The 72,089-nt window shown below is 41.8% G+C and overlaps 2 protein-coding genes and 1 pseudogene across 2 annotated transcripts; 2 read left to right on the forward strand and 1 right to left on the reverse strand.

Moving 5' to 3' along the window:
* The first annotated feature begins 873 nt into the window (after window positions 1-873).
* On the forward strand, window positions 874-12,082 carry LOC145393757 (palmitoyltransferase ZDHHC6). Its single transcript, XM_080267804.1, has 9 exons — window positions 874-936; window positions 2,422-2,603; window positions 3,782-3,866; window positions 5,148-5,311; window positions 6,855-6,989; window positions 7,463-7,594; window positions 8,201-8,281; window positions 10,269-10,456; window positions 11,792-12,082. Exons 1-9 carry the CDS (start codon window positions 882-884, stop codon window positions 11,967-11,969), a joined length of 1,200 nt encoding a protein of 399 aa, XP_080123930.1. The 5' UTR covers window positions 874-881; the 3' UTR covers window positions 11,970-12,082.
* Window positions 12,083-38,053: 25,971 nt separating this feature from the next.
* On the reverse strand, window positions 38,054-51,830 carry LOC145393685 (uncharacterized). The gene is made up of 6 exons (XM_080267733.1): window positions 51,747-51,830; window positions 46,930-47,055; window positions 44,535-46,563; window positions 43,908-44,483; window positions 42,721-43,718; window positions 38,054-38,185 (listed from the first exon to the last, which is right to left on the reverse strand). Exons 1-6 carry the CDS (start codon window positions 51,828-51,830, stop codon window positions 38,054-38,056), a joined length of 3,945 nt encoding a protein of 1,314 aa, XP_080123859.1.
* Window positions 51,831-70,229: 18,399 nt separating this feature from the next.
* Window positions 70,230-70,346, forward strand: LOC145393880 (5S ribosomal RNA; annotated as a pseudogene).
* The last annotated feature ends 1,743 nt before the right edge of the window (window positions 70,347-72,089 follow it).

A 72,089-nucleotide genomic window follows, 5' to 3' on the forward strand; every position in this document is an offset into this window, starting at 1 on the left:
TCTGTGCTAGCTATCTACCGGTGTCTGTCTGTGGCCTGACGCCCTAATCCCACAAAGGGTGGCTGCAGACAAAATGCCTCCAAGTCGCTCTGTCACCCACCATTTGACTGCCCTCCCCCAACTCACTCCCCCCTCCATCATATACCTCTCAACTCATCCCTCCACCTCATCCTCAGTCTCTCCCTTCCTCCACTTCACCTACATACACCCTCCTAGTCAGTCTTTCATTCTCCATTCTCACCACATGTCCAGACCACCTCATTGTATTTCTCCTAATTTTCTCAATCACATCCACATCCACCCCACAACGTTCTTTCACTTCTTCATTCGTCAACCTGTCCTTCCATGTCACTCCACTAACTCCTCTCAGGTAACTCATTTCCACTGCTGTCACTCTCGACTTTTTCCCCTCTAGCAGGGTCCACACCTCACTTCCATAAGTCAGGGTAGGGTTCACAGTACTGTCATGCAGTGACTTCATAACTTCCATACTTACCTCCCTATTTCTCATCATCGTACACTGTACTGTATAGAAGAACCAAACTTACTGGAGCTGAACATATTTTAGATAGCCATGCCCCTTTACCCTTCTCTGCATGTTATTAAGAATATTATTTATTTATTTATTTTTTTATTTTTTTCCTCGGATTTTCACATTTATAGGTTTCCCTAATTAATTATCTCCCTAAGAGTGATTTCCTGTAGTCCTTTCACTAGTACTATTGCACTTAAGAATTTGGTTATAGCTGTTGCCATATGATTTTATTCATCTGTGAGATAGGTGTGTTAATTGTATGGTAAACCCTGTTCCTTACTGATTGTCACAGATGATTTAACTTAATGAAAAAAAAAAATGTTTCTTCTTTCAGACAAAGACCACAATGTGTATAGGTCCATTCAGGCGGATGTGCCACTGGGGGCCCATGGTAGCCCTGGGTAAGTCAGTCTGTTGTTTATGATACATAGCCTATACCAGTAACATTTAAGATTTTGTCCTTCGTGTTCAACCTGTTTTAGCCTCTTCAGCAACATCTTTCTCAGTTTGGTCTGGCTAATACCAAATTATTTTCAATTTCAAAGTTTTATCCATTATGTTTAACAACTATATTAACCTGTTCGGCAACATCTCTCTCATTTATTCTGGCTAATACCAGATTATTGTATTTTTGTATGCAGGCTGTGTTAGGAGTGTAATGCTGTATGGTAGTGAGACCTGGGCAGTAAAGGAGGAAGATATTCGCAGGCTCAGATGTACAGAAATGACAGTGATTAGGTGGATGTGCAGTGCATCCCTGCGTGCAAGGCCTGTTGGGGGTTGAGTTTACGATGGAAGAGTTGAGAGGTAGCATGGGACTGAAGTATATTGATGTTTTGATGAGGAGAAGTAGATTAAGATGTTTTGGGCGTGTGGAGAGGATGGGGGATAATAATTGGGTGCAAAAGGTGAGAAGTGTTAATATTGGGGGTGGGGTTGTGAGGAGTAGACCGAGAAAAACATGGGAAGAGGTCATTAGGTGTGACCTCAGGATTAAGGGACTGAACAGGGAGGCAGCAATAGATCGTGCAGCATGGAGAGCCGCATGCAAGCATGTTGGAGCCTTCAAAAACAAAAACGAAACAGCTTAGGAGGGGCCCCTCAAACTGGAGTGGTTACCGTTATCTACTGGGTAGGCCTGTATGTAATAAAATAATAAATATTTTATTTCAGTAGCTATATAAATATTGTATGTTTCATTTTATTAAGCTGCCATATAATGCTTATGAGGACTAAAATCCTATCCCTCTTTTCCCTGCCCCTCCTTGCATCAGCAGACCAGTAAGATTATGTGAGCCCCACATTGTTGGGTATATCATAGCTTGTACAACACTGGAGGGGGGGAAGATGGAACTGGGTCTTGGATTGTCCTTCTCATTCTGTAATTCATATCCGCCTCCCACTCTACCCCAAAAAAACAAACAAACAAACAAACAAACAGTTTTGCTTTAACTTCATGCTCTGATGCAGCTTTGATGATACCGTAACATTTTTAATGTATGCACTCTTCTCTTGAAGGGGCTAAGGCATTGTCTCTGTTTAGAGGACTTTGGTTGATGTAGATACCATTCCTGCTTTTTGTGAAACAGAGAACTGATTTAAATTACTAGTGATGTTATTGCTATACAGTACATAATTAAGAAGAGAGCAGCCATTGCACGATTGGTTTCATGTTATGACTGTAATAATATGTCAGTATTATATTTGTCCATTAATGTTTATTCATTATCTTTACAGAATTTGGAGTAAGCAGAATATAATGTAGTTATGTGTCTCACCCTATCTTTAGGTTAAGAAAAGCCATGCTGATGATGATTACTGTGCTTGTTTTGCTATAGCAGATTGTTTGCTTTATCACAACAAATCAGTTTTGGATAACATGGCAGGGATCATCAAGGCTGTGACGCTGGCAACGGTTGTGTGTTTAGGGCAGTGGTGGCCGGCCAAAGATTCCTGGGGAGGTTCCATAATGGCCACGTCCTTCATGAGTTGTGCCGTGCTCACTCTTTACTGCTTCCTCCATGCCATGTGCACAGGCCCTGGTACCTTACCTCCACACTGGCATCCTGTGAGTTGTGTCACATGTAAATTTTTTCTCTGTTGCAATCAGATGTTTGTCGACACTTCCCTGTAAATTGTGTTGATAGATGGTACATGAAATATTTTTTTTATGTTAGCATTATGAAGCACATGCCAAAAGTTTACCACATAAGAAGAGAAGATTCTCTCTGATATTGAGGGAAGAATAACAATATGGAAAGCAGGACACAGTGCTGACAGGATTGTCAGTGAAATTTTGTTTGTGATATTAGAGCAGATTTTTGTTATATGTTATTACAGAAAACTGCCTTTCGAAGTTCCATTGCTGCTTTAAAAGCTAATTTGCCAGTTTCTTAGAGTTTACTGTCGAGTTCCAGTTGTATGAAAAATTTTTTTTATCAAAATGGAACTCGTTCCAGGCTTTCAGAGAAGACTGCCTTAACAGTTGATTCCATCCATATGATGCTATTTTCTCTTTATGCTTGCAGTCACTTGACACTTCAGTTCAACATAGTGGGTCTCCATTAGCATTTTAGTAGTTATGTATTACCGTATTTGTTTGTTTGTTCACATTTCTATTACCAGTATTATTATTAACAACATTATTACTTTATTGTTACCATATTATTGTTATTATCATCATCATCATCATCATCCGTACCTTTTTTCCCACCCTAGGGCAGGGTGAGGAATAGCAACATCATCATCATTATTGTTATTATTATTATTATTATTATTATTATTATTAACTCTGTCAGATATGTTTATGTAAAGCTACAGAATGTGGTGAAAGTTTTTGGCATATCAGATAGAGCCAGGATTCTGGGGGCATGAATGGAAGCGTGGCCCACTGAATTGGGTAGACTTGGGCTGTCTGGATGTTGCTACTCCTCACCCTGCCCCAAGGTGGGAAAGTAGGTCTGGATGATGGTGATGATAATTATTATTATTATTATTATTATTATAATTATTATTAGTAATATTATTGTCAGTATTGTTGTTGTTGTGTTACTTAGTTTTGCTACAGCCAGACAGTGTTTATGGCTTTTTGATGCCTTTTGCAGTGAGGGAGTTGAGGTTTTCACTTAATTGGGAGATATTTTAGCAATAAGTTTGATAGCTGTTTACAAGTATCATCAAATTACTGTATTACTTTAATTAATAGTATATTGGTTTTAGTACTGAGTGTGTGTACTCTGGCCATAGGAAAAGGAAGAAGACACACAGTACTTGCAGTTTTGTGGCACCTGTGAGGGTTACAAGGCTCCACGCACACACCACTGCCGCAAGTGTAAGTAATAAGTGATAATGTGGCTATGTCAGGAATGTTTGACAACAAAATTTGGCACTTACAGTGCATCCAGTACAAAGGTTAACAGAATAGGCATCACCATTTTATTCTTTGACAGGTTTTTACATAAGCTAAAACTTTTTGGCATTCCTCCAGTTTGTTTTCTGTAATTTTCTGAGTACATTCGTGGTGGTAAACAATTGTTTAGGTTGACTTTATTCCTCCTTATCCTTTTCCTTATGCCTCACTGACGTTTGTTTTTCCTCAGGTGTAGTGGTAGGTGGGGGTGCTTACCATCCACTCACTCGATGTAGTGCTGCTTCCAGGTGTCTGCCCTTTCCTCTCATCCTTTCTTTTTTCCTTCCTTCCTATTCTGTCTTTCTTTCCTTCATTCTTTTCTCTTCCTTCTGCCTATGGGTGACTCTACAATGAGTGACAAGTCAAATGATTTCATGTACACCAGGAATTCCATTTACTACTCTGGGTGGTAACCATGTAACCATATTATGGTGCCTTGTGATTTAGTGAGTAATTAAGGCACTTCAGTTGGATTGAGCTTGTGCAGGGTTATATGCAAGGGGTGGTTGGGGTTTATTGGCCACGTAATGGCACTCGGATGAGTGAGGCTGGTCACTTTCATATTAAAGTCAGGATCATCTTGCCTAGCCCCGGGCTTCTATACTCCTCATGGGGCACCACAGGATTGGATGATGATGATGATGATGAAACTTTTTGGCAGAATCTATCACAAAGACACAAGAACTGTGTGGCATTGATAAACTAATTGATAAATCGTTGTTTGTGCACTGCAGATTGAAAATTAAGGCTTGCCAGTGGTAGATGAGTGTTAGGTACTGTGCTGTATCAAGGAGAGTGAAGGAGTAATTAACACTGGTAACTGTTAAATTGAATGATGTGAATGAGCTTTTGAAATGAGTTACTGTGCACTCATGTGGTAATGAGTATGATCAGACTGCATCAGGTTAGGTTCCTAAGAATGTTTAGTTTTTTAAAGAGAATAATAGTACTGTACTAGAAAGTGATGTCTTATTGGGTATCATACATAAGAACAGAAAGAGGATGATGAAGGAAAGGAATAAAATGAGAAGCCTGTATGAGTTAAGTATTCAGTGATGTGGCAATCATGATCTGTTGTAGGGCTTCCCCCGTGGATTTGAGGTTTTGTAGTACAGTACCATATATTGATTTTTCATGATCCTAACGGTGGCACATATCATGATATTACTTCTTAGCTCTGAATTATTCCGTTCCTCCAATCAGGTGGAAGCTGTGTGATGAAGATGGACCACCATTGCCCATGGATCAACAACTGTGTAGGCCACCGTAACCATGCCTCCTTCGCCTTCTTTCTCCTGTTTGCTGTATTGGGATGTGCTCAAGCCACTGTTGTTCTCAGTCTTTCCATCTATCATGCCATACACAGGGTAACTTGAGTGGTGTTTTTCTGTTACTATTGTGCTGGTGTGATATATACTGTTTAATTTACGTATCTCTGTCTTGACCAGTTGCTTGAACCAAGTTATCATAATTTAATAAATAACTTATGGTACTGCAGGGAATGATGTAGAAGTAACGAAATAGAAAGATAATACTGTATAAGTGAAAGCCAAGGTGGCTTTGAAAACAGGAAAATTATATATATATTTAAGTTGGATAATGCACTAATGGATGACAGTATGAAATTTTGTGTATGCAGTGCATTGCAATGAGAATAGAATAGTCATGAAAAAGATAAAAATTGAGATAAGTGCACATGAAATTTTTCACATTGAGACTGATTATGGAGTGGTATAATTAGAGTGTATTTTATAAGTGTGGAGAAAGAGGTGAAACATTGTGCGTGTTAAGAAGTGAAGTGTTGTGAAATGTTATTAAATCCAAAAGGCTGCACTGTACTTCATCATTTCATCAGAGAGCATAGCCTAATAAGGCCATACAGTATTTTGATTGAATTTAGTGTTAGATTAGTTAATATCAACAGTTGTTTTCCATGCAGTAATCACTTTGGAAAGTTGTCATGTGTGGGTAAGTTTATGTATAATTAATTGATGAATTTATTTGAGTAGCTCCTCACCCCACCCTTAACTGGGAAAACAAGGTCAGGAGGTGGAGGAGGAGGAGGTTCTTAGTTGCTAGCTATTGTTACACTACACAAGCTAGTTGGTTGAACTTTGATAAATGAGATTATGCAACGTTTGGATTTTAGAGTGTGACGATCTTATACAATACCAAATCATTAGTAGGTGAAGTTTTTATTATGGGTAAGCTGTCCAAACAAAAACTATCATGTAAGAAAAAATACCATAAGAGAGAGTTGTGGTCATAGATTTTGTGTGAAGTATTCATAAAATTATAAAATTTCTAAAACTCCTCATCCTTACTGTGTTGTGCTGTATCAGTGTGTCGTTACTTATATTATTCCATTTCAGTTTTGGCATTCTACCTTGTTTGAGTGATTTCTGATATATCAGTTTGGTATACTGTATTAACTGTATGATAACGTATGGTATGAATATGCCTGCAGAATATAACTTCCAGATGATTTTGTTTAACTTTGGAGACAAGGTTGAAAACAGTCTCCATTATCTCTACATTCTGATTACACTCCCAAAGCTGAATAAAATCATCTGGAGGCAGCTAGAATAAAAGTATATCATTATAGTGAAGGAGTTAATAATATCATCTCCCATATCATGTGCAGTCATTGTTGTTGTCGTCACTTGTCATTATCATGATGGTCATCATTATCATTGTCATCCACAATGCCATAGTCCCTGCTGGCAACTCCATGATAGTGAATGGTTATGACAGAGCCACATGCAGGCTCCTTTCTCCTCACAAATCATCTCTTATGCTGAAACACTTCTCACTCTCACCACTACACTACTTTAGAAACACTTCTCACTCTCACCACTACACTAGAAACACTTCTCACTCTCACAACTACACTACTTTACTACTTTTCAGACTTGGTACATGTACTACGGGCGTGGTACAGAGCCAGTGGTGTACCTGAGTGTATGGGGACTGGTGGTGTGTATGTTTGTGCTCGGCCTTGCCATTGGGGTGGTTCTAGCTGTTGGTATGCTACTCTACTTCCAGGTCAGTACTTTCGTGTTTATTCTCACCTTTTAATTTTGTGCTGTTGTGCCATGTTCAGCCTGACAGTTCCTGACATTTTTATGCAGCTTAGAGAAGATCTGTTTTAATGAAAATATAGGAAAGTTATACCAAATCTTAGATTTTTCATTCTAATATCCTATTTGTTCTTTATTGTCATTCCAACTGTTAACTGTCTTTTCAGATCTCATCCTGTTCTGTCTTATTTTTTTTCATTATGCAGTCCTTCATTTTCATATCGTATTTATTTTAACATGTTTCCATTTTCGTTGTTGTTTTGTCTGTGTACTGTACAATATGTGCATTTTTGGCATTCAGCCGTTCCTTGCTTGTACTGTAATATATTTATCTTTGTCTCCTTCCTTTGTGTACTCACCTTTTTAACATCTCACCCCTTCCCTTCTAATATTCCCCCCCCCCCCCCTTTCCCCACTCACAAGTGCCTGTTCTTGCAGCTGCGAGGGATCCTGCGCAACAGGACAGGTATAGAGGATTGGATATTGGAAAAAGCCATCCATCGTCGCACAGCTGAGGATCAGCCTTTTATATATCCATATAACCTTGGCCGCTGGAATAACTTAACTCAGGTGACTAAATTTAAGATAAACTGAAGAGAGAAATGTTCTTAGTACATTGTGATTATTTATAATACAGTAGATTCTTGATTTATAAGTATCAGCTGTGAGGAGTGTACAGTACTTAGATGGTATGGTCATGATGAATGAGAATGGAAGAGAATGAGATGGTGGAATGGGTATATCTGAGTGACTGGAAAATGATAAACATGAAAAGTCATGAAAGAGGTATTGTAGTTGAATATGGTCAGTGTGAGTTTGAGAATACAGGATGTGGAAGTGGAGGAAGCAAAGCCATTGATGAAGGACAGAAACAGGTGAATGGATGGGGATGCATGTGATACTTTTTTTTTTTTTTTTTTTTTTAACGTACTCTGTTCCACAAGTACAGTATTTGTGAAGCAAATCAAGAAAAAGTGTCTAGATAGTTCCCTGTAAGGTTTAGCTAAGATTTTGAAAGCTTGAATGATGTTTGAATGATTGTGTGGCCTGTTTAGCAGGAAATTGTGATAATAGTTTTCTTTTGTCCTTTCTCTTTCCTGTTTCTGCATACTACATACTCCATGGGTAGTATGATGATTAGGACGATGATGATTGATATAGTTCATTGTGTTTCAGGTGCTGAACATTTGGTGTGAGCCCTTGGGTGATGGGATAGTGTGGCCAGTGCGAGAAGGGTGCAACCAGTACACACTAACTGTATGTAAAGCAAGGTTCCTTCCTGTTACATACTCAGCTTTATACAGTTTCATAATATGTTAACCATTTTGCTGCAGTAATGTACTTTTTAGTTTGTTCATACTGCAGTGCCACCAGACATTATAATAAGTCTAGATCTTTCCATAGTAACAGAAGAATTCATGGAGGTTGTATCTAACTTTTTCATTTTGAAAAGTATGAATGCTGTGCTTAACTCTCCCAGGTCGAAAAGTCTCCTGAGTTTAATAAAATTGACTGAAGGTAACAAGAACAAAATAAAGGATACATTTTTGGGGCGGAAGGGATAAGATTCAACTACCTGTCTCCCAGTTTGGCTGTCACTAGCAGTTACATTGTAAGCTGTTTCTTCAACCATATACTGTAGCTTTGAATACTTTTAGTTTAAATTTTATTCTCTCATTTTGACTGTCAGTAGCAGTTAGATTTTAAGTTGATTCATTAACCCATTTGCTTTGAGAACACCTTATATGATATTTGATTGTGTTGAGGTGTGAGCAGTCACCATCCACTCACTTGGTGTACCGGTACCTCTTTTCCTTCTGTTTTCCTTCCTTCCTCTTCTTCCTTCTGTCTGTGGGTGACTCTACACTGAGTGACAAGCCAGATGGTTTCCTGTATGCCAGAAGACCTTTTACTATACTGGGTGGTAACCATCTAACCAGACTAGGACACCTGGTGGTTTATTGGGTAATTATGGTGCTCCAACTGGATTGAGCCTGTGTAGGTTTATATCCAAGGGGTGATTGAGGTCAGTTGCTCACATAATGCTACCCAGGGATGAGTGGGGCTGGTCACTCTCATCTTAAATGTCAGGACCATCTTGCCTAGCCCTGGGCATATACATTCCTCATGGGGCAGCACAGGATTACATGATGGTGATGATGATGGTGATGTTTTTTCCTCTGGCCTTCTAGACTCCTCATGTATTGAGGAGTGTGCCTGCCACAAGCATATGAAGCTTTTTAGCATAAATCAACAGTATATCTTAAACTGGATTTTGTTCATCATCAGTCACTACGTTCAGTCAACTGTATATGCAGCAGATAGTGCTGTGTGACTGCACAACTGCTAACTCTGCTAAATTTCAGCTGTTTTATATGCTGTAGTAAGTACTACATGTAAAATGGATGGCATGGAATGGCTTGTATCTTTTTTGGCAACTGATTACTAACTGTTTGTCTTCAGCATTGCAAAAATGAATTAGCCACTACATTTTTACTTAGATTGTGTAGGGTAATTTAAAACAATGTTCATGGCAGTACTGTGTTTGCCAAAATTGGGTAAGTTCAGAGCATAGCTAAACATTATATTCAGGTGTCCTGTAGTCTGCTATTACTTCATGTTCCCCTGAATATCTTGTAGTTTTCATATTATCCAATTAATTTTAATAAGTTTATTAATTTTATTTATAAAATACAAGTGTCATTGCAAAGCAAAGTTATTGTCTTACCTCAATGGTGCTAGTATTTTTGCATGTTACTTTTGAGTATCAGACTGCTCAGTTTCAGAATTAAGTAAGTGGTAGGTATTTCTACTTCTTTAGTTAACAGAGACTGTTGATATTGACAAGAGGTGCAGGGTAGATATTCTTGTGTGTACTGCAGTAGTTGATCAGTTCTTAAGTGTGTATTTATGTGATTAAAAGATCAGATTAATTAAGATATATATTACCTTCTCAGGTTCATTTTGGTTCTACTTGTAATGTGTTAGTGATTACCAGTAGTTGTACCATGCGTTTAGCCCTTTGAAACCAGTTACATTTTTTTTTTTTTTTCCCAATGAGTTTATTCATCTTAGGAAAGGTTCCTTATGCTGAAAAATTTAATGACTATCATATCTAATCTCACCAGTTCAACAGATTTCTTGTAGGCAAATAAAATTGCTTAAAAACAGCAAAATAAGTATTACTACATATTGCTAAATGGAAAGAGTTAGTTTTCCCTTTTGAGACACCCTTGTCTTGCAGGTGGAGCAATTGTCCCAGAAGGCTGAAAAGCGAGAACGAATGCGAGAGTACCAAATAGTGGAAGGGTACTCTGGGTGGTGGTTCCCGTGCACCAAAGGCCTGGGAGTTTGTTGCCATCCACCCTGCACTGATGAGCAGCGCATACCACTCAAGCCAGGAGACATAGTGGCTGTCACTCGTTGGAAAAAGTATATCGTCAGCATTGTTATTGTTGGTGTTGTGGTGGTGGCATCAGGCTTTTCTGGATGTGGATTTGGAGGAATGCAGGCTAAAGTTGCCCATCTCTTGCGGTCCACCAGCCTCCTTTGGGGAATAGGGAGGGAGTTAATGGGGATTTGTAAAATCGAGCCATCATTTTTATTAGAAGGGTGTGTGCTTAGCTGGTATGCTCGTGCTCAGAGAATGGATGTAGGTAGGGTAGCAAAAGAGGTATAGGGGAGTGAGTTGGAAAGTGGGCAATGGAATGGTAGTTGAAGAAGAAAGTGGATGTACTGATTTACCTTTTATTTATTTATTTTTTCAAGGGCACCTAATTCAATTTGAGTGCCTACTGCAAATTTATGAGCACTGTTCCCAGGCTGAGGAGTCTGAAGATGCTGTGTTCTTACTGCTACAAAAGATTTACTTGGATTAGGAGAAGCCCCACAGGCTGAAGGCTTGAAACATATCCTCAAATCAGTGAGTTTTTAAGAATTGCATAGTTGGTATGGGAAATAGACTGTAACACATGGTAAGCTCTTGAAAACATGATAAGTAACTCAATCAATTCTCTTTCAGTGGAGACACTTGTTGAGTATACAGTAGGTTAACTAATTTTCCAAGATAAAGTCACACTTGTTACAATTTTTTTGCTCTTAAGTCAGTTACTGTTATTGTTGAATTGTAGACCAGTAAAACATGCGTACAATCTATTTTACTTAGGAAGTTGTTGATGAAGATTCCTATATGCCTTTGGTGCAGCAGATGAATACAGGTACAAACAAATACACTAGGTGAAAATACATTGTTTTTATGTGTATGATTTCAAGTGCATTTTATGTAGAAGTGTTAATATTAACATGTCAAGTACCACCTTGCTTCAGAAGAGCTAAGGCGTGGCAGTATAGGTAGAAAACTTGACTTCCTCAGTAGTGTGCTTTGGCTGTGGAGAAAGCTGTACTGACATCTAGGATTTAGGCTTGAAGAAATAACAAGTAGGCCAAAGGTACAAAGGTAAGGTAGGTAGTATTTGCAGCAAAATTTATTCATGTGTGTTTCTCTTGCTACTTTGCATATGTACAGTCTTCATTTTTATTCATTTACTTTTATTATTTTTTTACATAGATATTTTTCTGTTAAGTCCACAGTAGTATAAGAAAAATTTCCTATTAATATTGCATTGGTATCTGTGAAGCTGCTTTGTCAGTTCCCTGAATGTACAGTACTAGCTGTGTGAAAAAAAATGTGGTATTTGGACCACATCACCAGTATGTAATGAGACTTACACTCCTTGATAATCTAAGTAATGTTACCACTTCTCCTAGGTATTGGTTATATGGGGAACGGATCAGCCAAGCACATTCTACTGCCTCTTCTTCCACCCGACACCGAGGTTGGTTTCCACGCCGTTGTGCCGTCCAGATTGTATGTGGCACTGAAAGTGATCCTGAGACTACCAGTGATACCAAGCCCAGGAAGAAGGACAACAAAAAAGAGCGGTGATAGCATAAGGATACACTACCAAGTTTGAAAGAAGAAGAGGAGAGTGAGTGAAGTAATGTGATAGCCTGTAGGTGGAAACATAAGGAGGTATTACCTATTTTAGATGAGGAAGCTAAGAGTGAATGAAGTAATGTGGTAGCCTGTAGGAAGAGGTAGAAAAAAAGCTTGAGGGTATATAAGAGTACTGGATGAGTAAATGCGCTGATATAAGTAGAGATAGATGATATAACAAAACATAGAGTGTGGAAGAGATATGCCTTTAAATAATAGTTATGCTGCATGCACTTCCCCTTGGAAGAGCTAAGGCATTCCTCCTGTTGAGAGGACATAGTTTGGTGCATGTAACCCTTTGCAGATGGAAGCCCCTTTTGACACCTACTATTGGTCCTGGAGCAATGTCAAATGTTTACTTTCGGGGCCCTTATTCCTATAAACTTTTGAGGCTTTCTAGCACAGCTTCCTTAACAGTTTATTTCTGCATGTGGCATGATATTCTCTTTGTGAAATTGATGCATACTGGTACTCTGTCAATACAATTTTTAAAACTGTGAATACCATATGGTACATGCAAATATTAAAATATAAGTGAAATGTATTGCAGTGAAAGATGAGCTACACAGTCTCCTAACCGACAAGAGTACCACATGGGCTGTGGTCAGCAGTGCTTTTCAACTCACAAGATGGTGACCTGTAGGGTGGAGCCAAGAACTTTGAGCTATTGATTGATGAGTGAATGAGTGTATGGCTCATTTTATTGGGCACTGTGATGATAATCCTTCTACTTTTATGACTCCTTTCTCCTGTATTTATAGATCCTACCTAAATCATTTATTAGTGGAAATTAGAGTTAAGATGACATAAAAGGTATTTAGAAAAAAATATGTAGGTATTGAGTGTGTTAAATGTAGTGAGGGAAGTAGAAGGGTATAGTAAATGTAACATGCCAAATGGGGAAAAGAAAGAGCATTAGTCAGGGAGTTGGGATGTTAACTGGATGAACGTTTGTAGAGGGGAAAAAATTGATTAGAAAGCATTGGAGACAATAATATAGTCAGGATAACAAAACCGCTTGAAAGTTTGAAATGGGAGAGTAACAGTAGAGTAGCTGAGATAAAAGAAGAATAAAAATGAATGTGTATGGAGTTGAAATGGAAAGGGAAGAGTTAAAGAATGGCTGCTTAAGAGGATTTTTGCTATATGAAAAAGATGGTAGAGTTGCAAGGCTTCAGTGTTGGAGAGGTGAGAGATGTAGCGGAAGGGGAATGTAGAAGTTGAACAGTTAGCAAGGTTGGAGGTGAGAAGTTGTGTGTGTAATTGAAAGTAAAGATAAGTTAGAAGAAACGTTGACATTAGTTTTATTTCTAGATTAGTATTGCTGTGTGATGTGCAGGTTATGAATTTCTACAAGAATGGGAATGGAATTATATTGATGAAGGTTTTATTGTTAGTGTAGCTTGTCCTACTGACTGCTTAAAAAAAACAGAACTGACTGATGTAGACATACCGGTACCCGGTAATTATAAATGAGCATCAGATGCATTTTGTAGAATTATTTATTTATGATTCATAAATACTGTATCAGAATACTGTATTGTATATATTAATACAGTAGTTGAACATTGCTGTGGTAAGGGTTTGGTGATTACTATGCATGGTATGAGCATAATGAAAAAAACATTTTGCATAAGTACCATATCTCTGTGTTGTGCCCATTTATGCCACATTTTTATTACCTAGAAATGTTAGCTCAGGTGCTAGTCCATAATTTAAGTGGTGATTGACGATTGTGGCCAGCTAGTTTGTAGTTTTCACTCTCTTCAGAACAACCAAAGTGACTGTAGCCTGTTCAATATACTTTGTCTCCAGTGTCTGATGCTTGCCCACTTAGATAAGACAACATTGGTATTTGGTGTGGGAAACTGGGAAGTGCTTTTTGTAAAACCGGAACTCCTTCATTCCAGTTGGTCCTTCTGCATCTTGATCAACTGGTCCGGTGATTGGGGGAAATGAATCATAGGGAAGGGATTCGTGTTAATTCCAATTTCATCAACTAGAGACATCCTTATTGTGTTCCATATAATTATCTGGGCAGAATAAAACAAACAGGCATCTTAGTGCTGAAGATGTTAAAAGTAGACAAGTAGAGTCATATTCCTCTTCCCCTGCAGGCTGAGTTCGTGCCTACAGTCCACTAATGTGAAACTGACCATGGACCATCTTATCATATCCAATGCTTAGGCAGTAACTTTGGGGATACGGAACAGGTAAATGATAAACCATTTCATGATTTCAGTCAGAGGAGTCTCATTGAACCTGGATAGTCATCAATTATTAGCCAGAATGTAGTGAAAAAATAGTAACCTTATTTCCCTCAGTTCAAAGGGAATAATATTGAAATGGTAACCAGATTTAAATGAAAAACTAATTAATTTAGAATAGTAAAGAATACTTATTGTCAAGTATTGTTGCCTGGAGTGAGCAAACATTATGAGTAAATACTTAGTAGTTTGACTGGTCCATCTGTTTTCTCTCTACTTACTGTAGTTCTAAGTAACTTGAAAGGTTAACTAGGTTGGGTTTTATTGGCTGTTTCATTAAAGTTGAGTGTGTGAAGGTGTAGGCAAACCTCTTGTTTATGATGCTTAATTTTAGGACACCTGTTAGAACAGAAAATGGTTAGACCACTTTCCACTGAACATAGTGCTAGCAGTAATGAGGTAAAAAATTTAACTTACCATTATGTGTTTCGGTGATTGACATACTGTTAGTTGTTTCAATGATGATATCAAAAGTTATGCGTTCAGCGATGATGTCAAAAATTGGTGGTTTGTCTTCCCTAGTTTTGACTTATCTTTAATGATATGGCCCAATTTCATTATTGCATTGGCAGAAAGCTGAGATCATGGCCAAATATTGTGATTTAGAAACAAGATACAGATAGTCCTCATTGAAAGTTACTCTTTATTCACCATGAAGTTGTTTGATGTCAGAAATCTCTAATATATGTTTTTAACCTCAGCTAGTTAAAAAAAAAAAAAAAAAAAAGTTTAACTTAACTACTTGTCAGAATGTCTTTTATGACACTTGTACAGTCACTGGGCAATTTTGTTCAGCTTAGGAGTGACATTCGAGTTGGGAAAGGTTATTCTTTATATAAATAGCTTATTCTAAACCCTTTCACTACAAGAGATCCTTCCTAAGTTGTATAATTATCTTTTGGTAGCCTAATTAAACTGAAAAATATAACATTGTAGTGAAAGTATTTTGGATGCACACTAGGTAGACTTTAAGTGAGGACTGGCTGTATGTGAAGTGCTGTGCCTGGCCATGTTTTGTATCACACACACTGCCGTACATACCCAAGTCCACATGTAAACCATATATCTGACATTATGATCAACTCAGATGCCAGTGTGGAATTCAGTGTAAGGGGAGTATTATTGAAATTTATTAGTGTTGTAAAGCTGCAATTTCATCATCATCATCATCATCATCATCATCATCATCATCATCATCCGGACCTTTCCCATCCTGGGGCAGGGCGAGGAGTATTAACGTCCAGACAGCCCCATTGTGCACAATTCAATGGGCCATGCATCCATTCACCCATCATTCAAGCCCCCGGAATCCTGGCTCTATCAGATGTGCCAAAAACATTCACCACATTCTGTTGCTTCACACAAATGCATCCAATAGAGTCAATCCAGACACTGTCCTGTTAAAAGGGGTGCCAAATTCCTGATCATGCACTTCTCACAACTTTCATCCGGCCAGCTCGATCTCTTGTCGGTCCCCTAGCCTCACCGACTTCCATACCTCTCTCATAAAAATTTAACCATTATAAACCTTTCACTATGAGATACCATGAATAAGATTTATCAGCAGTAGCAAGAATAAGATTTAAAAGTTCTCAGTTTGTACAAGGAATTAACTGCCTCATCAGTGATGAATTTCCTCCTCTGTTCTTACAGACAGGCAGTTTTGTTCCTTGTAGGAAGATGAAGGATTAATAACCTTTCATCTCTTATTTTTACCACCACCAGACTAGTAAAGGTGATAGCCCCTACAGTTCGATGATCTTTTACATGTTAGTCCATGTACAGTAGCTCTAGGTGATTTAATTCAGCTTAGGATAGACTTTTCAAACTGGAGAGGTTTTATATATAATGTGTATATATATATATATATATATATATATATATATATATATATATATATCTGTATATATGTAGCTTTCATTAATCCCTTCACTACTAGAGATCATTCATGAATTGAGTGAAAACCATCCGGCAGTTGTAAGAATAAAATTGACTATGTCATCAGATTCAAGGGGCTAATAGAGATTATGTCTAATCACTTCAGTATCAGGGAGCTTCCTTTAACTGAGAGTTATTTTCTGAAGTAGCAAGAAATCTTTGCCAGTAACCCCTTTGTTTAAATATATAGTTATTTGTATATAATTATACTGGATTGATATTCAGGGACTGGATTCTAATGGAATCTCTCATTCTTCATATTATTCCTGATTGTAACAAGATTGAATAAATTTGCATTGTACTCAGGAGGTTAGTATAGCAAATGAGCTGATCACAGTGTTAGATACCTGTATGTATATATAGTTTTTGTCCAGGGAAGTGTCGTTGATTACCAGTGTTGTTTACCTGAAATGCCCAGTAGTATAGTGGTAGAATACACCTGTTTGGTTACTAGAGAGGGATGCCTTCACATGTTGGCACCAATATAACTAGGCAGCTTGACTGCCCATTTATTCAGATGTCCCTCACATCCTTTCGTTGCCCTGAAAGGAGGTAGATGAACTGTAGAAGAGCAGATTTAGCCTGCAGTCCACTGGTTTTATGTTCAGATGAGGCAAGAACCACAATAAAACATATACCAGCTGGTTCTAATCTCCCAGGGTTGATCCCCCCCCCCCTTAACCCCTTCAGTCCAATGATGTATTTTTAATTCCAATCATGCTTCCACCAGACGGTCTTATTCAAGTTCGGGAGACTTTTCAAACTGACCGAGATAGGTGTAACCTTCATTAAACTCTTCAGTACAAAAGGTGTTTCCTTCGTTGAATAATGTTGTTTGAAAGTAGGAGGAAAAAAATATGGACATCATCAGACTGAAGGTATTAAATATTTAGGACTACAGCAGTCTAGCCTCAGGACCCTATGCCTCAAAAGGGGTAATATGAGACTGGTTGTTACTGTCTACCCAAGATACTGGATTAGCAGAAGAACAATCATGGAACATAGTTTTTTCACGTAAAATTTTATGTAGTCAGTAAGAAAATCCTTGCGTGTCATTTTTATCCAATTGGGTACTGTGCTGTATGATACAGTATTAATTGGGTTTTGAGAATATATGTTTTATTTTAATTTAACGTTATATTTACTGTATAGTTTGTGTTTTTATATTCTTGACTGAGTTTGTGATATCAGAGAAATAGAACGTAACATTCAGCCCATCAGGTAGTTACTTATTCACATTTTCTTTCCTTCTAATTTGAATCAGATAACCAGGGATGGGTTTATTTCACCTCCTGCACCTCATTTTCACAACACAGACAGTGCTTCAGCAGAACATCTCAACAAAAGATCTCTAGGAGCATCCTGCTGAAGTGGCAATTGTCCTGCAGTCCACAGGGTTCACGTCCAGATAAACCTGGGGCCAAAGGAACAGCAAGGAAGGGTTTGAACTGTTGAAAGTAAACCTTGTTTTTTTATATAATGCATTATCATAAGTAATAACTTTTTATATTACAGAATCTCATTTGACCTTTTTTTTTTTTTTTTTTTTTTTTCCCCAAGCCCTTGGCTATTCAGTTTTTAACATTCACTTTGCTTAGAGGGAGTTGATTTTGAAGCTCACTTAGTATGAAAGGTTGTTATATTTGTTTCATATTTCTTGCTTACCCCACCAGCTTTTTTTTTTTTTTTTTTTTTTTTTTTTTTTTTAAAGCAGCTTCTCTAAATAGCATTGTTTTAATCCTGTAACAAGCCAACTCCATTCCTTCTTTATCCCTGCACAATTGTTGACTCTGTACAGGGGTTTTATCCGCCCCTGTGTGGAGTACAACTCTCGTGTGGGGAGGCTCTCCACATACAGCTTTTCTTAATGGGTGAAGTCAAAGGCTTTTCATCTCATTAACACTCCTCCTCTTACTGACTTCTTTCGACCTCTGTGTCTTTGTCGCACTGTTGCATCTTTATCTCTTTTTCTATTGCTATTTCAATGGTCACTGCTCCTCTGAACTGTCTGCTTGCATTCCTCCACCTCTACGACGGGCGCGTAACACCCATCTAGCAGCAAACTCTCATCCCTTTTCTGTCCAGCTCTCTAATGCAAGAATAAACCATTACTCCCAGTCCTTCATTTATGCAACAAGTCAATTCTGGAACTGTCTCCCTCTGCCTGTGTTTCCTGCTTCCTATGATCTGTCTTTCAAACGCAGTTTGTCCAGGCATCTCGAAATGATCAGATCTTGAATTTGGCTCTCTCTTGTATTTTGTTTTTCTCTTGGAAGGAACAATAATTGCGGGCTTGCGGCCTTTGGTTCCTTCTTCTTCGCAAAAAAAAAAATCTTTTGAATTTTTACTTGCTATTGACAGACTGTTTTATTCAGCTTGTGAAAGAAATCTGATATTGAAAGGGTTAGGAATAATCTAATTTTACCTTGTTAGTACAACAGGTCATCCCAAATGTTGCTTATTTTACTTTTCATTCTTTTTACTTCTCATATTTTTCCTTCACGGTCTTTAACTTGGCAGCGCAGAATTTCACTCAGTGTTGGAAGCTGCGTAGGTTTAATCTTGTATGTGTTGTATGCCTTCTTTGGCCATTGTAGCTACCGTGCATCATTCATGCATTTGTTTGACATGCAATATATAGTTGCTTATTTTCATTTTCAGGAGGAGATAGTAGTGAAAAAAATTTTCTTCCTGTTGTTTCATTTTGTCATATATTGTACATTGTGTTGGATTGTATTGCTTTCTTAGTAGTGGTATGTATTGGACAGGTGTCAACTCTTATGTTCTTCAATTGTGTACCTTTCTCTTTTATTTGGTGCTGGTGTTATTCTATCTATCTGTCTAGTTTCTGCAATAATGTATTTCATATTAGTTGTTGATTCCCTCAGCTTTCAGCATCCCATGTCCTCTTATATTTATGATTTATATTGCAGTTATATGATTTTTTTTTCCTTTGAGTTCCACCATTATGTTAGATTGTTACAGATTTATTCTACTCTTCATTTGGTTTGATGATGATGATTTGGTTTCACCAAACAACGATTCATTTGCCATTAACTTTGTTACATTACATGTAAGTGGTACAAAATATCAGTTTAACTTGTCAGGCAAGTGGTACTTCACTTGTTTGTCTGTGCTTCTTTAATGCATCTCACTTATATGAGTATTGCTGTATCACAGTGATGCATAGTGTCATGACAATGTTTTCCCAGTATTTCATTGGCATTGATTGTCACTGAATCCTTGTTGCAGAATTTCATAAACGATAATTCAGCTGATGTAGCTTAGGTGGGGAAAAAAAAAATGGAGGAAGGCTTTGACTTGTGAGGTAAAAACAAGATTCAAAATTTTGGGCTTGGATTTTGTAGGAAATTATTGTGTGACCCATTTCACTGATAGTTTTCATTCATAAACCAAGTGCTTTTACATATATATATATATATATATATACAGTAACCCCTCCAATATCCGGATCAATAGAGCCATTGGTAGGTTCGGATATTGGTTTCGTCCGGATATTGGGCCCCAGCTTATGGACTTGTACTTACGGACCCTAACACAGAGAAACACCTATACAACTTCCTCCGGACATGCATAGCACCTATTTAACACCCAAATCACACCAATAAGGCACATAAATGACTGAAATAAATGCAATAGAAACATAAAATGTGGGTTTAGAAGTATGTTCATACATTAATAAACATTCTGGTACTTATGGACTCTAACCGAACCTAACCTAACCGAACCTAACCGAACTCTGAAAAACATTCCTACTGCACATGCATGAGGTAAGTTTAGTATGGAAAGAAGTACAGTATGACACTTTCTGGTAAGTATAGTATGGGAAAAAATACAATATGAAACATTCTGGTAAATATAGTATGGAAAATAGTACAACATGAAACATTCTGGCTACTTACAGCAAGTCCCTGGCCACCTCGATGAATAACCGCCTCCTCTCGGACTCTGACAGTAAGAACGATTTCCTGAAGCACTTGCACTACACTCTTCCTGAAGTCTTGCACTGAACTTAGTCACTAACACACAGAAGTCATGGCGAACAGCGCAGGTCTTGTCGCAGTGAGAGACAGGCGGGAAGTGGGGAGGATGCAGCGGCGCTCTATCGGACGTCGGAGGAATGACGAACCAAAACAATGCTCTCACGCGGCGCGCGCGGCAAGTTCAAATTACGGACGGCAAAAAATCGATTTTTTTCCCAATTTTTTTGGATTTTCGGACCATTTTGGGAATGTTTGATCCCAGGACGATAAGGTTCGGTTAGTGGGGATGTTCGGTTATTGGGCGTCCGGATATTAGAGTGATTACTGTATATATATATATATACACACAGTAGGTTCGCACAGTGCGCATCATCACAGTGTGCGATTCGCATTGTGCGCGAGTGACCAAAAATCATAACCAAAAACCCTTGAATGCGCGAGTTTACCGCACAGAACGCGAGGCAGAGGCAAGGAGTGGCTCAAAAATGCCATTTTCTATTTGTGCGCGATCACCCCTCACACAGTGCGTGACGTGTTGTCATGTTGTTGCGCAGAAATTCCCGGGCATTCTACTGTTGAGGATGAAGAGGATGCAATGTCAGAAGTGTCAGCATTGGACTTTGAAGGGTTTATGGCCAAAGTGAGTGACTTTGATGCTCCTGGGGAAGGTGCTCAAGAGGAGTCTGTGGAGGGAAGAGTTGGTGTGGTGGGGAGTGCGGCACTGTAAGTGTCGCCGTGCCTCGGATCAGGCCTGTTGTCTAGTGTTGTTAAGGTGACTACCCATATTTTTGTTATAGTACCTATAGCTTTAGTACAATGTCTGAAAAATATGACCTTTATTATGTCTCTAAGGGCCAAAAAATGTCCAGGTATGAGGGAGTACCGCCCATATGTAATTATTCCCATAAGATTATGTATTCCCAGTACGCGAATTCCCAGTGCGCGAGGTTGTGGACCGCCCAATCTCTCGCGCACTGTGCGGGCCTACTGTATATATATATATACAGTCAAGTTGCCTATGGCGCATACTTCTACAGCACGGTTTTCTATGACACGACAAGGTGCCAGACCCCCCAAAAACGAACCATGCATATAAACTTCCTATTGCGCAGGTGCAGCAAGGTTTGAAATGCGCGGGTAAATTCCCCTGGTGGCACACTCCCCTGTTTGTAAACAATGAAGATGGCGACCACTTCAGCTCCATACTACAAGTGCTCCAACTGTGGACTTTTTTCTCTCTTATGAGGAGGTTAAACTTCACCATAATCATTGTGTTAAGTAATGAAACATTAAAGATTCTTTGTGTATTATGACTTGAATATAGGTTTGTTCATAAAACCGCTATGAACGAGTTAGTGACGAAGCATCTACCTCTGAGCAAAGGCAAAGTGTAATGCCTCCCATTATCATCATTATGTATATAAGAATGGTTATTAATGTGTTAAATGTGAGTTTTGTTGACACTTGAGCATACAAACTGTATCAAATAAATTTCTTCAGTCAGTGCTTGACCTGGCGGCCACTGCCATCTTTAATGTTTTGGTTGGTCAGCTGATCTGTGTCTACTCGGCTAGGTTTTTTTTTTATCGATCTGCAGTACGTGGTATTGCCCAAGTAGACAGAAGACTGATGACCCTCTCGTCTTTTGTGCCTATTGTTTCACGTAATACATGCATTGACTGGTTGCTTGATTGTGTGCGTGTGTAAACTGGGGAAAAATGGGGAAAAGAGGGACTTTGGGTGAACGGCCAGAGTCAAATTCCATTTTCCCATAGGTTTAGTTATTTGTATGGCATGGTTTTCTGTGGCGTGGGCTTGGTCCAGAAGCAATTAGCCGTGCCTTAGACGAGTTGACTGTGTGTATATATATATATATATATATATATATATATATGTACAGTATATACACAGTATATCGGAAAAAGTCCGACAAAGCCAGGCAGCAGTCCGGGCTGCCTGACCACTTCAGCTGTGTTCACCACAATAAGGTAAATAAAAGACATGTTTATCAGTATTCAGTACAGTATTATTATATATTTTATACCATTTGATTAATGTAGTGAAGTTATAACACAGTACAGTACCACAATGGTAATCAAAACAGTTTAAAAACCGTTCAGTGTGATCCGGACTAATGTCTGATGTATCGGAAAAAGTCTAGATTAGCAGGGGGAAGTCCGGATGTTGCTTTTATCGGAATTTCGCATATTTCGGAATGGTTTGGGCCCCAATTAGTCCATTATAGTGAGGTCTTGCTGTATATATATATATATATATATATAGGTATTTATACCTCATTCATCTGTCATCCAATCCTATGTCATCCCATGAGGAGCGTAGAAACCCGGGGCTAGACAAGTTGATCCTGACATTTAAGATGAGAGTGGCCAGTCTCATTCATCCTTAAGTGGCATGATGTGAGCATTATATAAATACATACTGTATATATATATATATATATATATATATATATATATATATATATATATATATATAACTTGCATGAAGGCGTGTTAGTGCCAACTTTAACATAGCGATGTGAGACTATGGTGTGGCATGAAAATGAAAAGTCAGGAGTGAGAGCAGTCGAGATGGAACTGCTGAGGAATGTATGTGGAGTACAGAGAGTGGATAGGATACAAAATAATGTGATTCGTGAAATGTGGAGTGAGGAAGTCAGTGGACACCAGAATAGAAGAGAGTTTTGTGAGATGGTATGGTCATGTGGATAGAATGGTTAAATATAGTGGTGAAAAAGGTGTATCTGAGCAAATTTGACGGAGGGAGGAGGCGATGTAGACCAAGGAGAAGGTGGAGGGATATGGTGGATGAGTGTGAGGAAGAGAGGTATTGAAGTCGTTGAGGCTAAGGGACTGACAGGAGATCAAGCTGGCTGGATGAATGTTGTGAGAAGAAGTGCATGATCAGGGATTTGGCACCCCTTTTTAACATGACAGCGTCCTGATTGACTTAGTCGGATACATTTATGTGAAGCTGCAGAATGTTGTGAATGTTTTTGGCAGTGAGATAGAGCCAGGATTCCGGGTGCTTGAATGATGATTGAATGGGTGCGTGGCCCATTGAATTGGGCAACTTGGGCTGTCTGGACATTGCTGCTCCTCACCCTGCCCTAGGGTGGGAAAGGAGGTCCGGATGATGATGATGATATATATATATATATATATATATATATCCATCCGTCAATCCATCATCCAATTCTATGTTGCCTCATGAGAAGCGTAGGAACCCGGGGCTAGGCAAGTTGGTCCTGACATTTGAGTGACCAGCCTCACACATCCCTGAGTGGCATTACATGAGCAGTAAACCCCAACCAACTCTTGGATATAAACCTACACCGGCTCAACCGTAATTACTCACTATACCACCAGATGCCATAGTTTGGTTATTTGATGACCACCCAGCGTAGTAAATGGTTTCCCGGTGTACAGGCTCGTCACTCAGTTTAGGGTCACCCATAGGTAGAAGGAAGAGGAAAGAATGAAGGAAAGACAGAAGAGGGTTTGTAAAGTTACCCGTAGCCAGGAGGACGAGGAAAGAATAAAGGAAAGAGAGACAGAAAGGGAAGGAAGAGAGGAAAGGGCAGACACTCAAAGCAGCATTACATTGAGTGAGTGGATGGTGGGCACCCCCACCTACCACAATATCTCCAGACTTTATTTAGCCTTCATGCGCTGAATTGCCCCAGTTGAGTCGAATAGCCCCATGTTTCGGTAAATGCCGTAATATAAAATCGGAGTTGCTTTATTTATGGGTTACGTTAAGTGGGGTTGGTGGAGGATTAGTGCCCCTCCCTGTAAAACAATTAACTCTAAGCCCTTGGCCACCCCGTCTGGGATACATGGCGTCTGGCAATGAATGAATGAATGAAATACTGTACAGTAAGGCTTATCTGAGCGGCCTTACTGGTTGAGGCAGCCTTGCCCTTCTATAGGTGTTTTATGCATTGGCCTTAGTCAGTGATTGTGACATACAGCCTCAAACTACCTGACTTAAGGTCCAGTGTAGCCTTTAGGCGGTTATGCGTGAGGGCCCTTTACGATGACATTTTTTTTTATTTGTTGTACACTGTTGCTTTAACCCCTCAACATTAACTACAAGAATATATTTTTTGTTTCATTCTGGCGGCCACCAGAAGAATTGTAGTGAATGTGTTTCAGGCAGTCATCCTCAACCCCTCATTAATATGACTTCTTGTTACCACCAGGCAATTTTTATTCAGCATTTGGTAATGAAGGCCTTAAAAATATGTGTCAGGAACTCATTCAGTAAGGTGACATCTAAATCATGTTACCCCTAGACGATTTTATTAAGCATTGTGAAGAGGTCTCGTAATGAAACGGTTTGGCATAGTGATGAAGAAAGGAAAAGGAATGGGTAGGGATGTGAAAGGAAGGGACAAGTGGTGGGTGGGGGCGAGGTCAGTAGGGAAAAGTAGAGGGAAGAAAGTGGGGACGGGAGGGGTGGAGGGAGGCGTGTTGAGAATGGATAATTGTCTTTCCCGCCTGAAATTGTGTTGCCGCCCAGGTTTGTATCGCCTTCGTGACATTATCCAGCCAGACCACCATTTCTAGTGATACTGTGCTAGTGAGTGATTTTTAGACGGGGTAACTTCAGTTGGTTGCTGGAATTTAGCTACGTTCGCTTTGATTTACACTTTGCACTTATTTCTCTTATATGTTACTGATGCATATATGTCGATGCCGAAAAGATGGACATATACAAGGCAATATGAAGGTGTACTCTGTAATATAAATCGCCAAGAAGTGCAAACGACCGTACAACTCTTCCTCAGCCCGGCCTACCTTGAATTTTAATTTTCCAGAGTTATCGATTTTGAAAGGACAATAATAAATTACAGGACTATATTAGGTTGTATGCAAAATAAATCACATGGAAAGTGCAACTAATTACATGGAAGTGTGAGGAGCAAAGATGGTGAGGAGATACCGTCTCGTCCACCGGCTGGTCAACAGGGCGTCACGGCGTGTTTATGGCAAATCCTTCCCTCCATGGCTGTCAGGGGTAACAAATGCCGCGCCGCAAAAGATGGGTCCTGCCACCGTTATTAATACTGCGGTTGGCGTTGCTGCATTGTTGCCCTAGTGAGGCCTCTCGCTTTTTCGCCCAACCCGGCAGTATTTTAATTTCCTGCAGGCCATATGGGTATGTTCTGATCATTTTACAGTATGTATTATTATTCACGGTTTTTAGTCTGCTGTTGTCTAATTTCTTGGGGAGAGAGTCCTCGGTTTAAGCAGGAAACCTTTTCATAGTGAAATAATCTAGCAGAAGCAAAAATTTAGAGAAAAAGGACTAATCCAAGTACCCATCTCGCTGTCTGCCTGCTTATCTATGCTCTCCTATCAACCTACCTCTCCTCCCTGCCTATCTCCCTGTCTGCCTGTCTACCGGGCTGCCTCTACTTATTCCCTTACCTACCTGACCTTACCTACCTTCCTGCCTAGTCTGCCTGCCAACCTGACCTTACCTGCCTTCTTGCCTAGCCTAGCCTACCTACCTACCTCCCTACCTGCCGCCTAGGCATCCCCATCAGCATCAGGGAGTCAGGTGGTGGGATGCACATTTGGCTTCACCAGCTGTTGACTTCAATATGTAGCCCCTTTTTGTGCGTCTTATGGACAGGTGTAATGATCTCGTCACACCTGTGATTAATGTACTCCAATCATCACCTTTGTTATTTTTTTTAGTACAGCAGGCACTGTCACAACCACCATCATCCCATCACTATCACCACCAGTATCATCATTAGGAGTATCACCATCACTGTCATCACCACTACTGTTGTCACCATCACCACTATTATCATCACCACTCATCACCACAGTTATTACCACTCATCACCGTCACCGTCATTATCACCCCCACCATTGTCACTACTACCACTATCACAGTAAATTCCTCCCTTGTTACAGTTATCATCCTCACAGCCATTTTCACCATCGCTTGTCACAACCAATACCCAGTTCCGTTAGATGAACAGAAGACAAATATAACGAGATGAGAAAAGGGGTGGGTGGGAGAGGAATGAAAGGAAGGAATGTGTGGAGGAAAGATGTGCAGGGGGAAGCAGAAAGATGTGCAGAGGGAAGCAGAAAGATGGGCAGAGGGAAGCAGAATGGAAGGAAAGAGTGAATATGTAAAGGGAAAGAGAGAGAGAGAGAGTAGACGCAACAGAGAGCCAATGTAACAGGCAATTAAAGGTGGGTAATTACGGGTACACATAACCCACCATTACCGCGGTGTGTGCTGCATAGGAATAGGACTGTAATGTAAGTGGTGTAGGAGGCTTCGTAGTATCTCTGTTAGTGATAGGGGATGTGGCTGGAGCATGTCCGGCTCAGGGAAGATGGACGCCCCTGTCCTGCTTAGGCTTAGTTGCGGGTCATCCTTGGGCAAGGTGTAGCACTCGTTAGCCCACCGAAAAGGTAGTAGGTGGATGGTTACTATTTTCCTGGGAGGTTCTGCTATGGAAGTGACGTGAGCCATGCCCGGTAGCTGTATCCAGGCGGAGAACTACATCACATATACCAAGATGTGAAAGTCGAGGTTTTACTATTGCTGTATTTACGGACGGTTTAGTGGGGAGGTTAGCTTTAGCTTTAATTCCTTCTCTGGTAGGGGGCACTTAATAAGCTGAGTAAAGTTGTCTGGTGGTACTAAGGATAAAAGGTACGCCATGGGAATGAAGTGGTTAAAATCAGAGTATTATTAATGGCTTTTTGTCTCAAGTCCCCTCCTCTCCAACCCCATCCAGTCACTCGTAGCAAGTGTTGCATCATTCAGTCTTCTGCTCAGTTACACTGGGAACTCTTGAAATCTGCCTATTTTGCCTCCCCCTAAAGGCAGGCAAGCAACACCCTTATGACCTACACTCGTACGCATTTTCTGTCCAACTCTCTGATGCAAGACTTGGTATTCTCATTCATGTACACAACTGGTCTGTCTGTTGCACTGCCCCCAACTTATTGTCTTCCAAACACTATTAATCCAGGCATTTGAAAGTGCACATCTTGATTTAGACACAGGACGTTTGTGGAAAACATTTAGCCCTTGCTCTTTTTCTTATACAGTTCCATAAATTTCCACATATTAATGCAGTAGTATTTGTTTCTTGACCCTAGTTGTCATTTGTTTGTGCAGAATTTCTTGTTAGTCTGCTTGTACAGTTTATTATGCAATTTCTTTACATCTAATTATTATTTTTTCCTACGCATTTTCCTTGCTCCTAGTGTCATAAAATTTACATTGTTTATCAGTTATTCTTTTTACTAATTCATTATTCTTGATTTTTACGTATATTTATTTAATCATCATTATTAGTTAGGCAGTTTCTGTTGATGTAATTCATTTCATGTGTCGCATATTAATGTTGTACTTAAATGATACTGTTTTATTTATGTATCTTATCCGATGAGCAGGGTTTATGAGGTGTGTGTTTACTTTTTTCCATATTTTTTCGACCTCTTTAATTTCCTGTTGCCAGTCTGTTCTTTCCCTGTATCTCTCTTTCCTTTCATGTCTCCCTTTCTCTCTATTCCCTGTTCCCTTCTTACTTTTCCTTGTTTCTTTGTCTTCTGTCCTGTTTTTCCTTCTTGTTTTTGTCTTCTATACTTTTATCTTTCTTCCTTGCGTCACCCTCTTCCTTTCTTAACTCCCCCTCTCCTTTTCCTCCGCTTCCATCTCTCCTTTCCATGTTACTGTCTCCTATTCGGTTTCATTCTCTCTCATCCATTTGCCTCCCACTCTTCGTCTGTTCCTTTCATATATCTAATTATATCCATATATCCCATTCTTTTTGTCACCTTTTCTCACATTCTCTCTCTCTCTCTCTCTCTCTCTCTCTCTCTCTCTCTCTCTCTCTCTCTCTCTCTCTCTCTCTCTCCTGGTCCCTCCCTCTCTCTTCGTCTCTCCCTCTACCCGCCTCCCCATTTCGACCATCGCCTCCCCGTGGTGCCAGGATGCGGCCATGTTAGTGAGATGGCTGTGGCTGTCCGTCCTCACACCCTCCCTAATAATATATGATAATCACCTCCATGCTTTGATGTGCAATTTTATCAGTAATGGTGCATGAGCTACAAATTTTATGTTCGCCGCGAGATTCATGATATACTGTACACATACATACTGTACATACGGTAGATATATATATATATATATATATATATATATATATATATATATATATATATATATATATATATATATATATATATATATATATATACTGTATATATATATATATATATATATATATATATATATATATAACTGTACATACGGTAGATATATATATATATATATATATATATATATATATATATATATATATATATATATATATATATAACTGTACATACGGTAGATATATATATATATATATATATATATATATAACTGTACATACGGTAGATATATATATATATATATATATATATATATATATATATATATATATATATATATATATATGCATGTGTATGTATATGCCAGCAAATCACAGGTGCACATGACTAATAAGCTTCTGATAATGCACTAGGTAGCAGGAAATACGGCATATATTTCATACATACTCCTACATACACTGTGTGTGTGTGTGTGTGTGTGTGTGTGGCGGGACTGCATTATGAGCCAGGAAATGAAGGCTGTGGTGGTGACGGGGGACAGATGAGCAGGGGAAAAGAGAAGAGGCGGCAAAAACTACGACATTAGGATTTCACGAGGATGACACCCGTGACGTCATGGGTATCTGCTCGCTGATTGGCCCGGCTTTCTGGGATGTGGGGAAGGAAGAAGAAGGAGGAGGAGAAGAAAAGTAAGGAATAGGAGAAGAAGAGAAAGGGAGAAGTAGAGGAGGAGGAGGAATTTGATGATGTTAATGAGGAGGATGGTGTTGGTGATGATAAGGAAGTTGAAGAAGAAGAAAATGATATGGTGTTGGTGATGATAAAGAAGTTAGTGATGTTGAAGAAAATGACGATGAAGTGATAAGGAAGTTGGCAATATTGAAGAAAATGCGAGGTACGGAGAACTGACGCCAAATATGAAAACCTATGCAACAGTTTTAATACGAGTAACATTTAAAACAGTGGTGCATACAAAGTGATGCAGTGAATTGAGTAGTGGTCTGCTGTCTGAAGAAAGCGAGACCAATCCAAGAGCTGAGCGGGGAATAATTTGCGGACTGCTTTTCGTTGTCTTTACTGTCCATCCTACATGTCGTAAAAACGCCTACGCTAGTACCTTCACACTCACACCGCTCGCTGGCTCAGTGGTAACGTTCTCGCTTGCCATCTGGTAGACGGGAGTTCGCGCCTCGCTCAGGTTGCGAAAAGTTTCACTGACGAAGTGGGTGGTTACTGTCCTCCTTGAGCAGGGGGACGAGTGTGTGCGTGTGTGAAGGTCACAGCCTTGCCCTTAGGTTGGACTATATGAGCTTTCAGCTCCCTTCCTGGAGGGTAAAAGCTGACGATCACGACCATCAAGTGGTCCTGACAGACCCGGTGAATTGTAGTTATACCAATCCGGAATGAGACAGCCCTAGCATGTATTGAATATGGACGGTGGGTTTTATTGTCGAAGGGGTGACGTGGGAAGAAGTGTGGTACGTGGGATTGCTTAGCCTTAGGGAAGGAACTAGTTGCTCTGCCCGTAGATGGATCAGGCAGTTAGTTATTATTATTATTATTAACTCCTCCTCCTCCTCCTCCTTTTTCTTCTGTCCAACTCCAATACTGCCCATGATTGATGTGACATGACTGAATCGAAGTGCGTCATTGCTGAGTGATTTTCTTTTATTACTTTTTTTTTTTTTTTTTTTTTAAATAAGATTCTTCCTCTGGGCATATTGTATTTCTATCAGCCTTTCATGTTTGTTTTCCGGCCTCGCTAAGTATTTCCCGCCATGACAGCAGAATAAACGCACTCGCCGCTCTTTTGTCACTCTCTCAACTAGGAGACTTTCCTGCCATTGTCTCTTTGATATTGAAGGTTTCGTAACACCTCATCCTTAGCGATTTGTTTTGCGTATTACTGTACATCTTAACATTCTCCAGTATGCTGTATAATTTCAATATCGACTTGGTTTGCATCAGTAACGCAACAGAAGGATATATCCCCTTCCTCAACAATTTATTTTCCCAGTTACACTTAAATATTCTGGTGTATGTTATTGACGCAAAGTATATATAGACATTAAAAAGATGCAGCGTTCAGAGATTCTTCATGCGTGACTATCAATACCCGTGCAATTCCTTTTAAGAAGTTGGCGTTAACCTGTTCAGTCCATTGACGTATTTTCTGTATCAGTTATCTCCAGGGGATTCTGTTGAACTTAGGGGACATCTTTTATAGTGAAGGATTTTCTGAATGTTGTGTCTAACTTCTCCACTTCGAAAAGTCTCTCCAAAGCTGAGAAAAATGAAGTATAGGTCATCGTAGTGAAGGACTGTAATCACCGGTCACAGTGACTTAAGACACCTTTGCCCGCCCCTGGTCTGCTCTGGCAACAAATGGCCCTGCGATCTGCCCCCATTCACCTCGATGATATACGGAGGAGGGGCGTGGAGCGGTGAGGGGGAGAGGAGAGGAGAGAGGGAGAGAGAAAGAAGAGGCTCAGTGTGAAATGTACCATAGCAAAGTGAGGACACGCCTTCGCCACCCTGATTAACACGTCACTCGGGTAAGCTGTTGTTCTTACCCTTCCCTGTTTTTTTACTTGCTGTCAAATGCATATGTGTGTGTGTGTGTGTGTGTGTGTGTGTGTGTGTGTGTGTGTGTGTGTGTGTATGTGTGTTCGTTCTCCAGGTATATTGTGGTGTTTACTTACTAGCTGTTTACTTTGATCATGTTACTGAAGTATTTGAAACGTGTCATATTTAGTCGAACTAGATGTAGCAGACATAAAGTGAAAATGTAGCGGTGAATATGAGTTAATACTGTAGTCCACTTGGCGTACTTGTCTGGGGTATAAGTATGCTCCCTCCCATTACTAAATTTATTCATTTGTTATTAATTTACTTATGTATGTATTGAATTAATTGATTGTGTGTACCAGGTATTCCAATCGGGGTAACGGAAAGCAGGAACTGTGACGTTAGTAAGGTTGTGTGGCCCACCCTGCCCTGTGCCATACCGTGCCAGTCCCTCCACCCACACTCTACCTCCTTCCCTGCCACCCTTCCGTCCCGATGCCACCCAGACGCAAGGTCAGTCCCGCCGTAGTAACCTGGATCATGTGCAACGAGAGAGAGAGAGAGAGAGAGAGAGAGAGAAAGGTGAATAGGTTAGACATAGACTTCATTTTTCGTTGAACACAAGGACGTACTTTGCATGTTATTCTTTGTAACTAGAGAATTTTACTAAGCTTAGGAGAGATGCCGTAGAGGTGAAGGCAAAACACAAGGTTTTGGTAAATAACGAAAGTAGAGGATATTTTTTCTCTTCCTTCCTCCTCCCATCCATAAGCATTTCCTTGTCTTCAGGTGCAAAAGTTCGAGGCTGAGAGGGTACGTCGGTGGAGGGTGAGGTTGGCGGTGGAGGAGCTGCGGTTACTGCTGGTAGAGGGAGGCGGGGGGGCCACCACCACTACCACCACTACACCCTGCACACCACCACACCTGCACCATATCACACAGTCTCACAGGTTAGTAGTCGTAGTTGTAGCAGCAGCAGCCGCAGTAGTAGTAGTAGTGGTAGTAGTTGTAGTAGTAGTGGTAGTAGTTGTAGTAGTAGTGGTAGTAGTAGTAGTAGTAGTGTGTGTGTGTAGTAGTAGTAGTAGTAGTGTGTACCGTGTGTGTGTGTACCGTGTGTGTGTGTGTGTGTGTGTGTGTGTGTGTATACCTCACATGAACTACACTAGCTTTTGTAAGTACGTACGTAAATATTTATTGCGTATACTGTACAACGAATGTTTATGTTCATAAATTCTCTCTCTCTCTCTCTCTCTCTCTCTCTCTGTTTACGAGTAAATTTTTATGATGATGCATTGCTTCACGTTTCATTGCAATGACGTCTAACATGTTTTTTCTTGCTGCATTTAAATTGCTGTATAGTTATTAATCATTTTTATGTTTTTTATTCATACCACAAGTGTGTGCATGTTTTATGCCTCTATGCTAATTTTATGCCTCTTCAGTGCCTATAGTGGACTCATTTAATGCATATTTTATACCTGTTTTTTACGCATGTTTTATGCCTGTTTGATGCTTATTTTATGCTGAATTTACGGTAATGTGTATTTGATGCTTCGTATGATTTTCATCCATCAGTTTACCACATACCACACGCTTATTTTATGTCTGTCATGCTTATATTGTTTGTTCTTAGTGTTATGTTTAACACTTTTACTGGTGGGCACTGGGAATGCTGCTGGAGCATGTATCCGGCTCAAGGAATTTGGACACCCCTTCTCTGTATAGCCCCGTGCCACTCAAGGGCAAGGTGTAGCACCCGCCAGCTCACCAAAAAGGTAGTAGGTAGAAGGTTACCTTCTTCTCGGGAGGCACTACCATGGGAGTGACGTGGGCCAAGGCTCGGTAGCTGGCCTTGCACAACACTCTCAGGCGGAGAACTCAATCATATTTACCAGATATTCAAAGGCGACTGAGATTACTACTCATATTCATAGATATCTCCTGTACCCAGCTCACCCTCTTGGGAACCTTGGCTCCTCCATTTTCTCTGCACCTCGCTTTGTGGAACAGTCTTGTACCAACCACGGCGAGGTGCTGTCTGCCTTAGAAGGGTGGCTGCTTGTTTGTGATCGATAGGTATGCTCGGTCAGACGGACCGGGGTTCAGCAACAACAACAGTTGATGGGCATTTCTAGTGTCTGAATAAAATGGTTTGACCTAAGGCTGGATTACATGATTAGTTTGGGAGGATAGAGCTGAAATGCTTGTGTGAGGAGCAAGTGACCTCATCAAATAATGCTTCAATCACTCAGTGTCTAGCTTACTCAAGGATGGTGATTTAGTTTGCATGTTTTTTTTTGTGCTAGCTGCTGTATCTGTGCTTCAAAACCTATGTTTGAATTTCATCGTGTAAACAAGCCTTTAGTCAGAATGTAATACTTAAATGCAACGCTACTGTTTCTTGGGTCATGTGTACAGTATTTCGTTGAACGTGTTGACAATGCGATTATGACATGTTATCAGTAATGTGATATGTGTATAGTGTGTGTGTCACCATATTGTTGTGTTGTGGTAGTGAGCTATGTTGTATTAGTTAGGATTGGTAGTGAGGGTAGTGTTGTGGTATGGTGTTAAGTATACAGTGTGGTGTTGTGGCATTGGCAGGGTGGGTGCGTGGCGGCGACTAGAGAAGGTGGTGGTGCTGGAGCTGACCCTGGCGCACCTGAGGCACCTGGCTGCACAAACACCAGGTCAGTCACTCTTACACGACTACCCTGCGAATCGCGTCACATGGGAGTACAAACAGTGCCTCCCTAGGTCATCCTAGTATCGGTACTGGGTTCTGTGGTTAGATTACTAGATTTCTGATCATTTATCAGTTAAAAGAACTACGTTGTACAATATACTGTATACGGAATATTATTACAGAACGGCAATAGAATGGAAATTCAGCTGTCGGTAGCATAATTACCAAACTGCAGACAGATTTAGTAAGCAGCTGTCTGCTGATTACTGCAGCAGAGATGTGGCAGATATAGTACCCCATAATGAAGCTTTGCTTATAAACATCATGAGTCTGATTGTCAGCAGGCTATTAGTATGACTTGGGGATATTGGGAGTAACATGAAAAGTTTTGCGATCAAGATGCACTTTCCTCAGAATGATGATATGTCAATTCCATCGTGGTCTTAAATATTTATGCACATATTCATAGTATAGAAATTGAAATAAAGAGGTCAGTGGCTGAAGAGATTGAGAAAGTACAGGGCGAAACGGCAAGAGTCAGTGGAACTGAAAAGGAAAGCAAATGAAAAATGGGTGCGAAAGTTTTGAGGGATTCCGGTAGATAAGAAATTGTTCAGGAAGTAAATAGTGAGGTGAGACTGAGAAAACAAAGTAGTACAGCAGTAATGGGAGCGAGTGGAGAAGTAACAGATTCTGAGAGGTGCAAAAGAAGAAAGAATATTGTTTTTTTTTTTTTTTATCATCATCTAATCCTGTGTTGCCCCATGAGGAGCGCAGGAGCCCGGGGCTAGGCAAGTTGGTCCTGACATTTAAGATGAGAGTGACCAGCCTCACTCATCTCTGAGTAGCATTACGTGCGCAATAAACCCCAACCACCAGCTGGATATAACCCTGCACAGGCTCAATCCGATTGGAGCGCCTTAATTACCCACTAAACCACCAGACGCCATAATTTGGTTATATGGTTACCACCCAGCTTAGTAAATGGTTTCCTGGTGTTCAGGAAACCATCTGGCTTGTCACTCAGTGTAGAGTCACGCATAGGCAGAAGGAAGAGGAAAGAATGAAAGACAGAAGAGGGAGTGTAGAGTCCGTAGACATAAGGAAGAGGAAAGAATGAAGGAAAGAAAGACTGAAGAGGCGGAAGGAAAGAGGGAAGCAAGAGAGGAAAGGGCAGTCACCCGAGAGCAGCACTACTTCCGGTGAGTGAATGGTGAGCGCCCCCACCTACCACTATTATAATGTAACTGATAACCGAGTGGTAGTGCTGGGAAACCTCGTTTGTGTAGATCTGCACGAATAAGAGGGTCACTGGCGAGGTAGAGAAAACATTGCTCAATATGAAGTGCGGGAAAGCTGCAGAAATGAATGGGACTGCAATAGAGTGAGCCAAAGAAGGGTAAGAATAGCAGTGGTTGTTTAGATATTCCGGTGTATGCTTGGAGAAGGTTAAGGGCTGTATGTAGCTGTTATGGATCAATTAAGATTTTCTATTAAACATGCATGTGTTCTTTCAGGCGCCGTCCATCTGTGGCGTGAAACAGTGCATATAACATATCTATGTTAATATAGATTGAGAGATACATAGACAGATAAATGTGTCTGTATGATACATGTAGCTTCAAGAGACTAATCTAAAGTTTTTGCTCATAACCTGACGCTGGTGTCTGCAGCCTCCTGCAATGACAGTGACGGTGATGGTGGTGGCAGCAGTGACCACTACCGAGCTGGCTACCTCAGGTGTCTGGAGGAGGTCATGAAGTTCCTTGGCCGCACCGCTGCTTCTCAGACTCACCTGTCAGCGAAATTATGGCGCCACCTGCATATACCTTCACCCACTGCACTACCCACCTCCTACACGTCTCATCTACCGCAAACCCAGTCTCCCATCCCCAGTCAGACCCAGGTGTTCCCTGTAAAAGTTAGGGACATCGACAAAGGTAGCAGTTCACCTCTGGAGCCTACAAAGGCACTGAGATTTTCTTACAGCAAAGTTTTTGAACATTCCACAACTGGACTACCCTGCCCTCGAAATCCTGTACAAAGATTCAGTGTAGGATCTCTTGCTTGTGCCAGTCCACGTCCCTCACTCTCCGCTCGTGTTCACTGGAAGAAGTGCCTTCATCCCTCGCCTAGGGACCTTTGGCGGCCATGGTGACTTCGCACTAACACCGCCTGTAGTAATAAGTAATGGATACTCGTATACATGATTAATCAGAGGTACGATATAATTATAAAGAGTCTAGCTCTGGCTACTGCCAAACTATCGCATTCAGCCCTGGAGACGGGCTGAAGAGGTCAAAAGGTATGTGAGGTGTAACTTTTACGTATATGCACGTAACTTTAAGCGTATAACTTATGTTTTGTGCAGTTAATCATGATTCTTTGCGGTGTTATTGTATATATTTTAGCCGCTATTTTCCCATGGAAATTTCGGTGTTTATTTATGATCCTCCCATGTTGTGCACGATAAATGTCACAAATTATCCTGACCCTAATAGTGTCCGTACTGAGCTGAATGTGCTGACAAGTTAAGAGCCATACCCAAAACTTCACTACAGAACATGCTACGGGTCATTGGGTTTGTGGTGTATGAGTAACAAGCTGTGGATCCTGTGATATACTCGTACTGTAGTAAGTGACAGGTGTATGCGACACGAGTAACTGGCGAACATGCATACACATCATGAACTTTGCCTTCTGTCATGGAGGTGGTTGCTGCTAAAATCACTGGGTACTGTGAACAGAAACCTTCCAGTACTAATTAAATTACTACTTTATTTATAAATAATGTGTCATATAATTAATAGTTACATCGTTATAGTACATGGCTGCAAGGTTTTTGGATGTATAGAATGAGGAGTAAGCTGCTTTCACCTGTTTCCGTGTGAATATAATCCATAGCTTTAGTCACAGTACAGAGTTTTTATAAAGACTGGTAACAAAGCAATTAATGGAGTGAGATACAATAGATAAGAAGTATGTGAAAAAGTAGATATTATCACACATCACTGACTTAACTTTTTTGTAACCCCCTCACAACTATTACATTTATGTAAGTGTATTCTTGCAAGGTGCCGGGTGATTTGTATCGAATTTAAGGTAGTATTTTCTTGCCGTGAAAGGCTTCGAAACAGTCTCTATCAACCGCTTCAAGGCGATGGTTTCTTTACTATTACTTAGGCCAGCAATAAATGACCTTAGGGCTGACCTCGTAGTGAAGGGGTAACTTCATAAATAGATGTTCGACGTTGACTCATGGGGTTGGGTTCTCATCAACTTATAGAAGGCTTCCCATCACATCTTCTTTCCTTGTTTTCTTCTGTGTATGGTACGTTAATATTCTGTGGTATGTTACTTATGGGATCTATGTCGATGTGAGAATGGTATGAATTATATCCCATACAACAGAATAGATGTAATATGCAAAATCATTTGCTAAGGAAGAGGTGCTTGAAAGATGCTTTGTAGCAACTCTTCCATAGCGATATTTTCCATACTGTGTCTTACTGTACTCTTGCATCATATTTGTCATCTTGATATTGACACTGATTGTGGGATTAACATATGAGAATATAACCTGCAAAATACGACAATAAACGGCTAGGGAGAGGTGCTAGGAAGCCTCCATACCCGACAAGAATAGGCTCCTTGGCCGAGATTCACAAAGTTACTACCCACTTCCAGTCGTGTGATGTGTCTTTGTAGGAAGGACAAGGGTCGAGAGGGCAGAGGCTGCCCATGGCTTTCCTTCTTCCTGGGAAAACAAATCTGAGTTACGGGAGGATGTTGATCGTAACTTTGTGAATCCCGACCCTGGAGTGTTGGTTGAAATGTTCGAAGAAAAATGGACGCAGTATTTCCGTATGAACATGAAAGACATCGGTGGCCGGCAGGTGTTGTGTAGACCAGGAGACCCAGGGTGTGGTGGTGATGGCTGTGACTAGGGGCTGCAGAGAGGAGAAAACTTGATTGTATAATCACTATCAATATGGTGACATTCCTGCTACATATGAGTAATTATGTGGACCAGCGTGATCAGATAGGGAACATGTTTTAATTGTGCAAAGGACTACAACAGTACTGATATGGTTGCAACTAATGAGGAGAAAGCCTTTTACTGAGATACAACGTCCCGCTCTTGCAAACTTTTAAGTTCGTGCTTTGGAGATATACCGTACTGGTATGTCTGCTACTTGGAAAACCAGAGTGAAATTTTATGTATGAACAAAGGTTTGTCATCAAATGGTGTTTTTGCCACAGCTAGTGTTTCATGCAATGTCTCATTGAAGTGAGACTCATTACCTCAGTGAAGAATGATAAGCAGACGTAAATAAAAGCTAAGTATCAAGATAAAATCATGACTGAGCCCTTGTTTGAGCAACCATTGAACACCTCACTTGCGTCACTGTGCCTCTGCCTGCCTGTAGTACCGCGGCCTGAACCTCCTGAAGGGTCTCCGCCTCCTGCCCAGCCGCCTCCGTCGCAGCGGGTAGATGTCCTCGTAGTAGTCCAGTGGGGCGTACGGGTCCAGCACCTGACGGGGAACACGGGTGCAGTGGGAGGGTGTTGTGACGGTTAGCATGCACAGTCACTGTAGTAAACTTGTCACACCGAACATTACTGATTATCACAGGAAGTGTGTTTGTCCTACATTACTCCTCGTGTTCCTGACTACAGTTGGGAGAGTTAAATTTCACACCCCCCAACTTCCACCTCATGAGTGACAGGTATGAAACAAAAAGGGCTGCCTTACAGTTTGCTTTTCTCATTAAAGTGAACAGAACAGGATAAATAAAAACTTCATTATGAATCATTATTTAGTATTCACAGTAAACTTGCTATCCATGAAAGAAATAACAGAAGTTGTTTGCATTGTTAATTCGGTAAAATATATATATATATATATATATATATATATATATATATATATATATATATATATATATATGTTCCTCCGTGCTCTCAACCCTCTGACTACAACAGAACTTCTGCCTGTTATATTCTTGTTACCGCCAAACTTATTCAGCTTTGGAGTGGCATCTAGTCATCTTTTTATTAAACTTCCATAAACAGCCATCCAATACTTCGAGGCCATGGGCTGGTATTTGCTTGCCAGACTTTTAAAGATTAGTTATACTGTAGTTTTGGCTGCATAATTATTCAATTACAAACTCCAAGACTTGGTTATATGTAAATCTTGCATGAGAGTATTATTTCGTTTTGCAAATTTCGTGGAGAGAGTCCTTTTATCTTTACTTGTGGTTGGTAGGGACGCCTGCCATCCACTCGATGTGGTACTAGCTTCAGGTGACTACACTGAGTGATAAGCTAAATGATTTCTTGTAGTCCAGGAAATCATTAACACGGATGGTAACCACATACCGAATGGAGGCCAGGTGGTATGATGTGTTAGGTTGCTGTGACTGGATGGAGCCCATATGAATTTACATTCGAAGAGTGGCTGGGGTTTGTTTTTATTGTTCATATATTACCACTCAGGGAAGGGCGACTGGTCACTCAGTGTCTAAGTAACCTAGCCCAGGATCCCAATGCTTATACAAGGTATTGGTTGCTGGATAACAAGTTTGGTATCTCAGCATTATGACTACGGTGCAGTCTTCAAAAAAGTTCTTATTTAAATTAGTCAAACTTAGCTATTACTGAGATCGTCAGTGCCAAATTTACGTACGGCATAGGTTCCATTATTTATAACATCACAAATCTTGCAAATTTATTGATGTAATAAAGAATCACGTTACAAATCCTGCAAATTTATTGATGTAGTAAAGTCACTGTAATGGCTGTTAATGAATGTTGCAATCTTTTTGGGCAGATTCAGGCACAAAAATTGGTCAAATTATTTAGTAACGTAAATTGCTAATTTTGATATTCAGTTATAACTTGCCATTCTCGTCACTGAATATTTATCTTTCAGATAATTTGTAGAAAAATAAATACGACAAAATGTGTTGTGAATGCTGAACGTCGAGTTTTCCCGAAGCTACCGCGTGGAGTGGCGGCGTCTGCTCGTCGTGTCACTATCCTTCCCACGTGGACAGTTTGATAGCATGGAAAGACCAGAACCTACTACAAGTGACCTTCACAGTCCCAAGGTGCGTTCTGCTTTCAAGCCATGTGGTATGGTGTGAGCTAAATTGATATCCAGTGTCTCCAGTAGTGGTACTGTTCCCAACGCTTGAGTATTTTGAGTCAACTACCCTTTAGGTTTTCCTGAGGTAAGGGCTAAAGTTAAGTATGTTTATTGTGCGTTACAATGTGCTGGAAGGGCCAGAGGATGTAGCTGTTAGCTGCTTGTGGAGCACTGGTTTGCCTCAAGTGATAGATTAACGTAAGTAGTGCAGTACTGTTGCTGTTGTGTCTAGGATCCACCGCTGGTGTTTCGGGCGCCAACATTTCTGCGTCCATAACAATATATTCTTCACAGTCTCAATTGATAGGTAAGGTTCATTTTCCAGTTGTTATTTTATAATTTCTGTGGGCTTTATAAAATCCCTGTGTTCTGTACATGAACACATGTATCTTCCTTTCCACACATTGTAATCAACCCTGTGGCATTGCTAAGTTGGTATGCTTTGGATTTTTCTGTCGGGAAGAGCCAGAAATAATTTTTGAATTGTTGTCTAGAACAGGTGAGTAAACCAGGTGAGCAGAAAGACGACCCGTGTAACGTTACGGTATTGTTGGCTTTCATTTAGTAAGCAGTTTGATTTGTGTAACTATTTTCTAATACTTTAAGCAATTCAGCTGTCACCTACAACTTTACCGTAGATTTTTTTTTTTTTACCATAACATTACAGTAGAGATTATTTGGATACATTTACATAAACATCTTGGTGTAAAATATTACTGAAGTTTAGTCAGCCTGCCAGCTTGTGTAATTTCATTATATTTAAGTTCTGGATAGTTTAGGCCTGCTCCTAAATAAGTGTCGGCACGTTATAACTTAGGACAGGTAGCTATGGTTATTTTTTTGCTCAAGTTTGGTTATAGAAGTTGGTGTTCTAGTTGTTCTATCCATTTTGAACAATGGTAAACAAGTATTCCAATGATTTAAACTGTGGCAATGAAGTATTCCAGTGATTTAATCTATTTGAACATTGTATAGTGTTCCAGTGATTTTCTCATTATTAAATTTGGTTATTTTCCACTGCTTTGATTCATTATTAACTTTATTATCTAGTATTGCTGTGATTTAATTTATTATCAAGTATATCAGTGATTGTATCAATTATGAACTGTTATCTAGTATTTCAATTATTTAATGAACTTTATTTCCTAGTATTTCAGTGATTTTACCCAATATACACTTTAGTTATTTAGAATTTCAGTGATTTTTACCCATTATGCATTTTGATTATTTAATATGTCAGTGATTTTACCCACTGTCCACTTTAGTTATTTAGTATTTTAGTGATTTTACCCATTATGCACTTGAGTTAGTTAATATTTCAGTTATTTTACCAGTCTTCCACTGGTATTTCAGTGATTTGACCCATTATGCACTTTAGTTAGTATTTCAATGATTGTACCCATTATGCACATTATTTACTATTTCAGTGATTTTACCAACCATGCACATTAGTTACGTAGTTTTTCAGTGATTTATTCCATAACATTTATTATTATACAGTTATATTATCTTTTAGCTATGATCTTTGGTAATTAGTATTCCAGTGATTTTATCCATTATGAGCTTTAGGTATCAGTTATTTCAGTTATTTTTTCCATTATGAATTTTGGTTGTGTAGTTTTCCAGTGATTTTATTTATTTTGAACTTTGATTATTGCCCAGTGATTTTATCTATTATGAACTGTGGTTGTTTTCCACTGATTTTATCCATTAGGCTATGTATTGGTTATTTTCCAGTGTTTTTATCCATTTTGAACATTGTTTGTGTATTATTCCAGTTTTAATGCATTATGAGCTTTGATTGTGTACTGTTTTTTTTTTTTTTTTTTTTTTTTTTTTTTTTTTTATTATGAAATTTGGTTACAAGCCAGTGTTCCAGTGACTTTATCCATAATGAGCCTAGCATAGTTTCCAGTGATTTTAGCCATTATGAGCTTTGGTTATTTTCCACATTATGAATTTTGATTATGTATGCCATTTATGAAAATTCATGATTAAGTTAGGTCGTGCAGTGTTCTTGTAATGTTGTCATGGACTTTGGTTGTTTTCCACCGATTTTATCCAGTATGAACTTCGGGTAGTTAGTATGCCAGTGATTTTATCCATTTTGAAAGTGTACAATATATAATCACGGATATGTGTGATAATTCGAAGTCCACTTTTGTACTTCACGTGGCTAAACGCGTCCCTGAATTGAAAATTATTTGTCCGAAAATTGCAGTTTTACCAGATGTGTGAAAGTCACATGCTACACTGTTTTTCTTCGAAGTATTTTTCCAGAAGTAGCAAATTTAGACGTGGAAAAAAAAAATCATGGTAGCCACACTGGACAGCCCTAATTTTCCTTCAGTTTATTGACACCTGCAAATTATTAGATGTACCGGTAAGTGAAATTTTAGAAACCACCACTTATAATCTCATAACACTCTTCGTATTTTGAAGGACCACAAGTTGAATAAAATCATGAGCTGAATGCCTTTGAAAATTTGTATACCGTGTATACAGTAGGTATTAACAATATTGAAGCGCTACCCAGTACCGGTACTTTCTGTTGCCTCTTTATAATTATTCATCTCCATCTTCTTCATTCTTCTGGTATACGGTATTCGTCACATGAATCTTTCTGCATTGATAGTTAGGTTTCTCCTTTGACATAGGCTAAAGGTGCCATACCCTGTCCAAAAAGCTTTGCTGCTGGCTCGGCCACCAGATAGCCTACTTCCCCCCCCCCCCCCCCCCAGACTTTTGCGCTGAAATCTACCACTTCCCGGACATGAAAAATTTACTGGTTCTTTATGTTAAATTGTTACTGATGACAGCCCGTGTGTGAGGGTTGGAAGAGGGAGAAAGGTTCCTCATACCATACCATGATAAAGTTCTTGGTTCTTTAGCTATTTGAATTACTACCAATGACTTACCCTGTGTGGGAGGGTTGGAGGACCATACACCGGGGTAAAGTTCCTCACTCCATACACCTTCTGTGCCTGTCCGTACTCTGGGGGCGGCGGTAGGTAGTCTGGGGTGGTGGGATGTTGTGGTGCCTTGTAATCCCCTTCAGGCAACTTGTATTCCACCTCTGGGGCCTTGTAGGAGTACCCTGCTGATGGGGCCTTGTAGTCTGCTTCGGGTGCCTTGTAGTCTGCTTCGGGTGCTTTGTAGTCTGCTTCGGGTGCCTTGTAATCTGCTGCGGGTGCCTTGTAGTCTGCCGAGGGAACCTTGTAGTCTGCTGCCGGAGCCTTGTAATCTGCTCCAGGTGTCTTGTAGTCCTCTGCAGGAGCTTTGTAGTCCTCTGCAGGAGCCTTGTAGTCAGCAGCAGGAGCCTTGTAGTCAGCGGCAGGAGCCTTGTAGTCAGCGGCAGGAGCCTTGCAGTCAGCAGCAGGAGCCTTGTAGTCAGCGGCAGGAGCCTTGTAGTCAGTGGCAGGAGGCTTATAATCTGCAGCTGGTGCCTTATAATCAGCTGCAGGTGCTTTATAATCAGCTGCAGGTGCTTTATAATCAGCCGCAGGTGCTTTATAATCTGCTGCTGGAGCTTTATAGTTTGCAGGAGGAGCTTTATAGTCTGCTTCAGGTGCCTTGTAGTCTGCAGCAGGAGCCTTATAATCCGCTGCAGGAGGCTTATAGTCTGCTGCAGGTGCCTTATAGTCTGCTGCTGGAGCCTTGTATGCTGGTTTGGGTGCCTTGTATGCAGGTTCAGGTGCCTTGTATGCAGGTTCGGGTGCCTTGTATGCAGGTTCAGGTGCCTTGTATGCAGGTTCAGGTGCCTTGTATGCAGGTTCAGGTGCCTTGTATGCAGGTTCAGGTGCCTTGTATCCTGGTTCGGGAGCCTTGTATGCAGGTTCAGGTGCCTTGTATCCTGGTTCGGGAGCCTTGTATGCAGGTTCAGGTGCCTTGTATGTAGGTTCAGGTGCCTTGTATCCTAGTTCGGGAGCCTTGTATAATGCTGCAGGTTTGTGTGGTTGAGGGGTGGCATATCCATAACCTGGCTTTGAGTTGGGGTGTTCCTCTGCAGCGGGGTACACAGTGGGGTCTGGCTGGTAGGGGGACTCGTGGCCCGGGTTGTGGATGGCCCCGTAGGTGGCCACGTGGGGGGCGTGGTCCCCGGCACCCTTGTACTCTATCTCATACTCAGGGTCAGGGGCTTTATACGAGTACCCTCCAGATTCAGGGGCTTTGTAGGCTGGCTCAGGAGCCTTATAAGTTGACTCAGGGGCTTTGTAATCTGGTTCAGGGGCTTTGTAGGCAGTTTCAGGGGCTTTGTAGTCTGGTTCAGGAGCCTTATAGGTAGGTTCAGGGGCTTTGTATGAATAACCACTTGGTTCATGTTTTGGTGCACTGTATCCAGCCTCAGGGGCTTTATAATCTGGTTCAGGGGCTTTATAGGCAGGCTCAGGGGCTTTATAATCAGGCTTTGGTGCTGTGTAGTCTGGTTCAGGGGCTTTGTAAGTGGGTTCAGGGGCTTTGTAAGCTGACTCAGGGGCTTTGTATGAATATCCACTTGATTCATATTTTGGCTCACTGTATCCAGCCTCAGGTGCTTTGTAGGATGATTCAGGGGCTTTGTAGGCAGGCTCAGGTGCCTTATACTCTGGCTCAGGGGCTTTGTAGGAGTATCCACTTGATTTATGTTCTGGTTCACTGTATTCATCCTCTGGTGCCTTGTAGCTTGGTTCAGGGTCCTTAACTCTACTAAGGGCATGGGCCAGCCATGTTTTCTTGTAGTCGTCATCGTAACTGTGTGTGTGGTAGTCCTCGGCTGGTGCCTTGTAATCTGGTTCTGGGGCGTGGTACTCTTTGGCCGGGGCTACGTAGTCTGACTTTGGAGTTTCGTATTTTGTTTCAGGTGCTTCATATGCTGGTTCAGGGGCTTTGTATGAATAACCAGCTTCGGGGGCTTTGTATGATGGTTCAGGGGCTTTATATTCTGGTTCAGGAGCTTTGTATGCTGGTTCGGGTGCTTTATAGTCAGATTTCGGAGCTTCGTATTTTGTTTCGGGAGCTTTATAGGCAGGTTCAGGGGCTTTGTATGAATATCCAGATGATTCATGCTTTGGTGCACTGTAGGCAGGCTCAGGGGCTTTGTAGCCTTGTTCAGGGGCTTTATATGCAGGTTCGGGAGCTTTGTATGCTGGCTCAGGAGCTTTGTATGCTGGTTCGGGAGCTTTGTATGCTGGCTCAGGAGCTTTGTATGCTGGTTCGGGAGCTTTGTATGCTGGCTCAGGAGCTTTGTATGCTGGTTCGGGAGCTTTGTAAGAATAACCAGCTTCAGGGGCTTTGTATGCAGGTTCAGGAGCTTTATAATCAGACTTAGGAGCTTCGTATTTTGGTTCTGGTGCTTTGTACGCAGGTTCGGGAGCTTTGTAAGAATAACCAGATTCAGGGGCTTTGTATGCTGGTTCAGGAGCCTTATAGTCTGTTTTAGGAGCTTCGTATTTCGGCTCGGGTGCTTTGTAGGAATAACCAGATTCAGGGGCTTTGTATGATGTGTCAGGAGCTTTATATTCTGGTTCTGGAGCTTTGTACTCGGGTTCAGGGGCTTTATACTCTGACTTTGGAGCTTCGTATTTTGGTTCAGGGGCTTTGTAGGAGTAACCAGATGCAGGAGCTTTGTATGATGGTTCAGGAGCTTTATATTCTGGTTCAGGAGCTTTGTATGCAGGTTCGGGTGCCTTATATTCTGGTTCAGGAGCTTTGTAATCTGACTTGGGAGCTTCATATTTTGGTTCAGGGGCTTTGTAGGAGTAACCAGCTTCAGGGGCTTTGTATGATGGATCAGGAGCTTTATATTCTGGTTCAGGAGCTTTGTATGCTGGTTCGGGTGCTTTATAGTCTGACGTGGGAGCTTCGTATTTTGTTTCGGGAGCTTTATAGGCTGGTTCAGGAGCTTTATATGAGTAACCAGATGTTTCATGCTTTGGCGCACTGTATCCGGGCTCTGGAGCTTTGTAGTCTGGCTCAGGTGCTTTATAGTCTGACTTTGGAGCCTCATATGCCGGTTCAGGAGCCTTATATGCGGGTTCGGGAGCTTTATAATCTGACTTTGGAGCTTCATATTTTGGTTGAGGAGCTTTGTATGATGGCTCTGGCTCTGCATAAGGTTCAGAATATGTTGCTGCAGGTTTCGCAGAGCCACTGTACCCTGCATGTGGTGCCACATATGTCGCTGCAGCCTGAGGAGCAACATAATGTGGGGACACGATGCTGTAGGAAGGAGGCACGGCATAAGGGTTGTATGAAGGGGTGACCACGAAGGCTGGGTAAGCCGGGGGGCTGTATACGTACCCTGTTTGCTTTTGAGACTGAATGGGGAGAGGACCTGGATGGTGCACAGCAGGAGAGGAGTGCATGGGAGCCATGTGTGTGGTGACGCGTGGCTTGTGGGTGGAGTGGGGGACGTGGGTGGAGTGAACGGGTGCGGGGATAGCGTGGGTGATGGAGGACGAAGGGTGGGAGTCTTGGGATGGAACTTCAGCATAGGTAGATGTGAGTTCTGAACCTTGAGTCACAAACGTGTCATCTGATTCCGTACCCTCAACCAAAAACACGTCATCGGATTCTCCATGATTGCCCATCCTCTTCATCATCCCCAGTAAGCCTCCCATCCTACTTGCCGCTCTTTTCCTTCTTGTAAGGCCAAAATCTGGTTCGTTATCTCTGTGTTCATTGAAGCTTGTGACGCTGGGAAAGCCTAGTTCTGCAGGGGAGGTAGGTGAATTGTCGAGAGGAAAGATGTCTCCCGGAAACTCCTCGGTCTGGAAACCCACCTGGAGAAGAATTTAAAGGGGATGTAATCCAGTCGACGAGATAAACAAGTCTTTGTAATAGTTAACTTCAAGATTATCACAGATCTCTTTGTCATAGTTTGTGACATGGATATTCACTCAATAATTGTGAAGTGTTTGCTGTGCGTGAAGGTAAATGTATATGCAAGGAATCTTAAAACTTATACTTTGGAATATATTACACAGCCATAGAGAGGAGAGTTGTAGGGCTGGTGTCGGACTTATTAATAGAGGTGCTTGTGTTTGGTAGTTAAACTAGAAGACAGAGCTATAAGCAGACCGAGAGAGAAAAGAGGTATACACAATAAAACTTAAGCACAGTTTAAGCTTAGGGGAGTTCGTAAATACGGCCACCTGGTCAGAGGAGAGATTGATGGGGCCGGAGCCGAACTGGAGATTGTTGCCCACCTCTGCTCCCACTCGCGACGTCACGCACACCGCAGCCACCCACCACAACCGCCACAACCGCGGCTCCTGTTCCAATGTATTATAATTTCAGTATGTTTTAGTAGGGATGGAGTCAGCGTATAGTTGTTGTTGATATTTTTGTTGTTGAAGCTGTTGTTGTGGCCCTAGGTTCATTTGGACGTGAATCCGGTGAACTACTGGTTGAAGTTGCCTCCTGCCCTCCATCATTCCCCATTCAGTGACCGGGAGGGAGCTGAGGAACTTGGGTTTAATCGGACATTTACATCAGTACCACCTCGTTAAAGCGTCCCCCTGCAGCTTGTAGTAAATGGAAGGCTCAGAATTTCTTTTCCCACTGTCAAACCCATTCAAGAAGGTGCTGATAAATATGCGTTGTTTCTCCCCTTCAGTAGGCTGTTTCTGTTTCTATACTGCGGGTTTGCGGGTTTTGTGTTAGCTGCCGGAACTGACATTTTTTTTTTTCTCTGGTGTTCTGGAAAGGAAAGGCAGTTATTTCCTTCTGGTGATCTGGGAAGACTGGGGCGACTGGAAGAATTAAGACGTTGACGCACTAATAGGGTTGAAGGTGAAATAGTGCTTATAATGAAACACACACACACACACACACACACACACACACACACACACACACACACACACACACACACACACACACACACACACACACACACACATTCATTGACTTTGGTGTTTCGTCTTTCAATTGTCTTCATATCCTGCCTTGCATTGTCTTTTAGGTGGACGTTAGGGTTGGAATGAGCGTGACGTTTACAAGTACTGGTATATGTTTAATCAAGAGTAAAATAATATGAACAGAAAGATATACCATAGCCGGTCATTACACTTGCACACGCCGAGGACACTCTCACTAACATACTTTTGGCGCTAAGATCGTAAAGAGAAATTTATTGAGTTAAACACAGAGGGACACGTTAATTACAGGTGTGGGACTGCTGTGCACGAGTAAGTTATGAGTTGGCTCCAATGAAGCAGTGAAAGCATTAATGAAGGAGTATGTGGGCTGAGTAAGTGGTCAGGGTGGTCTCTAGGTCTGACCACTAGACCACACACCACCCTCACTACTACCACCTTCATCTCCCCCCCCCCCACCTCCACCATCACCCTTCCCCTCCCCCACCACCACCATCCTTCTCCCCCAACCACCACCATCCTTCCATACCACCCTCCGTCCCTCCCTCTCTCCACTCATCAACTCGATCTCGCCTCTCGTTGGCCATTTTCTTGTCAGCGTGTTTCCTAATTTGTGGTTCTGCATCTCCTCCTCCCCCCCCCCCTTTTTTTTTTCTTTATTTCTTTACGCATTTAGTACAACTAATTATGTGCATCGAAAACGCCACGTACTCTGTTGCTTTGGGTGGATTGTCTCCTGTCCCACCGCAGATCTCGTCCAACCCGCCCACTCCTTTCCTCCCACCTCGTCCATTTCAGCTCTTGACGTGAATGTTTTAACAATGATTGCGGACCTACATTGTCTATTTCCCCAGGATATACCTAGTTCCCCTGTTGTGAACCGCTAGCCCCCACAAAGCCTATCTTAAGTCCATCTTGACCACTCACGATTAGGTATGTTTTCCAAATGTCCCTACGGAAAGAGAGAGAGAGAGAGAGAGAGAGAGAGAGAGAGAGAGAGAGCAGCAAAATCTATCCGTTCATTTATTAGTACAGTAATCGTAAAGTAACGATACTTGATTACTCCAACCAATAACGAAAAACTAATAGCCATTGTATATTCATATTTCAAGGTATGTCATGTGAGGCTTGTAAAAAATGGATGCTTTTCTCTGGACGAACTTTTTTTTTTTATTTTTTTTTTTTTAAGTTGGTAGGTGGATGGTGGGGGAGTTTTTTTTTTTCCCTGTGGGTAGGTGGATGGCGGGGGGGGGGGGCCATTATCAGACAGCCTCATCTTGAAACCATTGTATAGGGATATGTGGCCTAAAATAACGTCATAGATTCATTTGTTCTCGTATGTGTCAGTTCAGACTTTCTTAACAGATATTCCGGTGTTGATGACAGTGTGTGAGAGAGGGGTGAGTGGGGCGCCGAATTTAACCCCGTGAAAACTATGACTATTATTCATTTATTTATTTATCCATATTTATTCACATTCAGTCATTAATTCATTATTCTTGCTACCATCAGAAGAGACTAGTTGAGTTTATACAGCCTTCGTTTACTGCCTCATGCTCCAAGGACTTCCCCTCACGTAATTAAAATCGTCTGCTGTTAGCCAAGAAATAATAATAATAATAATAATAACAAAAGTTTGCCGTGACAGAGGGGTTTTATTTTAGACTGGCTTACTCTTAGCTGAATAAAACCGTCTGGAAGTAGTTGGAATAAATATAGGAGAGAAGACGTGACCATGTATGGGAGGGCTTGTGTCGCCTCCCCCTTCTTCCCCTCTGCAGGAAAAGCGAACATACGGACGGTTTGATTAAGGGGCGTATGTGTGTCCTTGGAGGCATTGGAGGCTTCGTAGCACCTCTTGCATAGACTAAATTGCCTAGAAAGATGTGTTACGAAAGCATAAGAAACCATTTGTAATTTGAGCCTATTCAGTCTCTTTCATCCCCCTTTGCAAAAATCCTGCCTATTGCCTTGGCTTCTGTTGCGATAGTTTTTTATTTTTTTTCAAGCGGTACCTCAGTCGTAACTAGAGATGTTTATGATGACGCGTATTCACTGTTAAAAATGACAGGTATTCACCCATTCGGAAATTACCACATAGAAGAAAGCAATCCAGTGTTTCACCATCATAGACATACGTTAATGTCTGTGATAATTTACTGCAGTATGAAAACGAGAGGTATTTCTCCATTCAATAATTACAGGTTTTATAGATGGCAGTGCAGTAAACGAGGAAAGACTGCATGCTTAATGATCGTTTTTATTACCTAGCGTTACCACGATCTTAACCGCAGGAGGTAATGACTACGAAAATTACCGTTTAAAAATGACAAGTTATTCTGCCACTCAGTAATAATTAAAATTTATTGGAGGCAATACGGTTCAAAATAACAGGCTATTCATGCAGTGAGTAATTACCTCGCTAGATTATGTAAAACCGTGGACAAGTGCATGACTGGCAAAGAAATGGTCTCTCTTATACCTGTCGCCAGCCATGAAGGAATGAAACAGTATTGTATAAAAAGTGTAACCAGGGAAGACAGTGTGGAATGCATGACGATGATGGCTGTTCATCCAGTCAGGAATCAAACATATTCTATAGCAGACAGCCATTTGAAAGGAGAAACATTGGCTGACCTTGAAATACTGTACTCGCAGCTATTTTTGTACCAGCCACTAGTCATAGCGCGGTGAAACAGTGATATAAAAAGGTTTAATGATGTAAAGGGCCTGAGAGACTGCGTAGTGCATAGGAGTGGAGATAGCTCTTCATTATTCATCTAATCACCTATTCGTTATTCACATGATCACTGGTTACCAGAATTTTTTGAAAGCAACCCCATGAACGGATTGACTGACCTTGAAGTAGTCTCTCTTATACCAGCCAGGAGCCATAAACCAGTGAATCAAAGTGGTATAAAAAGATATAATGGAGTGAGGTGTGACAGGAAACGGTGTGGAATGCAAGGTACTGTATCAGATTTTGTAGAAACGATGGCTGACCTTGAAATAGTCGCTCTCTTATACCAGGCAGGAGCCATAAACCAGTGAAACAATGTGGTATAAAAAGGTGTAATGGTGTGAGGGGCCCGGGGGAGACAGGGGGTGTGTAGTGCATGGTAATGAAGGGAAAGTGGGTCGCTTTGTCCCTCTTCTATACAGCCGAGGTCATTGTGGTCGCTCCCGAATGTACTACTCAGTGACGTCATTTATTTTTACTTTTGCCGCCACCACACGATTTGACTTTAGGCATGTATGCTGAAACCTGGAGTAGAGAAGTTGCATGCAGGCCCCCAAAATTTCAACTTTTTTTTTATTACTAACAATGAGGGAACGTATTTGGCATTCCCATTTGGTTGCTGTCTGAATTTTGTGGTATGGGATGCAGGCTGGTCATACTTAATAACCACAGGCATTCCACTAATGACTGTCAGAAATTGGGTTTTGCACTCCACTTAGCGATTTAAGGTTTAATCGTAAGGCCATTAGATTCAGGAGCTCTCGTAGTGAAGGGGTTAGAACCACTTCCCCTCCCCCCTCTTTTTTATTTTTTTCAATTAATCTTTCGCCACCGCCTCACGATTTTATAAGGAAAGATCTCATAGCGAACGGCTTTCAAACTCCCCATTAACGCGCCAGATGGTTTCATTCACATCAGGGATGACTACGTAGTGATAGGGATAGAAACGATAGCTATTAATGTCCTTCATTATGATGACGTCTTTTATTTTACACTTGCCACCAACAGAACTTTATTCATTGTATTTTGAAAGCCCTAACGACAAGTCCGTTCACTCGTTATACACTGCTGCGTAAAAATGTTTTATGAAACATTTCAGTGTTCTTGTTTTATATTCCTTAGGCAATCTCTCTCTCTCTCTCTCTCTCTCTCTCTCTCTCTCTCTCTCTCTCTCTCTCTGAAATCTTGTTTGTCTGTCTATTTGTCTGTATATCTTAGTTGCACCTGAGTAGCGCAACAACGTGTTGTCAACGGTTCGGTTTCTTGTCTTTTGAACATAACTATTAGCAGTTGCAGGTCAACAGCTTTCGGTATACAGTGTTGTAATTCATGTCAGTCCCCATACTCCTTCAGTGGCGTAGCTGCGGAGGGGTCTTGCGGGCCCGGGCCCCACAGGTACACCCTTGCCCTCCTCCACTGTCTTTCCCATATTTGATTTCGGTTTGCTTAATGTGAACATATTGTGTAACAGTGCCCCACCCCTCGAAGTTGAAGACTTGGACCTATCTGCCCCCTCCCCCCTCCCCTTGCTCCCAAATGTCAAGAGCTGGATACGCCACTGCACTCCTTCGACTGTAGTAAGTGATCAGTACTTTCCAGACTCATGTTGTCAGCATATTGGCCCTTTTTTCATAATTACGTCGCAGCAATATTTATCGTAATTACTTCGTAGTCAAGAGATAAAGCCTCATTTCCTGGTCATTTGCATGTGTGAGCGACGGGTGATGAGCGAGGCCGAGGTATTGGTCAGTTCCCTCGACCTTATCTTATGTTTTCTGCCATAGTGTGTCTGTCTACCTTGGTTTTCTGTGATGGCGTCAGCTGGCTTCAGGGTCGAACGGCGACGGGAGGAATTAATCACCATAGAGGCGTGGAGAAGGAAGGTAATTACGAGAACCTTCAGTGTGGCGCTGGCAGGATGGATGATTTATGTCCGAGGGTGTTTTGTATGACGCTGTTTGGGTTTACCAGAGAGAGAGAGAGAGAGAGAGAGAGATTTTCTATAAGGTTTGCGTATTAAATGGATTATTTCGATTGACTGAATATTTATTGTTTAAAGGTATACGGAGTAGTTATACAACAAGAGAAGGTGGTGGGTTTTGCAGAGAAGTAGTGGGTCTTGCCACAAACCTTCAGCTAATGCAGTTATATACAGTCAGTGGTTATAAATTCGGGGATCCAACCACACGCTCTTTAGCAAATAGTAGCCAAAGTATATGCTATAAAATGGTAATGAAAGTATAAGATATATTGCATACAGGAGTGAGAAGTAGCATCACGGCAATATAGAAATATAGCATGGCAGCACTTGCCACAGCCTAAGGTGATGACATATTGCACCGCCCTATCAGTATTATGGGATCGGTGAGATGGCCCAAACACCCACCAACACGACACCACTTACCCCCTCTCTCCTAACTTTCTACTTTTAGTCAGTTATTTATTGTATATTATCTGAGTCATTTTAGGGGTTGTGTTGAATTATATTTGCTATTACGGTCTGTGTATATAAGTTTGTTCTGTGTTACGTTGATGTGTGTGTGTGTGTGTGTGTGTGTGTGTGTGAGAGAGAGAGAGAGAGGGGGAGAGGTTTCGTGACGTTTAATAATACAGTAATATATATAAGAATGGTTGGGAGGGAGGGAGGAGCGGAGACGACGGTGATTAGAGGCAACATTATGAAAGTAAATGTGTGAACTGGTGAGGCAGGCTTGAAGGTCGGCGCCTGGAGGGAGGAAGGAAACGAGGAGTAGGGAGGGAGGAGGTAAGCAGGAGGCAGAGGGAGATGAAGGGAGAGAGGGTGGAAACTGGGAGAAGGGAGAGTGAGAGACAGAGAGGGAGTTAGTAGATAGGAGGATATGGGTGGAAGAGGGTGGAAACTAGGAAAAAGAGTGAGAGACAGAGGGAGTTAGTGGTTAGGTGGGAGATAAAAAAAAAAAAAAAATGTAGGAGGACGTGGGTAAGTGAAAGAGCGAAGAAATATTACACAGGTGGATATTGGTAAAAGGGAGAAGGGAGTGGCAGAGATATGATGGGTAGAATTATGTAGAATGAAGGGCAAGGCGAGATGGACAGCTGCCACGTACCCCTGTCATCTGGTTTCCGACACCATATGTGAGTAATGGCCTAAATAATGTGGTAGCACACTTGTAATTATCACACCTGTGTTGTACAAGAGACTATGGGCTGTCTTTGGCGTAAAAAAGAAGTGGAGGGGGGGACGAGACAGGGGAGGTTCCTCACCCATGACTAATACGTATTCTTTGGTTCAAAAGTTGTGAAAATACTACCGTAGAATAATTTTGTTAGTAAGATAAAAATACAAAAACAACAGTGTCAGCATTTTCTCCACACCTTATCCTCCGTTCACTCAGTCCAGTAACACCACAGTGTGACGTGCTGATGACCAGAGAGAAAAATAATGATGACTGTTTGAACATATGGAACTGTAACAACGAATTCCGTATTACTCCCTGGGGGATGGGTAGGGGCCCGTGGCAAGGCTATCGTATTCCAGAACATTTTAGGGTAGGAGAACGACCAACGACCCTGGCAGCGTGTTACATGATGGACAGTAAGCCAGTCGTCTCGTGGGTGTCAGCCGTTGTGCATTTAAGGCACAATCCACTCCCACCCTAGTAATTTCATCACCATTATCATATTTATCAACAGAATCCGATATAATATTTCGGCCTTGGTTTGGGAAGTCTGTAACAAAGCTGTCTGGTTTCTTAACTTGTAACTAGCAGGCTGTGGTATTGTGTGTGGGTGCATACCGCTTCCTACACATACTAATTCGCCACCTTTAGTACCACGACGCCTCTTTTTGGTCTTGTCAGCCGTCAGATTTATTTTTATCGTAAGTGAAATTTTGTCGTGGCATCGTTTTTATCTTCAGTAGTGACATCAATTTTACCTTTATTGCATTTTTACCCTTAGCCGGCTGTAATGCATTTGGGGAGACGTGAAGTTTTTGTTCAGCATTGTAGAGGCCTTCACCAGCTCCAACAGCCTAAATTGACCCCATTTAGTACGACTCTACGAGGACCTGTTTTTTTCCATTTCTGTCCTTTTTGTCTTAATTTGGTTGGTAGGGCGTCCACCATCCACTCACTCGATTTGTGCTATTTACAGGACTCTGTACTGTGTAACAAGCCAAGTGGTTTCCAGGAGCACGGGAAACCATTTACTGCGCTTGGTGGTACCCTTATAACTAACAAGTGGATGCCTGTGGGTGTAGTGGGTTAAGGTGCTTTAACCGTATGTGGGCAATCGAGGTTAAATTCGAGAGTTGGTTGAGGTTCATCGTTCGCATAGTGCCGCTTAGGGGGCCTTAATTGTCTGGAATAAATGGTGTAGCTCTGGCGCTTTACGTTCCTGATAGGGCTGTACAAGTAAGAATGATGGGTGGACTACTGCCAGGCGATTTGCCGCACGAATTCTTCCAGTATCAGTTCGTCCTTTATGCCTCAGTATTGTTAGACTTGTATTCAACGTGTGAAAGATCCCTCGTGGTGAAGGGGTTAAATGTGGAGACAGGGGATAGCTGGAGAGGCAGGGAATGAATAACCAAGAGACAGGGTAGAGATGAATGAGGCAGAGAAGGGATATAGACAGGAAAAGACGGAAGGGGTGGGCAAGAAGCCAGGGAGGATTTAGGTAAGAGACGTAAGGAGTAGGCAGAGAGACAGGGAAGGGGTGGCCAATGCTGAGAGACAGGAGATAGTTAAGTAGGCAGGGAGGAGATAGCCGGTGATATCTAGACAGAAAAGATAGTTTGGGTGACAAAAAATGGCTAGGCAGAGGGGGGGGGGGAGTGAGGAATGAATGAATGACTAAAGGAAGGAAGGGGAGGGAGGGAAGCGTGCAAAAAGCTGATGGTCACTCTTTCCCAGTTCTTGAGCGACTTGAGAAGAAGTAAGTGGGGGGAGAGGTGGAAGGAAAAAGAGCACAACAGTATTAAACACACACACACACACACACACACACACACACACACACACACACACACACACACACACACACACACACACACACACACACACACACACACACACACACACACACACACACACACACACACACACAGCAAAAACCCGATGGTCACTCCCCAGTTCTTGCTGAGTGACCACAGAACACTGGCCACTTCAGTCCGAGGAGAGTCATCAGATCAACTATACTCTTTCGCTAACCCGGCCTAAAATTGCCGTCTCCACCTAGAATTTTGTAGAAACAGATTAACAATAGAATATGGTACTAGTCAGGAAGAAGTGCTATGGAGTGGACTTAGAGCCGTAGTATTGTCTTTTTTCTGCCACGGAGCTACATGAAATTAACTGGAGAAGAACGAAAATCTGAGCCAAGTTGGAGGAAAAAAAATTATATATAGTTTGCGTCAGATGAACATAACTGTCCATCGTAAAATCCAATTAGACCTTTCACGAGATGACAATTTTGGGTTATTTTTGCTCTCCTATTTTTGTAACTGGTGTTCATACAGTTTTGATTTAGCCCTTTCACTACTATTTGTCTTACTTTTCTTTTTCATTTTCATAACCGGTCTTTGTACGAAACTGATTTTTACGCATTTTTAATACGAGAATATTTCTGATTTATTTATTTTTTGTTGGCTTTATATTTTTCTGCCTCGCGCTCGTACAAATTGAACTTAACGCTTTTACTTCGATGGCGATATTCCGTTTTTATTCTTGCCACTTCCTGATGGTTTATGTATGTATGTATGTATTTATTTATTTATTTTTAGTGGTTAGGAAGGATCTCGTGGTGGTGGAATTAGATCTCCTCACCCCTTGACAACGTTGATACCATGTCTCTAAAATTTTCGGCAGGCGTACACGAAGCACTTGGGTGTGGTAGAATCTTTTGTGTGTTTGTGTGTGTGTGTGAGATTATCATACTTTTCATGATACATATTTTTTCTGTTAGTTGAATTTATAGATCTCTCTCTCTCTCTCTCTCTCTCTCTCTGTACGGTATATATATATCGTACACACACACACACACACACACACACACACACACACACACACACACACACACACACACACACACACACACACACACACACACACACACAAAGGAAGTTACGGAGCAGAATTGATTTTTTTATTATGGTGTCAAAATCCAAAAGGAAAACTGAGAGCTTAGTTGAGAGCCCACAGTAAAGGGGTATCTGGGCAGCATCACTGGGGCGTTCGGCTGTAAACTACTTGCTTACTAAATTTTCGTCAAAACAGTATATAATGATCATAAACCCCCCCGACATGCCATAAAAGTGAGACCCTTAGCATACGTGTAGTGAGTATGAACGGTAGTTATTAGCGACGAGATGGTGATATGGGAAGGCATGTTACGGAGGAGGACTGCTGGGGCTTATGAACTGATCTGTATGGCCTCTGCGAATAGTCGAAAGCATAAAATAAGGTGCTTTTGCTCTGAGTTCGGGTGTAAGCCAATATAAACGAAAGAGTTTGGGGTGTAAGTCATTATAGATGGAAGAGTTTATAAGGTACAGCTCCTCTCAACCTGCTGGATACTAGGTCGTTTGCCTCATCAACTCTTCCTCATACTGACTCACTTAGGTTTCTCTCCTCGCCACAGTGTTGCGTCACGGTGTTTCTCTTCGGTCGTTACTCTGCCAGACCTTGCTCGTCGGAATTCTCGTTTTACATGCATTCCCCTTTAACCCCGTGACTAAAGCTTGTTTTTTCTAACCTGACGAACACACCTAACCCCTTTCAGCTCAGTTGATGGACAGGTGCAGATAGCCTGGAGGGTTGATTTGACTAGTAACTAAGGAAACTCATTCCTGCCTTATAACTATGGATCTTCGGATTTCATGGAGACACGACTTTATATTCATGTTGAAGGAGTGGCCCAGTTCCGTCAGGTGATAATAGACTAATAATACTGTAATAGGATTCCCATAACAGAATAAAATAGATAAACTGAAATAATTGAGACATAACGAATGCAAGAGTTGAAGACGAATGCAGAGATGCATTTCTTTTTCTTTTCTCGCACATTGATACTGATTTTTCTGTCAGCCTATACCGCTTTGCCTGCCTGTCTGTAGTGCACTCTGTCTCGAAAGCACTCTGTCTCTAGCTGCAGCGTTTTTATCGTAGTTTTTCTGCTACATCTGTCTCGAATGCAATCTGTCTCTACTGCGGTCTTTCAGTTGCAGTTCTTGCAGTATGCCTTGATAGTAGTTAGTGTGATGCAGTCTATGTTTTGCAGTCTCACAAAATGCACTCTCCAGCTCAGTCTGCCTCAGATACATTCTGTTCTTAATGTCGTCTGTCATTTCAACAGTTATTCAGCTCTGAAACATGCCATCCGTTTTTCTAACCTCCAGTCTCAGGGATGAATCTAGCATATTTTATTTTCGTTACCTATAAAAGTGGTAGATTTTTCAGGCCATATATACACCTATTCTCACTGTTTCTTACCCTCTTTAATTCTTAACTCTTTCTCCCCTCCCCTTATCTGTTTCTCTCTCTCACTCATTCATTGTCAGTGAGAAAAATATGCCAGGGCGGTGAATACAAAAGGAAAATTGGGAAGTATTGGTGTGAATGGTAATTAGTGCTGCTTGAACAGAGCGGGAGAGGAAGAGAGAAAGCGATGAGACCAGATGATGCTTATTTGTGCTAACGTCATGTGCTGGACGGGACACCTGGCTCCACCTGACTCTCTATTACTCTCTTTACTCTTACTGCCTTGCTCAGCTCTCACTCTTTCTCACTCCATATTCGCACTCCTGTGTATTCTCTTTTTCTCTCCCACTCTCTTCAGTCGTTTAGACTTCATTCGCACTCCTGCTTATTTTCTTTACCTTTATTCTCCTACTCTCTTTACTCTCAGTCAGTTTAGTCTGACTCTTCATCACTCTCAATTTACCTCTACTCTTTCTCTCTCTTTACTCTTAGGTTACCAGTTTACCCCTACTCTCTCACCATCTTTAGTTTTACTCTCTCTCTCTCTCTCTCCCCCTTTTAAGCCTAACACTTCCAACCCACACCACTTTCGCTCCATCTTTCACTCTCACGTTTTCCAGTTTTCACTCAAGCCTCTCCTTTTCGTCCAGTCCCCTGATGCATCCATTCCTCTCGCTTGCTTTGCACCTCATCTCCCTCTTGGTTAATTTTCAGTCATCCTTTGCACGCATTTAGCACCTTTGTACCCTTTCAGCCTAAGGACTTACTTTGAAACTCCCAGTATAAAGGGGTTAAAGACAGTTTCCGGTACTCTTTCAGTCGTGGACTCTCTTTTGTATTTTATTTCGTAAAGTAGATACCCCTCTGGATGAAGGGAATTAGTGTAGGCTTTTGACACACTCACTCACCATTTTCTGAGGATGAAGAACTCAGATTATCTTCATGAGACCACTCTTCCTCGGTTTGTGTGAAGAAATCGTTCCTTTCAGTTTATAAGCATTAAAGTCACAACACCAAGTCGTCACAGTTTGCTGCCTCGATAGCGAAAGTCAGTACTCAAAAATTCCTGCAATAGGTTTGTGAAGAGGGGGGACTTGAGTGGTGAAGATGCTGAGAGAGCGAACGTGTACAAGATGTCACTGAGGTGGGGGAGCCGAGGGGTGGGCTATATACGAAGGAGAGAGGGCGGGGCTGAAGAAGGAGATGTGGGGGTGGGGGGAGGAAAGAAGGAGGGGGAGTGGGTGAAGGGGAGGGGAATTTTGAGATGGAGGAACTTGAAGAGAAGATAGAAAGAGAGATAGAGAGATGACGATGATATGACGAAAGAGAAAAGAAGTTTGAGGAATCGGTAGAGGGGGGGGGGACGGAAAAATCGAGTAGGAGGCTTGGGGAAAAGTGGTGGCGGAGGTATAATGGTGGAGGAAGAGGGGATTTGTTGTGGGTGAGGGTTTGATGTTGATGGGAGGGAAGGAGACTTTGAGATGGTGGGATTCTTAAAATGGGTTTGGGAAAAGGGGAGTTGGAAGAAGGATGCAGATGATTGATAGGTAGGATTATAATGAATTGATGAGGACGGAGAAGATGGAGGTGGGATGTTAGAATGATGACAGGGACGGAGGAGCGTTGGGGGGAGCTGCAGGAGGCGTTTTGAGGAAGTTGGTGATTGTTGAGTGGAAGGAGAGGAAGGGGAATTTGAGATGGGAGGACAGAAGAACATGGAGAAAAAGGAAATGGAGGGATGTAAGACGTGTGGAGGAATGGGAGGTGGAGAGAGAGTGGGAGGAAGATATGATGATAGTAGATTGAGAGAGAGGGAGAATTTTGAGATGGAAGGATGGGAAGAAGAACTGGAGAAAGTGGGGGAGAGAGGAAGGATGATGTATTAATGAAAGGAGGGAGAAAGAGGCGTGAGGGAGTGGAGAGGGGGTGGGAGAGGGTGATGGATTTTGAGATGAAGGAATGGAGAGAAGAGAATACGGAAGGGGAAGAGGGAGGAAAGATGCTGGGATGGTAGATGAAAAGGGGACTGAATTTTGAATGGAGGGATGGAAAGAGAAGTTAGCAAAAGGGGGAGAGGGAGGGAGGATGTTGGGATGGTGGATGAGGGTAGCTTGACTATGGAGAGAGAGAGAGAGATTTTTGAAACATGATTGGAGGGCAGTAGGGAAGAAGGAAAGTCCAAAGGTTGTTGACACTTGGATGAAGAAAAAAGAGGAAGAAAGAGGAGAGGGGGAAATGAGTGAGAGCTAATGACAGGAAGAGGAAAGTCCGTAGTTCTGAGAGTGTGTGTGTGAGAGAGAGAGAGAGAGAGAGAGAGAGAGAGAGAGAGAGAGAAAGTGGTGGAGGAAAAGCTGATGAAGAGAAGAAAAGGAGCGTAGTGGGGGAAGGTGTGTGTGTGTGTGTGTGAGAGAGAGAGAGAAAGGGGGGGGGGGCTAGCTTGAGATGTGGTAGGGAAAAAAGTGACAGGAAAATCTACGTGACAAAGGGTAAAAAAAAAAAAAAAAAATGGCTTGGGAAGGGAGTGTCTGAGGGGTGGAGAACTGACTGTGGGTGGGGAAGGGTGTGGAATGGGGTGTGGCTTAGAATAAGGGTGTGGATAGAGGTTTTTCTTAGGCATTGGGAAGAGGATGTGAATGGGGAGGGGGAGGTGTGGCGGAAGATTGGGAAGAAATTGTGGTTCGGATGCGGAGAGGGGGAGTGGAAGGTGGATTTGGTGGGGGGGAAGGGGTGTGGCTACAGGAGAGAGGGAGGGAGGTTGTTGGAGAGAGGGGTGTGGTTACAGGGGAGGTGGAGGATGTGGTTGGGTAAAAGAGTGGACTTGGGAAAAGGAGAGGTTGATGCTAGGGAAAGGTGTGGTTATAAAGAGGTGATGTTGGGAATAGGGGTGTAGGTGCGGGATGGGGTAGGTGTTCGGATGAGTTTTGGGGAAAGGGTAGGGGTTTAGGTAGGGATGGGAAAGGGAATGTGGGTGAGGGGTGGGTAAAGTAGTGGGGATTTGAGCGTGAGTGTAATGGTGGGGGAAAACGGTGGAGTTTGAGGAGGTGCGTGTGGGCGAGGTGTGGAGAGGGGTTTGGCGAGGGAGTAGGAGTGAGGGTGTGAGGTGAAGAAAATGTTTCTTGGGGGAGGGAAAAGATATGGGGCGGGTGTGTGGCTAAGATGTAGGGAGATGGGGCGTGGTTGGGAAGGAGGAAGTGACAGGTGACCTCACATTAAAAGAACCGGGGAAGGTAAATGACTAGCCATTAAAATTTTAATTCCCTCAGCTCGCACAAAAAAATAAAAATAAATAAGTAAATAAATAAAAAATAAACCAACAGACGCTGTCTTATGAGAGAGTTGTAGACATACTGAGAAAACAGACTAACAGACACACAAACCCCATAACAGACTGACATACATAATCAGGAAACAGATTGATAGACACACACACACTCAAACTCTAACAGACACAGTAAATAGACAGACTAACAGGTACAGTAACTCATAACAGACTAGCCGACACAGAATAAGAAGACGGACCGACAGACTGACTCAAAAGACAGTCCAGGTTAACAAACTCAAAAGAAGACAGACCAACAGACAGACTAAAAAACAGACACGGACTCAAAAGACAGACAAGCCGACACAGACTCAGAAGGCAGACTAAGAACCATCGAGATTGATAAGACAGATTCGTAAGACCGATTAACAGAGAGCTTTAATTAGGTCAGTTCTGGCCCTTCATGATCGTCACCACCGCAGTCATGTCAGTCCCAGTCCGTTCACTTCATTTCAGGTCACATCAGGTCCAGTTTGATCCTTCACGTTCATTCCGCTCCACTGTGGTTAACCCCTTCTGTTTGATTACGGATTTTCTTTGTCTTGCTGCTACCAAACATCTTTATTCAGCTTGGGTCAAATCAGTGAAGCAGTTAGTTGAAAAATCCTCCCCAGAACTGGGTAAAATCGTCTAGAGGTAGCAGGAGAAGAAGGGTCGAATTGAAGGGGTCTAAGTGTCTAATGCAGAACCAGTACCTTCAGTCCTTCCTAATATGCAAGTGGTCAACTCTGGTATTGTCTTCAGTCTGTATTTCCCTTTGCCTGTGACGTAAGCTTTTCTTTTTTCTTGGTCATATTAAAGAAATTAGTGGAACTCGAACCCACGTCAGAGCGTCCACCGAGCATAAGGACGGTACCAAACCAACCGAGCCAGCGTGTAGCCGCATTGTGTGATGTGTCGTGTGTCCAGTAGCACCGTCATGTAACCACACACACACACACACACACACACACACACACACACACACACACACACACACACACACACACACACACACACACACACACACACACACACACACACACACACACACACACACACACACACACACACACACACACACACACACACACACACACTTTCACTCTCATTATCACTCCATCACTTTGCTTATCATTGTTTACATCATCATAGTCATTTACTTGTCATTGGTAGATGTCCACACGGCATGTAGACACCTTTTTACACACACACACACACACACACACACACACACACACACACACACATTTCTTCATTCCATCCAGCCATCAAGAGACAATAATATTTACTAAACAGGAATTAATCTTCTATTAAGACCGAGGATGAGGTGCAGGGATGGGATGGAGAGGTCTATGAGAGAGGCGGGAGGTGTGGGTTTGAGAGAGGGAGGTCTGATTGCAGAAGACAGGGTGACGTGGAGTCGTTTCCTCTGTGGCCACCCCTCACGGAATTAAGGCGTTTAGCGACGGATAGTGAAAGACTACTATGGTTTTTCTCAGCTAAACAGAGTCGCCTTGTGCCAGCTTGAATACGTAGTACGGAAAGGTTCGGTTGAGATCCTTTTAACCTTGTCATTGCTAGAATTTGCCTTTTTTAAACTGTCATGTGTGTGGTAGGTTAGGGCACCCATCATCCTCTCACTTGATGTAGTGACAAGCCAAATGGTTTCTTGTAACCCAGGAAACCATTTACCACGCTGGGCGGTAACCATATAGTCAAAATTTGGTACCTGATGATCCTGACCATCTTACTAGCATCCATAGCAGTGAAATAGGTTAGGCGCAACATACGACTGACAAATGGAGATAGGGCTTTGTTTACCTCATGATGTCATCTGTAACTTTGAACTATAGCTTTTTTTTTTTTTTTTTAAGATATTTTACGCTGTTACCGAAGAAGGATATATGAGAGAGGGGGGTGTAAGCTGGGGGGAGGGCAGCAAAATCGTAGGGGACAGGGCGAAATGGAGGAGATTTGTTTGTGGCCACCCATTACAGGATTAAGGCGTCTGGCCATAGATAGAGAGAGGCAGTTACTGAAGAAGTCTCAAAATGCACAAAAAATAAAGAAATCAGATCTTGTTTACCATAACCAATATATCTGTCACCCTTCTTAAACAACTTCCCCTCTCCCTTTTCCCTATGTATTCTGCATTAAAAAAAAAAAATGATTTGGACAAACATTAATTAGACTTTTAAAAATGTAGGTAATGTTCATGGTTACCTCAGCGTGGCGAGGTGTCGAAACCAACCGAATCTGTCACCGGTAATTTGCAACTCTTCCTCCTTTTTGAGCCGAAGCCGACATTTCTGCGGTTAGCCACTTAACTGCGGTCGGTTCTGTGAGATGTTAATTATGACGGGAATTATAAATGCCAACGAAATGAGGTGAAGGGTGGGTGACGTCATATTGCTCGTGTTTCGTGTGGACGGGATGTAATTTGTTGAGAAGTTGTGGGTTTGTTATTGAGGTGTAGATTATTCAGTGTTTGTGGGGAAGAGGGTGGTGGTGATGGTTATGGTGATGATGATGATTATAATGACGAGGAGGAGGAGGAGAAAGACGAGGATAAGGAGTAGGATGTTGATAAGGAGCAGGATGATGATAAGAAGGAGGAGAAGTAGGGTGATGATGATGAGGAGTAGGATGATGATAGGGAAGGGGAGGAGTAGGGTGATGGTGATAAGGAGTAGGATGATAATGATGATGATGAATGCTACTACACACTAGCATGCTTTACATATATTGTTTTTATGGTATAGAAAAATAATCATTGTCTGCCACAAAAATCATCTTCATCACCATAACCATCACCAGTACAGTCCTATCTGCCTTTTTCATCTCTACCATTGTCATCACTACCACCATCATACCATCACCACCACTGCTGCCTGTGTAACCATCATCATTACAACCACTCATTGCTATCACCACTACCACCATTATCACCACCTCTATCATCATTACCACAATCACATGACCCTACAGCATTCATAATCTTTTGAAATAGATTTTTTAATGCATGCTTGTTCAAATGCCCATCAAATAGTCCTATCACATTCGAAATTCCAACTTGAATTATGTAAAAAAAAAAAAAAAAATCATGGTTTAGCAATGAAAAGATCTAAGATTTGCGTATTGCGAATTGTGGACTAATACACACACACACACACACACACACACACACACACACACACACACACACACACACACACACACACCGTTGTAAATTCTCTCTCTCTCTCTCTCTCATAGACACACCAGCTGCCTCACTTGACCATCTGGCGGTCATTCACTCCTTCCCTCCCTACCTTTGTTTTCATTCTCTCTCTCTCTCTCTCTCTCTCTGTCTCCCATGTATGGTATGTTCCCACTCATCCCTGCCTTTCCTCCCGCACGACACCCTCACATTACTAACCCAGTCTACCTCCCCCACTCTCTTACCCCCTTAACCTTCACCCTTTCCCTCTCCATTTTCCCTCGCTTCCCTTCACCCTCTCCTCACCATCACTTTCTCCCTATATTATTCCCACCATTCACCCTCATCCATTCCCTCGCTGTTTTCATGGTTTTCTCAGCCTTCATCTCTTTTCTTTTCTTTTTCTTTTTCTTTCTTTTTTTTTTTTTTTTAAATCCCAGTCCTTTCTTTACCTTCATTTTCTTCTTGTCCTCCTTTCACATTTCAACTCTCTTCTTCGTCATTTCACTCATCCCATTTTCTTCTCTTCCCTTACGTCTAGCCTTTTTTTTTTTTTTTTTCTTTGTTTCCCTCACTCTCTCTTATTCCCCTCCCCTCCTGTTTTTCCTTCCTTCGGCCATAATTTCCCTCCTTCTTACTCCATCACTCTCTTCTACTCCACCCTCCCCCTCTCCTCCTCCTCACCCACCGTTCCCCATTTGCTCTCCCTGCCTCTCTTCCTCTCCCCTCCCCTCCCCTCCCCTCTCCTCTCCTCTCCTCCCCCCCTCTCCTTTCCTCTCCTCTCCTCTCCTCTCCTCTCCCCTGCATCACAGGAGATATTTCTAGTCATGGTGTTGTCTCAGTTATTACGTTCCTAACTGAAACATACGGATTTTTACGTTCCTAACTGGACCATACTCTCAGCAGCACTCGTATACCTCCCAGCAATTTAATAAGCTGTGGTTACTTGATATATATTGCTTATTACCCTCTCCATATACTTCTTCTCTCCCCCACTCTCTTCTCTCCTTCCTTCTCCCTCATTTCTACTCCCTCTACCACCCTGCCTCTCCCTCCATCTTTTCATTTCACTCTCCCATTCCTCCTCTCCTTTTCTAATTCATGTCGTCTTTTCTCTCCCCTTTGTCTGTTCCCTCTCTCTCTCTCTCTCTCTCTCTCTCTCTCTCTCTCTCTCTCTTCTACTTCCTGTCCAACTCTCTTTCCCTCATTATCTTTTCTACTCCCTTTGCCTCTCCCTTTTCCATCTGTCTCCCTCTCTCCCTCTCTGTAATTCTCCCTCCCTTTGTCTCTCCCTCTCCCCTCCCTTGCATCACTGTAGGTATTTTTAACCGTGCAGTTGTCTCCAGAGTTATTACGGTCCTAACTGAAACACACGCTCGCTCTGCATGACCAAGAGTTTTTGCTCCTTCAATTGCACTCATATACCCGCCAGCAATTTAATACCTTGTGATCCCAGGTGATTTATAGCCTATTCCCCCCTGCACTTCAGATACAGTCTTCATTTTCCCATTCTGTACGATGACCCGATTTTATAGTTAGCTTCAATACCGCAAGATTATTTTTATTTAGAGTAAGGGATTTTTAGTACTGTTATTTATCATTTTTGTCATTGCCACCCCTGTGTTTACTGATAAAATCCTACACCACGTTCCTTCTTTTCTTCTTCGCCTCTAGAGTGTAATATGTGATCACCAGACTTGTATTAATGTCTCAGCTGGACTTCTAACACACACACACACACACACACACACACACACACACACACACACACACACACACACACACACTCTCTCTCTCTCTCTCTCTCTCTCTCTCTCTTCTGGCACTAGATCGTATTAAAATGTTTCCGTGATCAACCTATCTCAGAATACCGCTCAAGTGATTTGTTAATGACCGGATGAGGGAAGGGTGTGATGATGATGGTGTGTGGTGGTGTGTGTGTGTGTGATGCTTTCTTTATGGTTATGGTGCTTCGGGGTAGTGGTGGTGTGGTGTGTGAGGGTGGTATGCGCTTAGAGTTATATATTACAATGATGGTTTGGTGTATATGGATGGAATGCGCTTGCAGATGGTATTGTGTGGTGTATATTGGTGTTATGCCCATTTACTTGTATTTTACGATGGTGGTATGGTGTGTGAGAGGTGTGGTGTGCAAGTGTAGTATGCGCATGGAGTTATATTTTACGATGATATGGTGTGCGAGGATGGTATGCGCATGGAACTATTTTACGATGGTGTGAGGAAATAGGTCGACCTTTGCTCCTGGTGATGTGGCGACTGCTGTGCTGGCCAAAGCCTCACAACACTGACGCAACACCACCACCACAACCTTACCCACATTCACACACCACCTTCATTACGCCGAGAAAAAGTGATAATGATGGTGGTAATGATGAAAATGATCGCAGTAGTGGCGCCTGTAAAAATGACGCTGATAACTTGGTGTGTAGCATTGTATGTGGAGTAAGTCGAAACTACTGTATCTCCAGCCATCCTTGCATGACCCATCGTTCGTTTCTCTCTCTCTCTCTCTCTCTCTCTCTCTCTCTCTCTCGTGTGTGTGTGTGTTTGTGAAAGCTATTATGCGACTTAAAGTGACAACCATATTAGACAAAATATTGACCAGTACAGTTTGTTAGTAGTAGCCAGTTAATGACAAAGTTATGTACATTATACATCTGAAAAGTTGCTTCAGTTCATACGGCATTTGGTATGATGCATAGTGGCGTTAACAGAGCTTATTTTAAATGTTCACGTTTGGCCTTTGCACCGTTTTACTCAGTATTTGCTCAGGTTTTCTGTGAGTCGTGCACAATCTTTTCACCATAAATGACAGCGAGTTTGCTCTGGCATGAAAGTTTTGACCTTAGTCTGCGGCCCTGACCAATGACTCAAAATAATCTTCCCGTCATTTATGACGGGTAACATCTGACGCTCACGGACTTCGCCATACCGCTCTCCTAACCCCTTCACCACTCTGGCTCCCCTGGGGAGGGGGGGAAGAATACCTCCCCAGTATCCCTGCTTGTCGTAAGAGGCGACTAAAAGGGGTCTTTTTGTCTCCCATCTTTCTCTCTATTGTCCTCTTCTTCTCTTCCGTCCTACCTCTCTTCTTGATATTTCTGTGTTTCTTCCGGCCTTTATTTTTCCCTCCACTCCTATCTGGGCAGACATTTGGCTTCATATGTAGAAAGAAAGAGAGAGGTGAAAAGATTAGTAAGAGAGAGTAAGAAGAGAGTGGATGAGGAATTTGGAAGGAATTTGAGTGTAAAGTGGAGGGACTGTAAGAAAATGTTCTGGAGAGAGGTGAAAAGAGTAAGACAGGGTGGAAGTGAAGTTAGCAGGGGAGTGAAAGATAAAAATGGTAGATTACTAGTGGAGAAGGGAGAAAAAGTGAGCAGATGGAGAGAACACTTTAAGGAATTGTTGAACGTGGAGGATAGAAGTAATGCGAGTATAAGTGGCTGGGGAATGGCTGGGAGAAGGAGGGAGGTGAGAAGACAGGAAGAAATCAGTAGGATAGAAGTTGTGGAAGCAATGAAGAAAGTTAAATCAGGGAAAGCCCCAGGAATTGATGGAGTGTGTGGTGAAATGCTGAAGCATGGGGAGAGATAGTAGTAGAATGGATGTGGAAGATGTGCAGATTGGCCTGGGAGGAAGGTAGAGTCCCGGAGGATTGGAAGTCAGGTATAATTATTCCCTTGTACAAAGGAAAAGGGGAAAAAGAAGTGTGTGGTAATCATAGGGGCATTTGTCTTCTTAGTATAATAGGAAAAGTGTATGGTAGGATACTTATTGACTGAGTTAGAGAAAGAACAGAGGAATTAGTTGGAGAAGAACAGGGAGGCTTTAGGAAGGGAAAAGGTTGTGTAGATCAGATATTCATTCTCAGATCTTTAGTGGAAAAGTTTCTAGAGAAGGGAAAGAAGTTGTATGCGGCTTTCATGGATTTGGAGAAAGCATATGACAGGGTGGATAGACTAGGATTGTGGAAAGTGTTAAGAATATATGGAGTAGATGGGAAGTTGTTGAATGCTGTGAAGAGTATGTACGATGGTGCGAAGGCTGCAGTGCGTGTGGATGGTGAACTAAGTGAATTTTTCTCTTTGAAAGTTGGGTTGAAACAGGGATGTGTCATGTCTCCATGGTTGTTCAATCTGTACATGGATGGGGTAATAAAAGAGGTACAAGGTAGGGTAGTGGATGTTGGAGTGGCCCTGGTGAGAGAGGATAGTGTTTGGAAACTCCCTGTGCTGTTGTTTGCAGATGATACTGTGTTGTTGAGTGAAGACGAAGGGGAGCTGCAAGGCTTGGTGGATGAGTTTGGGAGAGAGTGTAAGAAACGGAATCTAAAGGTGAATGTAGGGAAGAGTAAAGTGATGGTCTTTGAGAGAGGTGAAGTCAGTGAATGTACAGCGAGGTTGGATGGTGAGGAATTGGAAAATGTGAGTACGTTTAAGTACTTGGGTAGTGTGATGAGTAAGGATGGAGGTTTGGAGGGTGAAGTGCTTGAAAGGGTACAGCAGGGAAGAAAGGTTGCTGGTTCTTTGAAAGCAGTGATAAGAAACAGGGAAGTGAGCATGGAAGTGAAAAAGTTACTACATGACAGTATTGTGATACCAACTCTAACGTACGGAAGTGAAGCTTGGACGTTGTTGGAAGGACACAAGTCAAGAGTGAGAGCAGTGGAAATGAGTTATTTAAGAGGAGCCTGTGGAGTCACATGGAGAGACAGGCTGACGAATGAGGATATAAAGGAGCGTTGTGGTGTTGATGTGGATGTGATAGGAAGCGTTATGAGGAACATACTGAGGTGGTTTGGCCATGTGGAGAGGATGGAGGGTGAAAGACTGACGAAGAGAGTGTATGTGAGTGAGGTGGAGGGGGAAAGAGGGAGGGGGAGGCCGAGGATGAGATGGAGGGATGGGGTGGAGAGGTATATGAGAGAGGGGGGTGTGGATTGGGAGCAGGGGAGTGAAATGGCGGGGGACAGGGCGACTTGGAGGCGATTTGTTTGTGGCCACCCCAAACGGGACTGAGGCGTCTGGCAATAGATAGATAGATAGATAGTATGAATAGTTTAAGGACTTTCTATTGGCATCAATCCTTCCTCTCTTCCAGCGTCAAACCTTTCACCTAAGTGGACAGTCAAGCCACTTTAACATCAGACCACTTCTATCCTTCACCTTTATATATATATATATATATATATATATATGAAACTTCAGTTTCTGATTATCCTCTCCCATGCCCTCCCTACTCCTTACTATGCCTTCAGATCGTAACATAAGTGCCACGCTCTATGCTGTCTGCCACTTGGATTTCGTTCACTCACTCACTACCATAACGCCTTTCATATTTTATTCATGCCACCGCCTGACGATTTTATTCAGCTTTTTATGGTAGTTGGTGGAGGCGCGCGTCTTTCATTCACTGGATGTATTGCTGCCGTCAGGTGGCTTTACACTGAGTGAGCTCTGTAATCCGATGACATGTATTTATTTATTACGTATTTATTTTACATTCTTGCTACTGGCAGACATTTTTCATTCATCTTTGGACACGGCCAAGTACTGAAGAGGTTAATGAAGCCTATATTTACTATTAAAAAAAAAAAAAAAAAGCAAATGTCTCCTAAGCCGAAGAAAATCGTCTGGAAAGAATAAACAGTAAAATGGGTCCCTGGATACAAGGGGTTAAGTGGCTTCCCTTCCCACCTGTCTTCCCCACTCTAGTTGGTTTGTTATCACCTGACGGAATTGGGCCACTCCTGTATGCATGGCGGTGTTGTATGAAATTCGATGAGTCTTAGGAAGTACAAATGCGTCCAGCTTAATACATGAATGTATCATCAAATTTTGGCTAATGTATAACCCATACCACGTTGAGTACACCGCTTCCCGTCCGATCAGCGAAGTTAAGCAACGTTGGGTCTGGTTAGTACTTGGATGGGTGACCACCTGGGAACACCAGATGCTGTTGGCATCCTTACGTGTCAAGTGGGGTTGGTGGAGGATTAGTGCCCCTCCCTGTAAAACAATTAAATCTAAGCCGTTGGCCACCCCGTTTGGGATACATGGCGTCTGGTAATAAAAAAAATAATAATAGTATAACCCATAGATTGCGTTTAACAGTGATCAGGGGCGTTTCACTTTTCCTTGGCTCAGTGGATTATTTGCCCTTCACAATCCGTAAATATGGCGTAAGTCTTTATAACTGAGCTGTTTGTCAGTGTTAGGAGTAAGCAAGCAGGCCAATACAAATTACTCGTTGTACTGAATTTGGGAGGGTTATCACCGAAAGAGCGTGGAATAGTCTAAATTTCCGTTTGCCTTTGTGGATGTTTTGCCATACAGCGATGATCATGGTATTGGCAAGCCTCGTAGAGTATGCAGCTCTGAAGTCACCCACTTCATTTGCACAGCTGACAGAGCAAAAGAACTAATAACAACTAATTATCTGTAACTTCATTCCCACGGCTGACAGAACAAAAGCACCAGCAACAACTAATTGTCTTGCTTCATTATCAAACCAGTACTAATGCAGTCATTTTCACAGCACTGTACAGCCAGTAGACATTTTTTTTAATCGCCTACAGTCTACTTAGTCATAATTAAATTACAGTAACTAGTTATGTCCTATATATCGTCGCAATTGCCATTTCCAAAGTAACAGTGACATTAGTAAATGCAGTCATTTTGACGAAACTCACAAGATAGTCACACCGTCTTTACCCTCTGAATTTTGTTGATTAAATTAAGTAGTAGTATCGTATCCGTCACCGTAGCGATCGTGTTCATTGTAGTAATTAGGCGTGCAGTTATGGTCATCAGGTGGGGGTGGTGTGCGTGGGGATGAGATGGATGGGGGTGGGTGGTGTGTGGGAGTTAGGTGGGTGGGGATGAGGCGGTTCCCACGGGGTGACAAAACTGCCGTCAGAGTGTCCAGAATAACACGCATATTGGCCAATACTCAAGGCTCATAGTGTTACTAAATATGAGTGTGGTGGACGACAGTGTACAGCTGACGGAGGTTAAACACATCTTGCTGTGGTCAGTCACAACGTAATGTTTGCTAGTCACGAAGTTGGATGAACTGTGTGTGTGTGTGTGTGTGTGTGTGTGTGTGTGTGTGTGTGTGTAATACTGAATTTTATTTTCTTTGCATTGTTAATTGGTACGGTATTAGTTCTGATCTCAACGCCTCGAAATGTCTTATGGCAACACCTGTTAAAATCCTGTGTCTTTAGCAAAAATAAACCGAAAGTGTTTGTGATGAAGGGGTTGATCCTCTTATTTCCGGGGGTTTCCCAGTGCTGAACAGACATTAGCAGTAGCCGAGATAAAAATAAATAAATAAAAGTGTGACAGATTCGTGGAAAGGGTTGCATTGTAAGTGGTTAGTAAAAAAAAAGTCATAACATTTCGTCACACAGAATGTTTCTTTAATTAATAGCTGTCGATGATGACGCCATTTGACGGTTTTGAAATTCTGTTGTTACTTTCATTGCAATGTTGTAAATTGTAAATGATTGCTGTAAAAGTAATTTTTTTTTTTTTTTTTTACTGATTGCCTTTTAAAAATCGTCCTTAATGACCCTTTGGCTAAGTATATATTTCTCTAACCCCTCCACTGCCAGAGTTTTCTCATGAGCTGAATAAAATCGTCTGAATTAATCTCGTCATCTCCAGACGATTTGACTCATCTTAAAGAAGAGACAGGTGGTTG

Source organism: Coenobita brevimanus, chromosome 25 (genome assembly GCF_032717465.1).
Source record: "Coenobita brevimanus isolate Jiangsu-jjx chromosome 25, ASM3271746v2, whole genome shotgun sequence".
Taxonomy (NCBI): domain Eukaryota; kingdom Metazoa; phylum Arthropoda; class Malacostraca; order Decapoda; family Coenobitidae; genus Coenobita; species Coenobita brevimanus.

Excerpts from the sequence above, each read along its gene's own strand:
- LOC145393757 (XM_080267804.1), top strand. The coding sequence starts at position 882 with ATGTGTATAGGTCCATTCAGGCGGATGTGCCACTGGGGGCCCATGGTA. Across the intron at positions 937-2,421 it reads GGGGCCCATGGTAGCCCTGG|GGATCATCAAGGCTGTGACG; the intron begins GTAAGTCAGTCT and ends ATAACATGGCAG. Across the intron at positions 8,282-10,268 it reads GCAACCAGTACACACTAACT|GTGGAGCAATTGTCCCAGAA; the intron begins GTATGTAAAGCA and ends CTTGTCTTGCAG.
- LOC145393685 (XM_080267733.1), bottom strand. The coding sequence starts at position 51,830 with ATGGGAAAGACAGTGGAGGAGGGCAAGGGTGTACCTGTGGGGCCCGGG. Across the intron at positions 46,564-46,929 it reads TCTCCTCTGACCAGGTGGCC|GTGGGTTTCCAGACCGAGGA; the intron begins GTATTTACGAAC and ends ATTCTTCTCCAG. Across the intron at positions 38,186-42,720 it reads CTCCAACCCTCCCACACAGG|GTGCTGGACCCGTACGCCCC; the intron begins GTAAGTCATTGG and ends GTTCCCCGTCAG.